Source organism: Lepisma saccharinum, chromosome 1, assembly GCF_977018435.1.
Source record: "Lepisma saccharinum chromosome 1, izLepSacc3.1, whole genome shotgun sequence".
In the NCBI taxonomy this organism is placed as follows: domain Eukaryota; kingdom Metazoa; phylum Arthropoda; class Insecta; order Zygentoma; family Lepismatidae; genus Lepisma; species Lepisma saccharinum.
Window position 1 is genome coordinate 106,846,856 of NC_139229.1, and position 58,962 is coordinate 106,905,817.

General features: G+C 38.6%; 1 protein-coding gene across 1 annotated transcript; it reads right to left on the reverse strand.

Annotated features, from left to right (window-relative positions):
* Positions 1-2,324: 2,324 nt before the first annotated feature.
* Positions 2,325-45,799, reverse strand: eIF3m (eukaryotic translation initiation factor 3 subunit m). Its single transcript, XM_083120214.1, has 7 exons — positions 45,682-45,799; positions 27,688-27,867; positions 21,550-21,644; positions 7,868-8,086; positions 4,585-4,850; positions 3,695-3,838; positions 2,325-2,698 (listed from the first exon to the last, which is right to left on the reverse strand). Exons 1-7 carry the CDS (start codon positions 45,721-45,723, stop codon positions 2,493-2,495), a joined length of 1,152 nt encoding a protein of 383 aa, XP_082976340.1. The 5' UTR covers positions 45,724-45,799; the 3' UTR covers positions 2,325-2,492.
* Between the last annotated feature and the right edge of the window lie 13,163 nt (positions 45,800-58,962).

Below are 58,962 nucleotides of genomic sequence, written 5' to 3' on the forward strand. Positions count from 1 at the left end.
TATTGCCCATGTGACATCCCACATCCAAGATGGTTGCCTCTGCCAGACATTAACAAACAAAAATGACCAAATCTACTTAACTGCTTTAGAGTAGTTTTGACCATTTGGAAGTTTGTTGGTTTTTTTTTACACGAAGGGAGGATGCTTTCATTTGGAGGCATGCAATCATGTATTACTACAGGTGTTTTGCTGAATAGTGTCAGACCATACATGACTTCCCAAATCCAAGATGGCCACCTTGGAGCTTCTGCACATGAAATACTGTCCACAACCTGATTTAGTTAGTTTATCAGATTTTTCCAGAGGCATTTTCTGTTAATAAGTAACAAGTGAAAAATATTAATTTTTATTATCATTATTATAAATATTACAGTAAAGGAATAATAACATCAACTGTGAACTTCGCATTGTCTTTTTTAATTTAAACAGCTAACATGTTATCAAGATTGAGAGTGGTTGTAATCATTTGTAATCATGCAATCCATACAGCCACTTTTCTTCATCTGCACTACAGAGAGACAGTTCAGTACGTCACAGGGACTGATCCCAGCATATGCATAAACATTTCCTCTTTCTGCAACCACATGTTAACTCTAATCTTCTCTGAAGTTCTAGGTAGTGTGAATATGACAAGAATGTTCTTGTTGTCATCCTCATTTTCTTTCTCCATTCAACAGCCTATTGGGCTGGGTAGGTTTGGATGTTTCTTTTCTGCTTTTGTTTCACTCCAGTACTTGGAAATAACTCCTCCTGGTGAAAGGTGGGAGGGTCACTTTGGCGGCAGCATTCACACTAGCTATTAATGGTATCCCAGTTTGTGTTTGTACTTTAAAAGAAGGCAAAAAAGTGGTTGTTAAATGCATTTGATGGCACAGAAGATGATGTGCTTGAATCTCTCGCAAATCTTGGTTCTCCTGGATTCGATGAACAAGATGACAGAATGAATTGATTTATTTTTCTTCTCGTTTCTGCTACTTTTGGCTAATTTCAAAGATGAAAATGAATTATAAGATGAAAGGACAATTCCAAACACACAGGGGCAGCACACAACTCAAGTCACATGGGTCCAGATGCTAGAGCATTGATTGATTGAGTTGGTGTTTTATTAAGTCCACTTTATGCACAGTACGGCTAATTGGGACTGGGCCTACAGTTTAAATTTGGATCTGAACCGCTATATGTGCCAAGTAACACCAAGCAACACCAAGTAACGAACTCTGGACCACTGGCGACGACGATACCATTGTGCCATCGAGGAGGCCCTAGACGTCAGAGCAATGTTAGTCTGCAAAATGCAGTCCAGGGTGTACTTTGTGGAAGTGAGGTTGATATTTGGGTGTCTTTTACACCCCAAATATGATGACTTGCCTGACACCAAAATCAAATATTTCGGCAAATTATAATGGTATCTGTTCGCGGAAAAGGATATTCATGGCTCGCGTCTTGCTCCAACCAAAGTTCCCCTCACACTTTTTATCAGAAGGAGTCTGCAGATTTTTGACCTCGAAGCAAAAATTGACTCCTTTATACAGGAATAAACTTCATACTCGGGTAACTAACTACACAATGTGCATTAGAAGCGATATGTTTATTTTGTGTAATAAGTGCAGTTTATAAATCAGATTTAGGGTTATCTTCACAATTTTAAAACCAAAATGTCATTTTATACAGGGTGATTCTAAAGGTAGGGTACAAACGAAAACCACACATACCTCCAACGAAATAGAGACGAAAGTGCCCCTTCCACTTTGCCGAGAGATGCCTCCGTGAGGAGCTCGACAACACCGAAAACGTGTGAAAATGAACTTCACACCGCTGTACAGCCAGTACCAGTGAAGACAGAAAGGCAGAACAAAAGAAGTCAAAAGGAACACCAATGTCGCCCATCCGAAAATCAGCAGGCGGCAGCTGCGCAGCGCACGGGGTTCCACAAAGGAAATAGGAGTGTCCCGCAACACAAGTGAAGAGAAAGGGTAGCGATCGACAACGGTAGGGACAAATGAAGCATGAAGTAACAATTGCACAGCGGGGAAACAAACACCATGGCTGAACCATGTACGCGACTGTTGCCTGTCGAGTGTCACGGACCACTTTGCTTGCATTCTCGGTGCGTTTCTTCATCCTACGTCGTCCTCCCGTGGTTCTGCAACCTTCTACTTTTTCGACTGCACTGCTTCAGTCATGGTGTTTGAACATAGAACTTTTAAGATTTCTTGCTGTGTTATGCCAAAAACAAATATTGTGCATTCTCATTCCAGAATTAAAATTGCCTTTATAATTTTAACTCGTCAACCTCTGTTATGATAAAAAAAAACAATCTCGGAAAAAAAGATACCTCTCACTTTATTTTACCATGGTAGCATACATAGTTCTATATGGTACATTTTTATCAGTTACTTCTCGAATACTTTTGAAAGTGTAGTTAATCCTTCACACTGGTCCTGTGGTGTTTTAGAGATCTTGTAATGAAGATTTGTTCCCGTGGACAACATCTACTGCTGTTGCATCAACTCCAGCTGGGCCGCAGCAACTGCATTCATGCTCTCCTGCGTTACCTGCATGTTGTTCTTCCATGTGACAAGAAGGTCTCTCAGCTGCTGCCACTGCGGTCTACCAAATGTCCTGTGCATTGTGCTAGACACAAAAACCTTCCTTCCAGCCTGGTCCATTTTAGCTCTAACAAGTTTAGTTTTCAGCACTGCCAGGTAAGAATATATGTACTTGTTAGTTATGTACAACTACATCCAAATTTGTTTTCGTAAATCCAGCAAAATTTTTAATTTCTGTACAAATTTTCACAAGGGGGTACAAGTTCTTTTGTTTTGTATGTCAACACTTCAAAACAATTTGCAGAATGGAGGGTCTAAAGGGGCAATAATAATGTGAGCAACTTTGCTAAATGACAATTGCATTCATGACTGATCATTATCATTTCACCACACTATCATATTGGGCAGTGGTACAGAAAGTGACCTCCCCCTAATTCTTTTTTTGGATGAGCTCCAGTACCCCTGAAGTCACCAATACACATTGTACCCCTTGAAAATTTGAATGACTAGTTAATATATATTTGTTGATGGACGTAGATTTCAGAAATATAAAACAATTTTTTGCCATTATTATATCCAAAACCATGCAATTTATTATTCACATTGACAAAGTTTATTCCAAAAATTCAGTTTCCTCTATCCCTGGCCGGTTCAAAACTGGGAACGTTTCTAACGGAAGATGCCCCAGTGCCCACCCAGCATCGAATAACATGGGGGTAAAGGCAGTCAGGGGCATGATGCTGATCACATCACCCCCCACTTGCGACCGGATCAAGAAAGTGTGGGGCGTTACCCCCACACCCCCTATAGGCCTTCATGGCATGGTGCTAAGCACAGGGGAGCAGTTTACCTTTTTTTTTTTTTATCTATTCTGAACACAGCCCTTTACCATGTTAACAGACAAATGTCAACAAACGAACCTCATATCCAGTGTCCATAGTGGCAGTGACACTAATGCCACAGTAATAATTAAAATAGCGAAAAGACAAACAAAATTCACTTACAAAAATACATATCCACCACTGATCTTGGATGCTGCAATTTTCATCACACTTTCTCACAATGTAACTAAAATATTAGTCCTACTAGAGAAACTTTTTTTTTAAAGGAAGAATGTAACTATCAGAAAAATTGTTTCTACTCACCGTCTATTATAAACCCTTCCACTTCATCTTCACCAAGTTGCAACTCCTGCTGAATTGTGTCAAATGACATTTCAGAACTGCTTTCAGCCAACTGCATAAATGTCAGCAAGCGCATCTTTTTCATATTTTGCTCATGGTTTAAGCCTGTTGGAATGCAGAAATATTTCAACTGAGGAAAATGTTAATGTTTCAATGTAACCTCACTTGCATAGTTCCCTGGATGACACAATTAGGTTAACCCATTGACAAGGTCTATGGATGGAATTACTACTTTTCAGAGTACTAGAAGTATTCTGAATCCTAAGTAAGAGAAGCTGAAGCATTACCCTGATTTCAGAAAGAAGGAACTATTCAAACTTCTAATAGTGCAAGGTAACCCTGAATAATTATGTAAATGTACAAACATCATATCAAATTTCAACCTTCCTCTGTCAGTCCATGTATATATTACATGAATAATTTGTTCTATTGTCTTGAGAAATCAATCTTTACTAAGTAGGTGAAATCCAGTTTTGGCATGTACTTTGGCTTACTTTCACTCAAGCTTTCATCACATCATGTGGCTTCCTCAGGAGTTAAGACAAGAATAGCCAAAGTTAAAACATGGGAAAGGTAAGTTTGGTTAAAAAGGTTAAAATTGATGGTAAAAGTGAGCAGAGTGCTCTGTCACACTGCCCTGCTTCATACTCTCAGGCTGGGAACTTAAGTACTTCATCTACTACTTAGTGAAATAAAGGCATGTGGTGTAAGCTATGCCTTATCTAAATCAATCTTTGCCAGACAATTGTGAAAAGTTGCAAAACTCAAATATGATTTTGCTTCCAGAGCTGTGCTCGCAATAACATTCAAACCAATACTTTTATATATTGATACATTCTCATGTTTCTCACCTAAAGAATGCACAAATTCCTTGTGATTTTTATAAAAATCCATATAACTCGGCAGCTTCTCGGATACAAAAACAGACAACAGATCATGAATGAGTTCTCCCTCAAGGAATCGAACAGGTTTTAGAGCCAACAAAGGATCCAAGAGGAAGGTGTTTGGATCTGCAAGTGCAGCCAGAATGCACCTCTGTGCATCTTCCCTTGCCTGGGATGCATTTTCTGTTGTGTAAGTGCTCAGAAGTTCCACCATTACTTTTGCTGCTGCCTCACTGAAAGGGAAAAAAAATATATGAAAATCACTGTGGAATGGACCAAAAAATAGAGCTCAAAGTTTTTCTTTCATCTGATGGTTCCTTCCTTTGCTTGCATACTACCCTCTGTGACCAAGTGGTAAGCACAATGCACCAATATCACAATATCAGATATTGTAGGTTCTATGTGAAGCAAGGGTGTGCAGGAGACTATGCCTACGAAATTACTACAATAATTTTCTATCACTATTTACAAGAACTTTAGCTTATGACTGTGTACTTTACTTGACTCAATAAACCTGATGGTGTAGCACAAGAGTCTATGGAAACTTTAATTCTTTAATATGTTAATTTTCTTCTTAATATTTTCTAAGTGAAGTTTCTTGGCACATCAGTTTGATGCATTTACTGCTGATAAGAGTTAACCATGGGTATCAGAAGGAAGGTCAAACCAGTCTGTACACTCCCTCCTGGAAATTGGCACCGAAGTTACAAAAGCAGAAAGCATGTTATTTTTATTGTTAATAATAGAAATACAATTCCGAATAACCAAAGTAAAAACTGTTAGGTTGATAAAATATGGGAATCTGGCAGTTTTCAAATTCTGCCATCATTTAATCCAAAGAATAAATGGTTTCATAGTTTTCAGAATTGCTAAAATTAGAATTGTATGTGAGAGGTCATAAAAAAACTTTATGAATAAAAATTTCCCCCTAACCTTTAAAACATTTTCTTGTACGAGTGTGTAAAAGAATAACAAAATAGAATAACTATGCATTTCAGTGCACAAACTGCATGAAATGAGGAAGAAAATGTAAAACAGTTGTGCTGCATATTTACTGATGTGGTGGAACGAGTCTTCTTGATGATACAATTCTAATAATAATTTTGGAATAAAATTGGTTTATTTTCATTTGTTTATGAAAATTATTTCCTTAAGGGAAATTCATATGCTCTCAACAGATTTATTCATTTCACTTGATGTGGATTACTTTGGTGAAGTTTTATAGTGCATATAAATGCATATTTTGGACGTGCATATATTGGGAATTTGGGAGCAATTTTCATGTAATTGTTAGTTTCAAGTTTGTCTGCTTCATTCTCCCAGTTCTTTGTGTCAGCATTAAAGAATAGCCGACTTCATCTGGTCTTGGGCACTAGTTGAGTCAAGAACATTCCAAAACTGGAGAGAAAATCCACCCTTTCATCAACCAATGAAAGATCTTTCACAGATGTGAGTCAGATTTCCAAATTCTAGGGACAACACTGGGGTCATGTTATTTGAGGATTATCTGTTAAAGTGACATCTTGATAAATCTGTGAGTGTGTGCGTGTGTGTGTGCTGCAGAAGTGACAATAAATGCCGAAGGAGAGAAGAAGTAACAGTGTATTGCTCCAACAGTGGGTAGAAGGCAACGATTCGTTTACCAGTGCCAGCGGAGTTATTTATTCTCAAGTATGCTCTAAACATGTAATACATTTCAGGTATTTAGAGTAGTTTTTGGCTGCTGAAATGGAAATTGCCGAAATGCAAATTTACCATGCTGAAACAAAGCATTTTTGGTAACAGAAAGCATTTGTTGCATGAGAAGGCCTGGACACTGTGATTTTTACACTTATGTTATTTTTTGTGGACAATGCTGCTGTATAATCTAGTTAAAGATCATTCTGTTATTTGTGTACAAAATTAGAAAACAGTAGAAACTAAAGGAATGATAGTCAGATGATGAAGATATGCACTATAAGCATATTTTATTCTTAAATTCACATAATAAAAATACAACAACTTTTTGTGATTATGTCTGTCAATGGATTGCAGCTAAATATTCTAACAACATACTAGTGAAGATTAAACATGATTCTTGGGTGATTTTCTTCACGAAAGTAGTAGTGATTTGAAATGCTAATTTTACTATTAAAGTAATTGGAAGGAGAAAGATGGCAGTCCTATAGAAACTGAGATAGCATCCGTGGGATTTGTGTACTTATTGATATATCTAATGCCGATATTGATATATCTACAGATATATAGATATCTATCTACATGAAAAGAATGATAAATAATGTCTAGTATATTGGAATGCTAATGTAAAATAATAAGATATTGATTAATGCAACAAAAATATGTTTTCAACAAGATACATATATCATTATAATTGCAATATTGCAGTTTTTAGAGCAAGCCTCCAGACAAATAAATGCATGTAATATATTCATTTTGTTACATGAGACTGGCTCAAAAAGTTACTTAACACCCCCGGTACAATGCCACTGTAGCGCACAACATGGAAATGGTGATGACCAATCGTTATCAGGCCAAGGGGGAACCACATTGATGCCACCCACGTGGTCGGCAGCCATCTTGATGTCCGCCATCTCACTGTAAATTGTTCGCAACAACCATTCATAATGCGCAGCTCTTCATGGATGTATCCGATTAAAATCGTGTACAATGGCATGCGAACTTCTCTCCCTAGACATCACTTTGATCTCGATGCAGTACCGATGCGCTAAACAAATTTTAAGGCATATTTCTAACACCTTGAAAAGGAGCAAATTGGTACAAGAATTCAGTCATAACTTTTTACTGGTTAAAGATATGTCGAAAAAACCTTCACCATTGCATTTCTCGTGAAATTCTAGCCTGATTTGATATATCATATCACCCCCTTCCCATTTAAAATTCTGAAGTTGAATTCAAGATGGCGGACATCAAGATGGCCGCCGACCTCGCGGGTGGCGTCAATGTGGTTCCCCCTTGGCCTGATAACGATTGGTCATCACCATTTCCATGTTGCGTGCTGCAGTGGCCTTGTACCAGAGGTGTTAAGTGACTTTTTGAGCCACCCTGTATAATAATAGTACTTATGATGATGATAATTATTATTCCTATCCTATCAATATCCTGACCCCTCTACAAAAATTTCTGGCAATGCCCATGGAGGTAAGTTCAGGTTTTTGTAACATCAGAGATTCACATGTTCCTTTATTGAAAGATTTAGTTAGTAATTAGCAATACAAACTATACAACTTACCTCTGCCTACAGTGGAGAAGCACCTCATGTAACAGCCGCAGCAGTTTCTGCATTTGTTCATTGGAAGGTGGGCACAGAGAAAACTGCTGTTTCAAACTCTCAATATCATGAAAAACTGCCTTCACCTGATCCACATGGCCAGCAGCTTGAATCAAGTGATAGTACACATGGTACCTCATTGGCGAACGCTCCTCAAGTGACTGGAATAGCAGCCATAATCTACAAAACAAAAAAACTTGCTGGATGTTTTCTTAAATAAGCAATCTACCTCTACAAAAACTATTCCTGGATAAAATTACACAAAAATGCCAATCAGTGTTTCTTTCAGGCACCGCACCCCCGGAGGGGTATAATTATACGCATCAGACCGCATCACTTTGTGTGGCGAATATTTTTGACTTTATATTTCCCTCCGTAAATAACAACGCCCACACTTGTCCAATCTTACAGAAGCAGAATAAAACTGGCAACCGCTCTAGCCTTATCTCCTCTCTCCCATCTTGAACGAAAGTTTCATTATTACTTGCAATGTGATGAACGAAATCCTCAGTGCACTTCCTATCCTCAGCAACGCTTCCCAAAAGAAGCATTCGATTCTGGCCAAAGTCATCCCTCTAATTACTTCAACCAAATTGCATTTGCAGGATATTGCAATCAGTGTGAAAACATCAACAGTGATCTGCAAAAATATTCGGACCGAACTGAAGAATTTCAGATCTGAAGCGCACCTGGATGCTGATGATGCTAGGAAAACTTTCTGTGGGATGAAGGAATACGCGGAAGGGTAATTGAAGAAATGGAAAACAGGTTCAACGATCAATCTGTTAATACCATGAGATTCGCAAGTCAACTTGAAATCTTGCAGTCGGTAGTAGACTTGCAAGACACCGAAGTCAAAAGGTTTTGTGCTAATTGTCCCATGCTTAAGGTGCAAGGCGTTCTTGCTGACCTCAAGTCCTACACATTTTTGTCAAGTCGATGCTTGATAATGGAATGTATACAGAAGCTGACAATCGATTGTTGAAAATCTTAGAAGCTGACGTGGGATACTGCATGTTGAAAAAAACTGTGAAGTCCTTCAAACCATTCCCGTAACGACAGCCGGCGTAGAAAGGTCTTTCAGTGCTATGAATCATACTAACTAGGACAAGAAGTAGAATGCTACTAGGAATTTTAATGCATTGCATGATAATAAGCATTGAGGGACCTAGGATTTCAACTGATGATTTTCTGGATAAAACAGTAGATTTACAACCTTAGTGACAATGAAGTTCGACCAATCACAAATATAGGAGTGCGTTGTGAAAGAAGGAGAACATATGCATATGCTGAACATATTTTATTCAGCAGGCTACATGGAACAAAGGAAAAATTTCCACTGCAACGCAGCAATGTATGGTGTCCACATAAAATAAAACATTTTCGTCCATCTACACGTGACATTGAAGTTCGACCACTGTTAGAGGGGATCCTGTTTACCATGGTGTGACGCCGCCCCGTCGGCGAATAACTGTGGCAATGCGTCGGGGCATGCTGCGGACGAGTCGTTCAAGGTATTCCACATCGATGCGGTGCCATTCCTCCTGCAGGCAGGCGGTAAGAGCAGCCACTGTCGTGGGTCCCCTCTGTTGCACACGTCGCTTAAGAACATGTCACACATTCTCAATGGGCGAGAGGTCGGGACTCGATGGTGGCCATGGCAGAGTTCGCACGTGATGGCGAGTCAACCATTCTCTTGGCAGCCGAGCTGTATGAGGCCTGGCATTGTCGTGTTGAAAGATGGGACGCCGCCTGTGGAACAGGTGCCTTCTCACTGTAGGAAGATGCCACTCCAGTATGCGTGTATAGGCGTGTGCATTCACGATGCCCTCACAGACGTGTAGTGGGCCAACCCCAGATGCCGTCAAGCATCCCCATACCATCACTGACGCAGGTTTATGTACCCGACGTGCATAACATTTTGCTTCATTCTGTTCCTCCTTCCGATAAATGACTGTTTTCCATATTTTCCCGTACACAACATTGAAAATTGATTCGTCCGTCCACAAAACCCTGTTCCACTGCCGAAATGTCCATCCCCGGTACATTCGTGCCCACCGTAGTCGATTGCCTTTGTTCAACATGGAAAGGAAGGGTTTACGTTTCGCCTTGTACACTCGGTAACCGCATCGCTGTAGGTAACGGCGAATGGTTCTGGTTGACACTTCAATGTGAAAGCGTTCTCGAGTCCACAGTCATAATTCGGCCACAGAAACATGATTTTTGGTCTGGATATAGCGCCTAAATATCCGTAGGTCACGCACGCTCAGCAGGCGTTTTCGACCGGGGGCCTTACCTGGCTCTGTAGTACCCGTATTTTGGTGGTGTTTGATGATGCAGTGGACGATTGACTTGGGTAAGTTCAGTTGGCGCCCTATTTCCCGTTCACTAAGTCCATCCCATTGCAACTCCACCACTCTTCTCCTCACGGTGTTGTCAATAGGTTTGCCCCTGGCCATGGTGACGATGCACTGCGGTTCCTCGGTGCACAGCACGCGCTTATATACGGCAGACTCCCTTATCGTGTCCGTGACTTCATGCTTCCGTCGAATGCGCCACTATCTGGAATTTTTCGTATGGGTCTGGTGCCTGGTCGAAGTTCAATGTCACATGTAGAGTTCCCCGTTTTCGTTCTTTACGTGACCTTGGGTGCAACATGCTGGGATCACGATTCTTGCCTGCTCATACGCCTCCTCTTACACACATGCGTCACTTCTGCGGGTCACCCATTCCACTGCCTATGCCTCTGTGCATTTAATCACGTATTCCTTTCTGGTCGAACTTCATTGTCAGGAAGGTTGTATATGCGACGAAGAAAGTTCGCAGAATAAGATTCCTGTAAATTCTTCATGCCATCTTAAGCTTTGCATGATGTGTTCTATTGAGTTTAATAATTGTAATATTTTTCCTGGTTACCATTGTGGAATTTGTTCTGGATAATTAAATGTAAAAGTAGGTGATAATTTACTATTTACTATTGTAACGCTAATTGACAATATAATATTTGCAACTGTTAGACAACAGACTATTAAAAAGAAACAGACAAATAAAAAAAAAAAATTGTCTTTCCACATTGAATTACTAAGTATCCTTAGGTCACCGCATCCTACTTTATTTTTGTTACTGTAAGTCATTTCCCACCTGTAACGCTAAGTGTCAAATTAATTGACGAACCACGAATGACCACTGATAACTGATAATTCTCAATGTTAAACGCACATATGTTGTATTTCGCAGATGAGATTCAAAATGCCCTCCCGGTTCTCTGGACCCCCCCCCCCCCGAACAAATTATCTGAAAGAAACACTGATGCCAATCCATATTTTAAAATTAAGGAATGTGAAGCTTCAAATTCATTGGAATTTTTACCTCTATTTCAAACTGACTAATTTTCTGGATGTGAAAGGTGTATTTAAAGGACTGGAATAACAAAATTCACAATTCAAATTAAACTAATACCTTTCCAACACCTCTTACAGCTCTAAATTTGTATTGCAATAATTCTACATTGATATGTTTATTACAACTTGAGAGAATTTGCAGTGCCCTTTCTTTGATGTGTGATATTTGTTGAGAGAAAATAATAGGCAACATAAAACATGCATGGACACAAGAAGGATCATGCTTTCATCTAGAATTTGCACAGTGCTGTAGTTTAACACATTCAACATACAAAAAAACCATTGTATTCAATGTTTCATTATTCTGATAAATCTGCATAATTGGTTAAACATGTGCAAACCTGTAAACATGAAACTGCTTTACCCTAGTTACACATTTCTGCATACAATTGTTTCTTAAGCAAGCTATCAAACCCAGGGTTTCTACACAGATATATGTTGAAATGTTATGTCACAAATTATGCATAAATTATAAAAATATGCCATCTACCTCTACAACCTAAAGCTATGTCAATACAATTGTACTTCAGAATTGATTGATTGAGTTGGTGTTTTAAGTCCACTTTATGCATAGTATGGCTAATCAGAACTGGACCTACAGTCTAAAGTGGGATCCGAACCACTATGTGCCTCCACCGGGTATCGAAACCAAGACCCCTTGATTACAAGGTGACTGACGCTACCCTTTTCTTCAGTAAATTAAAAATATAGTTATATATTACCCTACTAAGAGAATCTATTCCTGGATTAAATTACAAACAGCCATACAAATATAAATGACAACTCATAGTTTAAAATTAAAAATCATAAAGGTGAAAACTTATTTGTATTTTTATATTTTAATCCACATAGAGTCTCTATGTACAACTAATTGATTTTCTGTATAAAAAGTGTGCATTAAAAGGACTAGAATAATAAGAGTCACAATTTAAATTACAACTAATATGTTTCCAACCCCTCATTCAGCACTAAATGGGTACTGCAATAATTCTATGTTGGCATGTTTATTGCAACTCATGAGTACATATTTGTGGTGCCTGATTTCCCAGGAGTGACCTTTGTTGAGAAAAAAATAATAGACAACATGCACAAACACAATAATGATCATGCTTTCATCCAGCATTTGTAGTTTAACATGCATTTCACACACAAGAAAAAAGATTGTACTCCATGTTTCATTCTGATAACTCTGCATAAATTGTGAAACATATGCAGACCTATAAAGATGAAATTGTTTTACCCTAGATACACATCTCTGCATATAATTGATTTTTATGCAAGCTATCAAATCTAGGGCATCTACGCAGATACAGTATATGTTGAAATGGGCTGTCACAAATTATGTACACGCAATTTACCTATTCAACCTTGAGCCAAGTTAAAGCCACTTTTTCTTCAGTATATTATCAAATTTATGTAGTTACATATTACCATAGGAGTGCGCACGGGGGGGCCAGGGGGGGGGGCTAATCATGGACATCCGCTTATTTTTTCCACTGAGGGACATGCAAGGTATTTTTCCATGGGGCATATTACACCGATAATAGTGTTGTTCCTCAAAAAAACACCTCTTGAATTTGAAATTATTGCATTCCTGCATCCCCATTATAATAATTAATGTAAATTATTATGACTGAAATCAAATTATACGTGTGGAAATGTACTTTTAGGTTGACATTTGGTTTTTAAGGATTGATGTGGTCATCCCTGAACTCCATCCAGACGTCCATGCCCCTATATTTTCACCTAGAAATTTAGGATAGAGGAATCTGATCGCTAGAGCCCGGAAGTTCAGGCATTTATTTTCGTTAAAATAGGCAGGCAAAAAGGCATTTATAATGTGGAAAATAGGCACTAAAAATGAAAAAAAGGCAAAATAAACTGAAAAAATGGCACATTTGGAAGTCGCTTACTTTTATATATAATTTCTGGCAACATATTAAAATCTACATTGGGAAGAGCATTTCAATTTTCTCCATCTTGATTGCACATAACTACAAGGTGTTTTTTTAAGTTCTCAACATTCATTGAGAGAGAATGTTTTTCATAATAGAAAATGATTTTTCTACTTCGACAGAAGTTATTGGAGCACACATAGAACAAGCGAATGTAGCTGGACTCATTTTGGTAATAGCATTTTCATCTTTTAGAATAGCACAAATTGTTTTAAATTGTTTCAAGTCCTTATTTGCACTCACTACCCGTTTGCACTTTTCCGCAACAGCTGACCCCTTTTCTCCTGGCACTTCCATCATCTGCTGCATAGATTCCTCGAAGATTTTCATGGATGCTACAAGAGTCTCACCTCTTTTTTCTAGCTTTGTAATTGTCTCTGGCAATGCACCATAATGTGCAAAAATAAACGACAGTTCATTCTTCAGTTTTGAACAGCACAGGAGTTTTTCACTTCACGAATTGAAGCCACTTCATTTTCTGGATGAGCATCTATCACCTCACTGATTTTTTCAAGGTTGTTAGCATAATATGTAGCTGCTGATATCCAGGTTCCCCATCTTGTCAAGACTGGTTGCGGAGGAAAACTAAGCTCAGGCGTAACTTCCTGAAATTTTCGGGTTCGAGAGGGAGATTTCAGAAATATCTTCTTTGTGTTCGAAATCAACCTCTCCACTTCAGCAGTCAATCATGCACAAGGAAATGTTAACCGAAAGGCAATATCCTAACTCAGCATGAAATACTTTTTTCTCACACTTTTCTCCTTCAGCAATGTTGAAACATGCGTGAGTTCAATATTACTTAATTTAGGCGAAAATTATTCACGTAATAAACGGAAGAAAAATAAATGCCAACATTTTTTTTAAAAAAAATGGTCAAATTTCATTGAAAAAGGCAGAAAAAGGCATTATAATTAAAAATAGGCAGTGGGGTCCCAAATAGGCAAAATGAAAAGGCTTCTAAAACATTCGAAACAACATAAAAACGTATATCCGGAAAATTTTTATCAATATATGCAGTAAATAAAAAGAGGCATTTTGCCAAACTTCCGGGCTCTACTGATTGCAGTTATTGAACGATATACTCTTAAAGAAAATGAAATATTTTCAAGCCAATTAAAGTTCAAAGCAACTACGGGGGAAGAGGGCGCAGTGGTGCAACCACAGGGGGCATTGGCTCCATCCTTGGACAGAAATCAATTTGAAAGGGGGGGGGACAAATATAGAAGTAAATGAAAGCAAGACTAGCAGAAGAAAAGGATACTCAAAATGGAATTAGTTTTCACGTGTTTCTTGCATTAATTCTTCCAGATGGCCAAGAGCACCTGCAGGGGCACAGAGCTGCAATTGCCCCTCGATCTCAAATTTTATACAAATAAAAAAAGAAAGGTTTCATAAAATTTTCTTGCTCGCATTTTTTGCCTTTCTTGCAGTCTTGTCACGTTCAGAGCAGTAGCATAGGGTTCGGCGGGAGTTGGCCCTGCATGCCGAACGATCTAAATGAAAAAATTGTAAAAGAGAATGCCATGGCATTCCATGAAAATTTTGGCACCATATTAAATTTCATTTTGCAAAAGTTTGGACCTGAAAATTTTCTTCCTCGCAATTTGTTTTCTGTAATGCATTGTAAATTACCAGGGAGAGAAGTACTGCTGCTAAATGGATTTCTCTTAAATGCATGAACAATTGTTTGGAGGAAAAGGTGCACACACATTTGAGAGACAATTTATATGATTTTTGCTGTTGGTTTGTTATGGGGCAGATGAATTGATTATGTATGTATTAGGTGTATACATACATACATACATCAATGTAAAAAAAATTAAACAGTGAGATAAAATTAAGTTTTTCTGTCCCGACTGAACTTTCATCAAGAAGGCTTTTGCCCCCCCCCCCCTAATCAGAGGATCTGCTCATGCCTATGCATATTACCCTACTATGGGAAGCTTTTCCTGGTTTAAATTACATATATATACACAAATAAAAATGTCAATTCAATTCATATTCTAAAATTAAAGAACTGATTTGTATTCTATATATTGTACATTTTGAAAATTTGTGCGTTCTATATATTGATTTTCTGTATGTGAAAGGTGGATTAAAAGAATTAGAATAATAAAATTCACAATTCAAATTTAGACTAATATGTTTTAAACCCCTTTTACAGCACTAAATGGTATTGCAATAGTTCTATGTGGATATGTTTATTCCAACTTGGAGTGTTTGTGTTGCCCAATTTTCCATGTATGATATTTTCTGGAATAAAAATAATAGGCAATCCAAATACACAGACAATAATGACCACGCTATGATCTAGCATTTGCACAGTAGTGTTTAACTTTTTTAGGACAGCTGGTTCAAAAAAAAAAAAGCAAGAAAAAATGAAACCAGCACAGTGTGGCAGCAATTAAAACATAATTTTTCAAAACCTACAGATAATATATAAGTTAGTCTTTTTCATTCGTTTGTATACATACTTAAAGGACCAAACAAAATATTCATTGTTGCTATTTTTAAGAAATGAATTTTGAAAATGTTACCTTTTTCCAAAAAAATATGCAATGTTATTTAAAATATAACATAGGAATGGGATATTACTTTCAAACAATGTTTCTTGCTGATGCATTTTAATTTTACATGTGATAAAGATGAAAATGAACAAAAATGAACAAAAAATGTTCTCAACAAATTTTCTGTTTTTGCATATGCAATATCTTATGTAAATATTGTTATTTGAAAATGAATATTTACCTTGCAAGTTCTGTAAATGGGTCATTCCATATCAAATCAAAAAATAAAAAAATATTTTTGAACCTTTAAGATTCAGATTTCTAAGATTTGATTTTTGCTTTAGTTTACTTCGCTTTTGTGGCCCTTTGGGCTAATTTGCGATTATGGGGATGAGTGATGATATGATGAAATTGATGAATGGACACTCACAAACATCCATGTCCAGGCTGCGATTCGAACCCGGGACCCCTTGCTTCATAGCACGATGTGCTAACTACTCTGCCACTAGGGCTAGCGTCCCAATCCAATTCTTAAGAATTTTTATTTATTTATTGTACCTATTAAGAGATAAAAAACTTCCAAATGTCAGATTTTTTGGGCTCTTATTTTTTCTAGTTACTGACATCCAAGAAAGCAAAAATCCCAAAATTTAATGACATTTTGAAATCTTTACTGTAGAGCAAAAACTAGTTAACCTACAGAGCTCAAATTGGTGTCATTCTCTTCCGTTTTTAATGAGCTTTAATTTGCTATATGACTATTACACTATGTGGAAGAAAGTCATTGGACACCCCGGTTTCAACTCTGAAACGAACTCCTCATGGAAAAGAGAGTACAGATGGGTATATACCGTGCGTCCATTTCGATCTGCAGCCGAGAGATCGGGAGAAGCGTGGCGTGCGGCACTGACAGAGATGCCGACATTTGCGGCCTGAAATGCCCGCTTATTTTTATGGACATATGCAGACATTTATATAAATATTGCAAAACGAGCACTAACCTGTGTTATAAGAGTATGGTTTTAATTTTAGTAGCTTAGTGACTGTATGTGCCGATGATTTTGACATGCCCACCTCTTGTGAAACACGGCGTAGAGGTTTGTTTGGAGAACGTTCTAACGCTGCACCAATATGATCGAGTTTTGCTTCGGTTAGAATCCGTCGTTTTTGCTTAGGTGTTTTAAAATTTAACGATACAGTTTCTCGTAATTTAAGTACAAATTACCTACACACGTTTCGACACAAGTTTGTTTTCACGTAGGTACGTGTCATACATAAAAAAATCTTTGTTCTATCGTGAATCTTGCGGCTGGCATTCCAATCGTCTCACTGACACGTCACACATACACACTACAATAACACAAACAAGTAACTGCAAGTAACCAAGAATAACACTCTTGCGCACAGTACGAAATTAACACGCTCTTGGTTTACATTGCTCGCCACTATATTTACAACTCTGTCTTCATCTAGTCGCGAAGGAACAAAAAACTCGAGCTCGGAGATTTCGGATTGCAAGGAAGCTCACGAACACTATTGACTTTTAACGGTTTCTTCTACAGCGTAATCTTGATACAGTGTTGCACATTCAAAACCTCCAAACGATCCCCATCGGCACAAAACTCTTTCAAGGATATAAACTTAAGCAGGACGTTACTGGTCAAAACTATGATTAAAATGTTTTATTATCTGTGGCTCTTAACATCGTTTCTAAAGCGTATTTATTTGTGCATATAAGAGCAGAACTTGGATGAATTACAGAAGAACTTTTGCGTGTTATAACACAGGTTAGTGATCGTTTTGCAATATTTATATAAATGTCAGCATATGTCTATAAAAATAAGCGGGCATTACAGGTCGCAAATGTCGGCATCTCCGTCAGCGCCGCCCGCCACGCTTCTCCCGATCTCTCGGCTGCAGATCGAAATGAACGCACTGTATATGGCAGCAGGAGGCTTCTCAGATCATTCGCTGATAAAATGGCGGACAGGAAAGAGCTCAGCATGTTTGAAAGAGGGATCATAGTAGGCTGCTCCATAGAAGGCTTGAGTGTACGTAGCATAGCTGATTACCGACAGGTCCCTAAATCAACTGTAACCTTTGTCATCAAGTGGTGGAAGGAAAAGGGACACTGCAGCAATGCACCACGAAGTGGAAGACCCACGAAATTGGACGACCGGGACAGGAGAGTGGTGAAGAGGGAGATTCTGAAAAACAAGACTGCAGAAGAGTTTCAAAGTGCGACCAATTTGACTGTTTCGAGCAAGACACTTCGCAAGGAGGCCCAGCACTCAGTTATCATGGTCGAGCCGCTGCACACAAACCCCTGATAACAAAAAACAATAAACGGCAGAGACTACGCTGGTGTAAAGAGCAGAGAAACTGGACGGTGGAGCAATGGCGGAAGGTCCTATGGAGAGATGAACCAAGCTTCACACTGTTTCAATCAGATGGGAGAGTTTTGGTATGGCGATTACCCGGAGAACGTCTGTTACCCGAGTGTGTAGTGCCCACAGTGAAATATGGTGGTGGCGGCATCATGTTCTGGGGTTCTTTCAGCTGGCATGGCGTGGGTCCACTGGTACCGGTGTATGGCCACATGACGTCTGCGTCCTATGAAGATATTCTCGACAACTCCATGCTCCCCACGTTGTGGTGTTTCTATGGAAACGAAGAATGTGTGTTCCAGGACGATAATGCGACTTGTCATGTTTCCAGGGGTACCATGGAGTGGTATGCAGTAAATAATGTCACCTGACTTGATTGGCCTGATCAGAGCCCTGACCTCAACCCTATCGAACATCTATGCGACGAACTGGAGCGCCGATTTAGGTCGCGATCGCCTCGCCCTTCTACACTTCCAGGGTTGGTGACTGCACTACAGGAGGAATGGCGGAATATTCCATTATGTGTACTACAAGGCCTTGTGGCCAGTTTATCACAACGAGTGGCTACTGTTATCGCTGCCAAAGGTGGACCGACCTCCTATTGATTGCAAGAAAACTGATGGTATCCGCTGACATGTGGTGTCCAATGACTTTCTTCCACATAGTGTATTTGAATATTTGTAATTTTTCAAAAACTCTGAGACTGTTTTTTGAAAATCTCAAAAACACCCCTTTTAATTTTTTGAAAAAAAAGTTTTGATTCGTTGGTTGGTTAATTTGGTGTTTTAAGTCCACTTTATGCACAGTAAGTCTAATTGGAACTGGACCTACAGTTTAAAGTGGGATTCAAACCACTATATGCCTCCACTGATTACATGGCAACGACACTACCACTGTGCCATCGGAGAGACCTAATATATGTTTTGAAGATATCAATTGACTATTTGTGTGCAAAATCTCATGATGGGACAGCAATAGGTTCCTACAGAAATTCATTTTCTTGTGTTATAATGTACGTGAAATTTGCTAAATATGTTGACTTCCATGTTAAAACCATAACTATAAGTTGAGTGGTTTATGTTGAAGCCTTCACATTAATCTATTTTAAAATTTTTGGACCACAAATAATATGAAAATAACTAAAATTTATCAGTCTTAATATCAGGCAAGCAAATTGAAAAACGTATATATTTGTGTTTACATTTTATAATGCAAATACAAGGTCTTAATATTGAAAAATATATGAACGTAATATTCATTTTGATGAAACACAGACCATACATTAGTATAATAACAATTAAATTTAATTAATTCACTTTAAAAGCATCACTTTGAGAGAATAAAACACAGCTACTTCACTCAGCATTTCACAAAAGACAACTGACTGAAGATTGCAATAAAGAATTGTTGATGTTCACCGAGGTATACAGAGTGTAGCAGTGATAGATCAATTGCTCTCGCATCTCTAATTGGAGTACTTATTGTCTTGTCGAAGGGACATGTCATAAGTGACACTCTTTTTCAAGTGCCTCTCACCCTATGCTACGATAAGCTGGCAGACTGAAAGGAGCTACTCAGCAACTTTCAACGAACTGAAGGGTTTCAGGTAGGGGTTGCCACTAGGGCTGTGCGACATTTCGATATAGAGTCGATATTTTTAAAATATCGGAGCACGTTATCGTAAAAATATCGACGTTGATACTTTTTTTCGATATACCGATATCAATCAAATTTTAAATTTGTCAGTATTAAAATACATGTTGGTCTGTACATGCATTCTGTTGCACTTGACAGTACTTAGCAACAGCAAACAGTACAAAAAACAGCACAGGATTCGTATTCATCCCTGCTCCATTTCTCCATCACCTCACGGTCCTGTTGTTCCTCACTTCTCCCTACTCACATTCACCAGGGAGTAAAAGCAGGATGGAAATCATAGCCTTTTCCTTTGATAAGTTTTGATAAGAGAAAAGAATGTTCGAGGCATGGCAGTGTGAAACTCTAAGAAATCTCTGAGAAAGCCACTTATTGGTGGTGTATCACTATTGAAAGAGATTATTGTATGCTGGTTTCTTAGGACTTGGAAAAATTATTATCTTGCATTAACAGCATTAAAAATAAGAATAAAAAAGTTTAAACTTGCACGATCTTGGAAGTTGATGCCACTCGCAAACCCACATCCACTTTCACATCTGATTGGGACAGCAATAAACTGTTCTCATATCTTGTGCAAGGGTCAATGACCTTGAGGGGGAGAAAAGAACACATGCTACTTTGGAAATGGATGGCCCGCTTTATAAATATTATTTTTCTACATAATCTCCATCTACGTCTACAACCTTACGCTGTGAGAAATAAAGGCATGAACTCCTTTCGTGTACCAGCTCATGTATCCACCACTAAGAATTCAATTAGAGCTCATTGTTTGTAATGTGTGTCACTCACAGATGGCAAGTTCACGGACCACTACTGTGGAGTTATCTGTTAGACAACCATGTACTCACACACATGTGGCCATTAAATTTCAATGTTGCTATCCTTCCATTTGCACACTGCTCTCTTCATTCCGGAATGAGAAAAAATGTGGGGCATTACTTTCTGAGCAACCCTCCAAAATCTGGATAACTCACTTTGGTGAAACAACAGAATTTAATTTTGGCCAACATATGTGTTTCATCCTTCCAATAATCTACATGTTTGGTATGTGCATGCAGACCAGTAAAGTTGTAATGTTACTGTACCCTAGGTAAACTTCTACACATATCGTGCTAATATGTGAGGTGTCAAATTCTAAGTACAAGCAATCACAGGGTAGGTCCTGCCAGAACGGATCCCATCGCCACTGTTTTTCTGGCTTTCATGACCAGAACCTGCTACTTCTTGAAGTAGCTTCCAAATTGTCCTCACGACACTGGGTCAAAGGATGAAATTCTGGGGGCACATACCGGGAATCGAACCCGGGACCGCATGCATCAAAGGCAAGAGCGCTAACCACTTGGCTATGTGGGAGTCTTGTACTTGTATATAGTAGACACTAAATTCTTTGTAACTGAAATAATAGTCATCTTGTGATAATGAAATACAAATCAAATTACATTCCTTCTATGGTATAATTTTTACTTTTTCTCTTCTCCACTTTTGTTCTCTAGCTACAACATATACAAATGATGGAAAAGTGCACTCTACCTATATGTTATGAATTGTAATTAACAAATACAACTCAACAAACAAAAGTATATTTAAAAAAAGACCTCTGTTCCAAAGAATCCTATACATTCCAGGAAGATGCTGTAGCAATGAAGATACTTGCAAACAACATTGAATCATACACCAAGTAAACATATATTAAATTTGAAGAAAGAAAAAAAAGCTAAAATAAGAAAAGTTACTTACACTCGAAGGGTCACCATGCCCAATTTGTAGTTACGAGCTTTGGTCAGTTTTTCACAAAAAGCAAGAATTAAGTTCTCCGACCTATCTACAGGAATCTGGAATAAAATAAAAATATTATTAAAAATGTAGATATACTCTTAGAGTAAAAAAAAAAAATGCAGTAACATGTTATGTGAATGTTTAAAATTATGCATCATCATAAGTATAGTTCAAATCACAAACCCTGACACCTTCTGTAAACAAAACCACCTGCATGCAGAAAGCATTGCAAACTCATAGAAGTAAAATAATCCACACGAAAATCCAGCGTTGTTACAGGATTCATTACGTAAAGTAAAACAATGGCAAATTTGTAGTATGGGATACGCTGCCGCAAATGACGTCTCACTTTAAACCCAATGCTCTTTCTTTTTTTTCCTTATTGCTTCACCTTTATGGTTAACTCTTTGCACCAGTAATCATTTCCCATAAATTTGGCTTCTTTCTTTGAATATATTTTACTTGCATTTTTTAGACAAAATGATATAACATGGTAATGTATATTTCTAAGGTTTGATATAGATAGGAGTGTATTTGAAATTTGTTTGTACATTTTATGTAAATTGTATCTTATGTAAATAAAATATATAATGGGCATAAACAGCCATATGCATTGCTGTAAGTCCAATAAATATATTGATGATGATCAAAACAAGACAAAAAGTTCGTCAATTTATTGCGGTTGGAAACTTTGACAAGCATCCTAATAACGATTCATGTTCCGCCAAATATAGTGCACTTCGTAAAATAACTTGGTGACATGGCAAGGCAAGATAAGTGTGAACATTTTGTAGTAATATAACTTTCAATGAGCTTAGAGATTTGTGTACATAATGATATTTTATAACATTGGTTATTTTCTAAAAATAATCATGTGAACAGAAAGGAAGTAGTGCAACTTAGTAATATTGCCTGACTTAGCCTTAGAAAAATAACATGCCGAGTTCTATGCGTGAGGGAAAGTCTCCGTGTTCTCCGAGTTTGTTTTCAAAACACCAGCAAGGACAGCCTTTGAAAAGGGGTGAGAAACAGATTCTACTCAATATTTATGTAACGTTCTGTCAGTAGTATCCTGAGAAACTAGTAAATGAAGTGGTTAAGTTGGTATCCCAGTGCAGTGGTGTGTCAGTGTCTGCAGTTTTAAGGGTTATGAAAGAGAGAATGACCGGGAGAGTAACAATGTATGCGGCTGCATATTCGTCTGATGTTTTGAGAACGGGTTCTCACATTCAGAGGCTCTTATATAAAATGAATAGGTGCGGTGAACTATGAGTGTAACAGCAGATGATTGCGGTCATGGATCAGCTGACGCGGAGTGATACATCGAATCGGTGAGACCGTTTGTTTACAGAAGGTCTCAGGGATGGTGATTTAGACCTTAGTTATATGTTAGTTCTCTCCTCTGATTTAAACAATAGGCATATAACCTTTTTCAGTTATTTTATGCCACTTGTGGCTAGATGCAATGATTAGGCTGAATGAGCATTAGATGGAATTGATGAAGGGTCACTCGCAAAGAACATATATGTTGATGTTGAACTCAAACCCAGGAACCTAAGTGGTGAGACTGAAAGGGAGTCTCCAGGATCACTCAGCAACCCAACATTGTTGAGTAGCAAGAACCCTGGCGCTTGATACCTGGTTGTTGAGATGGAGCGACCGCGGATTCACTCAATATAAAATTCCCTCGCTACCTGCAGTCAACTGTTGTCTGCAAGTCTGTGGTCATCTGCTAGTTGCAACATGATACAGCGGAACTAAGATGCGTGGAGTAAAAAGTATATACTTGCAAGTTTGATTATGTAGCCCAAGCACACCTTTAGGTCATGCATCCGATAGACTTCAATAGTAATAACTTTTTCGCCACTATATTCTCGGAGAATGAGTTATCGGTCAACGGATAATTATGCACTGGCTTCAACTGAGGTATATTTAAAAATTCCAACCAAATAACGCAGTTAAAGAAAGTAATGAACCCAGGTACTGTTCACAACATTAAGTTTTTTTGGCAAAACGGGTGAGCATGCTCATGCAAACAAGTGTCCAGCTTCAGGTCGAGAGTACCTTTTATCTCGCTACCTAAGTTCCGAGTTCGAGTTCAGGTACTATAGGCATGGATGTTATTTGACTGATTTAATTTATTTTACTTTGCATTTTTGCCATTTTTGACTAATCGCGAAGATGAGGATGAGTGATGACATGATGAAGGAACACTCACAAGGAACAGCATGCCCGGGCCAGGATTCGAACCAGGGACCCCGGCATCATAGCATGATGTGTTAACCACTCCGGGATGTTATTTGTGAATGTTCGTTCTTCAAGTACGTGTCCAGCTTCATTTTGCAAGAAAGATTGGCATCAAGTATCGAGGCTATTTCCTGTGTGAAATACATATTGTTCAAGTGAGCGTGATATCAAGAAATGCACCGTTTAAGAGAAGTGTGAAATTTGATAATCCATTGGAATGTGGGTGTTATTACAATAACTTAAACGATGATCATGCAAAATTAATCATAAAGACAACTAACAATACTGTGACATATTCATGTACAAACGCCAGTTCGTATGTGTTTATTTATATTGCTTTAATTTACAGGTCAATATTTGCTACTATGTTGAGCAATCCTGGAGGTGTCCAAAGTCAACCAGTTATAGCCCGACACATATATCTCTGCCGTGCGATGCGCGATACAACTCAAGAAGCAGTGTTGCTAATGGAGCAGATAGAAAAATCGCTGCAGTGTGCCGATGCACAGCTGTTAAGTACAAGAAAATTAGAGGATTCAGCTCTACCTAACGTTGAGTTTTAAACGTCATGCATTATACCAGGACTAGGATAAATATGTACAAACAAGTGGCTTTGTATGTACATACATATGGACTAACCCATACGTAAAATTACCCAAAATGTTGCAAAGAAGACTTCTTGATAGTGATTCCTTATTTGAGTGATTTCAAGCAAAATAAAAATTCATTAATTTCCATTGCATTAATGCATTGGTGGCGTTCTAACTGTTCACTCCCAATAAACCAGTCTACAATGGTACGGAACTGCAACGACAGATAATATACGACCAACACTACCACTGCCTTGAGAACTAATAACATGCGAATGTGTTAAGCCTCGACAAATGGAGCACAACACTACTCCTCAAGCAGTATTTTTGATCGGCGACAGTCGGTTGCCTTTGTTGTACATTTACAAACGATGCCGGCTTCAACAACATTAACAAGTACATATACTGCCAACCAGATGATAAGCTGCGCAGATTTTTCTTTTGCTATGAACTTGTCACCCATCAAAGCATTGCAATTTTAACACAGAAAACAATATGCATCACATTAAGCAGCAAAAATGACAGCCTCCTCTACGCAATTCCTACAAGAACACGTTTAGGAACTCCAATCGCAGCCACTGCTCTCTTGCCACAATTCTTTATTGGGATGCTAACACCTTGACTGGCTACCTCCTTCATGAACTCGTGCACGTTGCTTAGAATCTCCCGAGTTTGGCTAGGCAAGGTTTTTGATTTCAACTTGACAGTACTGGAGGCATTATGGAATTTAACGTTCATTAACAAACACACACTTTCACATACACACACGCAAACAACGTCAAACTGGTCAAATACTTAAAATAATATTATGGCACTTTCAATCCAACAAAACTCACCACCACTTTGTCTTTCTCCTTCAGTGATAGAAATAGTGCTTCCTTAATACAGTTTGCAACACTAGTTACTAGTTAGCCAATGAAAATGCAATGTGTAAATGAAGCAACCATTACGTCATGCTATATTCCCACATTAACGTCCCTGTCGAATGGTGTGAACTGCGAGCTGGAGGGCTATTCAATTGTTTTAAATTATGTTTGCGAGAGTGTGTCCAAGAATGGAATGACATATTGGCAACAATGGCAAAGGTTGGCGAGCAGGGTAGAACACATGATGCTAAGAGGGAGGGAGACGAAACTAAAATTGAGATCTGCACCACAGCAAAGATAGCTGGGTCGGCAAGGTAAGATAAAGTTCACCGTGCACTTTGTACCATGCTATGAGTCATACATAGGGGGATGTGGGGGTAGGACCCCACACAGTTTTCGTTCTCGGCTATTTTGGAGGTAATGTGGTCAGCACCATGCTTCAATTGCACCCCCCTCCCCCGTACCAATTTCATTTGAGACTGGGTGAGCCCCAGAGCTACTTTATGGTGGGACATTACCGGAAAAATTCCAACCTTAGTTCACCCACCCCAGGAATCAAACCTGAGTCTCCAGAACAGCAGATGCCCAATTGGCTAGATCTACGTGGCTCAACTTCATACATAAAAATGGTAATTAAGTAAGTTGCTAAAAAAAAAAAAAAAAAAACAATTTTCAGAGAAATTTACATTTAACACAATCATCATTCTTTACACTCCTTTCTACATAGCTTCCACATTTATTTAAATCAAATACCAACTTATTCAATGAGGCTGTGGAGTCAGCCACTTCAGCATTTACACCTTGGTATCATGTTGTTGAAGATATACTGCCATGGAAGCAACTTCAATCATTCTCTGATTGTGTGCTGATTTCTAAAAGTGATGTAGAAGGGTAAGAATACATTCGGAATATAGGAAATGTGTGTGGATGTAAGCAAGTTTGAAATCTGGATAATTTTAAAGTTGCTGGCATTATTATTTTGTACGAAATGCTTTTTCTTTGGACACTGAAAAAGTGCGTGTGTGTATGTGAAAGTGTGTGTTTGTTAATGAAAGACCCAAATGTTAACCACTGTAATGGTTCTGAATGTTTAACAATTTTTCACAAGTTTTATAGGACTGTTAGGAAGTACTTTAGAATATTGTGAACCATTGTAGGAGAAATATTGAAGCTTGACGAAACTACAGAACAGTTAGAAGATTCTCTAAGTATATGTTACTGAAGAAATTATGATTTCAAATGTAATTTATGTGAGCAGGCACTCTTGGTTTCCTTTCAACTCAGACACAAGTTATTCTGGATTTTCATAAAGTGAAGTAAAAGTAAAGTGCTCCCCTGTGCTTAGCACCACGCCATGAAGACGTATACGGGGTGATGTGATCAGCATCATGCCCCTGACCACCTTTACCCCCCAGGGTTTCCCCCAGGTACCCATATTATTCAACACTGGGTGGGCACCGGAGCCGCTTCCAACGTTAGAAATATTCCCGGATTTGAACCAGCCGGGTATCGAACCCGGGACCTTTAGCATGGTAGTCAGATGCGTTACTGACTGAGCCACCGCGGCCACCTGGATTTTCATAAGAGGCTCAAATGGGGTTTCTCAATCAAGACTAGATATTAAAGCAGTTAGAGGTGTTATTTTAATGATGAGCGCCCAAAACCTAACAATCAAAACATTTAAAAATGAAATACCCCACATATGCAAAGTAGATGGCAGCAGCAGGGCATATCCAAGATGATAGTAAACAAATGGCTGCTCTCAAAACAAAGGACCATACAGGAGTATATGGAAGGGGAAATAGTTTTCCAAAAAAAACATGCAGCAAGTAATCACTAAGACTGCAAAGTATGGTTTTTTAATAGACATAATTAGAAATCTAACAATGAACAAAAAAAAAAATCCTGTGCAACAGGATAAATTCGGAATTAAACAATTGCAACTTGGGTCCCCCACCTTACCTTCTCACATAAGCATGTATGATCTGGACAGGAAAAAAAAACATTCTATGCAAAAGATGGTACGTACTCAGATAACTTTTTCAGTGTGTGTTCTTGAGCTGTTTAAAATTGTGTATGTAAAAGGATGATGGAATTGCACAACAAACTTTTTTAAACGAAAGAAAAGAGAACAGTCCTTAAAAATTGCAAGGACATCAATAAAATATTAACCACCTGTTTTACGAAAATTTTCACTCACCCCACAGAAAATTGTTAAGGAAAAAGAACAACTTCTCAGGTATGTTCACATGACATCACAAATTTGACAGCAAATGTCAAACAAACATACATAAATATGTCAATTAATTACACACATGCAGACAATCATAACCATAGCTGTGCAGTGGAAATATTCACAAAAATAATATATTCAGTTAAGTATAATAATGACTTACCATTACTAACATAGAAACAATCCCATTAAGAATGCTCTCTATTTCTGCCTCATTCCCTTCCTTAAAGCAAGCTTCACAAACCCCAATAATTTTGTGTAGATCATCCTCTATTCCTTTTGGAGACTTTTCTTCTGATATTTCAGCTCCCAAACTTTTAAAATGTACACGAAATTCCTGAGCCTGAAATGGAAAGAAAAACATTGTCAACATATTCCCAAGGGCCTCTCCAATTGCATAGTGGTACTGCTGTAACCTTTGTGGAGGCACATAGTGGTTTGGATCCCACTTAAAATCCAGGTCTAGTCCTGATTAGCCCATCTGTGCATAAATTGGACTTACAGAACAAACAAAAACCATACACCAAAATTTTCCAGATTCAAATAGACTTCACGATTCACTTGTGAAAGGAAGTGATACATCTAACTTAGTAAAAAGAGATAAAATAGTGAAAGCTGAAGATATTATCTTACCTCTTCTTCCTTTTCTTCACGTTATGAGTTTTTGTTTTAAGTCACCTGTATGCACAGATAGGCTAATCAGGACTGTACAAGCTAGGATAGTTATCCCAGACAAATGCCTATGAAGTTTTTCTGTTGTTAGAAAGATAGTTAGTTACCAGTACCAATAAGGTATTACGTGAAATACTTGTGCAGGAAATAGCAATGGAGGAGTCTGATGTAAAATTGTACAGGAAATAGCAATGGAGGAGTTTGATGTAAAATTTTACACACATGTGGAAAGAGTTATTTCAACAAATAATGCACCGACAACATAAGTGTCTATCAACATTTGTATATTTTCTCTATCCCACAAATTCCTATGTGTAACTGTACATATCTCCGTTATTTATGTTTTCCTAACACTGGAACCAGTTTTATATTATGTCAACAGAGTGAGTATATCAACCAGATGGTGAAGCTAGCTTTTGAGCTATTTGCACCAGATTTTAAACTGTGCATGTGCGTGATCTACAACCTGGCCTGCTACACGAAAGTGTGCATTCTTTAGTTGTTGATGTGCACCAAGCTTACGTTGGTTGCATTTATTTTCGAGTAGGAGACAAGTACATTTTTCTGCATGCCAGAGTTGAAAAAATACTGTGAGGTGTTCTGACGCAGACTGGTGCTGCTAATATGCCACATGTCATAAGTATGAACGGGTATTACAAGCCTAAATGCTTTCGTTGTTAGGTTAGGAAGGTCGTTTAGGGCTGTTAGCATTAAAATTGCTTCTGTAAATATATCCCAACACCTAATCATATCATTTCTGTTTTAAGCACCTTCTGTTATTCTAACTAACTGGTGACAGTACTAGTGGCACCCATTTTAATTTAAATTAACTTCTTAGTTCAGCAACACTGCTCATTAATATAACAAAATAAGATAACATACAATGTTATGGCATGATTCAGGTAATTACTCTTGCTGCTGTTCCCAGCACCTGGTGAAAATATGCTACCTTTCGGGTTTGGAGCCTTTCACACTTGCCAGCTTAGCACAGGGGTAGATACATGAGATACCTCGGGGCAATTAAACCTGAACAACAACATTAAAGGTTGAGAAAGGAAGCACCATATTTTCCCACTACAGAAGACTAAACAGTCATATATTCTGAAAAACACGTTCCATATACAATCCACACACTTAATCAATTCTTTACAATTTCAATCTAGAGTTTCGTGTTTCCAAATTTTCTTCTATGAAATTATTTTACAGGCTTCTTCTTTAGCAACCTTTTATATATGTATATATATGGATTTCTTCTTTGGCTACAGGCTTCTTCTTCTGTAGTAACCTTCTATATTTATATATGGATATCTTCTTTGGCTACAAGCTTCTCCTTTGACTACATGCTTCTTCTTCTTTGACTACAGACTCCTTCTGTAGCATCCTTCTATATACATATATGGATTTCTTCTTTTGGCTACAAGCTTCTTCCTTGACTACAGGTTTCTTCTTTGACTACAGGCTGCTTCTTCTGTAGCAACCTTCTATATTTATATATGGATTTCTTCTTTGGCTACAAGCTGCTTCTTCTTTGACTACAGGCTTCTTCTTCTGTAGCAACCTTCTATATTAATATATGGATTTCTTGCTATGATTTAACAATATGGGGAGTTCATTTGATTACTTTCATATTTGAGATACTCACTAATTTTGGCCTCCTAATGATGAATCTCAAGTTGAAACTTGGCGCTGGCGTATAGAAATTGCGAAATTATGTGCAATTATTAACGGTACGATTGTCGATACACTATCATGTAGCCATATTTGATGATGTGAACAATTGAAGATCGGTATTTGTTACGCTGTCTACAGCATTGCGACATTGTTCATTTGTCAATTGGAGATCATTGATCGTGGAAGAATGGAGGAGGGAAGGAGTGAAAAGATTGTTAATGTGGTGCAATTATTTACAGTGACGATGAGGGAGAAGAGGTTGTGGAATGTGGCTTCGAATAGAGGTAAGTTTGGCAATGGTGCGGTTCCTAGAGTGTTGTGCCAAAAGTTATACCAGTTGCATGGAGCGTTTATTTGTATGTGAGAAAATGGCATGTTGCATAGTGTCGATTGTATGTTTGTTGAACGAATCATTGACAGTAAGGATAGCTTACGTTAATTTTCAGTAACAGATATATATCCAATTTGTTTCAAATTCGGTATACTTACTAATAATGGTCTTGTAATCATGAATGTGCAGTTGCAATTTGGCGCTCATTTGGTGGCAGGCGACTCCGGCAAATTTCTACCATGCCCTTAAAAAGGGACTCTATAGTGAAGGCCGGGTAGCCGGAGCATAGCATACCGGAGGCAGGGCCGCGGTAACGGTAATGGGCAGTAGGTCAATTATTCCAGGAGCGGAGCTCGGAATCAGTGGAAAATTTGGACTCAAAAATTTAAAACTGCAATAGCCTATCTTAAATTTAAACGGCTATACATTCGTAAATACTTCTTTCCGCACATTAGATTATTGTTCAGGGGTGTATAGCTATATTTTTTTTAGGTATTCGAAACAGAAAATTTTCCGATAAATAACGAGCAATTGTGCCGATCGCAGACCACTTAATTTCAGTTATTTTGCAATTTGTACGCATGAGCGCCAAATTTTAACTGTGATTCGTGATTAGGAGGGCAAAATTAGTGAGTATGTCGAATTTGAAACAAATTGGAGAAACTCCCGGTATTGTAAAATCGCTCCAATTTCTTCTTTGGCTACAAGCTTCTATTTACATAAATTTCTTCTTATATATGCATATACATGGACAAACTTCTTCTTCTTCTTATATACAACTAATGAATCATCACATCTGCTGATGACTATTCACTTTATTTTCATGGACATGTCTCCCTTCTATTTGCTTGCTACCAGATCATGGGTCTCCTGAGTTACTCCCACCTACATCCTTGTATAAGTCTTTAGGGGCATTAGACAAATCCAGCCGTTGAAGCTTAAACTTATTCTCTTCCTTTTCCAGATCATATACAAGACCTAAGGGATCTTTAACCAAAACCGGTGGTTGAATTATTTCTCCACCTTCTCAAAATGAGCTCAGAACAAGCTCCAGAACTTTATATGTTTTGGAATTGTTATCTGGTCTTGAGACCTGTTTTGTAAAAAAAATAAATAATAATAATAATAAATAAATAATAATAAATAAATAAAGTTATTTACACATCTCGATATTCACATCTAAAATGGAATTTCCCATGCCCCACATTTTACCTAGGGGTATAATTGCACAATACAGAGAATGTCTACAGTTCCTGTCCTACTTCTTATACTCACTAAATATGCAGTCCTAGTAACCTATCTGGAGTTAAGATTTGGGGGTCACGTGTAAAAATTGTACACTTACATCTATATATGTTGCAAATTACGTTCTTCATTACCGCAATCATTTTCCATACATAAACATAACAACCATGTTTGATGGCATGAACAAGTGACGTTCGGCATTCATTGGGCTGTCTACAGCATTGCCACACTGTTTCTTCGTTTCTTGCAGAGTATTAGTTGTTGCTTCGTTACTTGAAGATCATTAATCGTTGAAGCATGGCATTGCGGACTTTGATTAGAGGTAGGTTTGGCAACAGTGTTCGAGCGTTCTTCTAGAAAAATTGTGTTTTGCGCAGTGAGGTAGCTAGTGCTACAAAACTTATATTTTGTGTCAATATGGGAGCGAATTTACAATACCGGAAGTATGTCCAATTTGTTTGAAATTCGGCATACTCACTAATTTTGGCCTCGTAATCACGAATCTGCAGTTAAAATTTGGTGGTCACATCTAGAAATTCCAAAATAAGCGGGTCCGTGAACGGAGTAAACACCCTCGGTTTATGAAGGAAACAAATATTTTTTGCAATGATTAATGTTTGAAAACTATGTTTTTGCAATGATTAATGTTTGAAAACTATGTTCATGATGATCCTGAATTTTAACTATGCTTGCCTAACCTAACCTTACCGTGAATGGTTCGTGGGCCAAACATTTTTTCCTTCTTTACACGACATGCCATTTTCTCACATGCAAATCAATGGGTCACACTTATTGCACATCACTTGAGGAACTTTCACATGTCATTTGTTCTTATCTACCATGTTAGTGTATGGACAATCAGAGCAGTAATTTCTGCCCGTTATTTTGCAATTTTAAACATGGCCACCAAATTTAAACTGCAGATTCGTGATTACATCTATTGAACACAATAATGAAATAATTACCGAAGCTGCGAGGGTGTTGAATGTCCTGAATTACCACTTTGCTAATGTCGGAAAGTCAATATCGAATATATTCACAACCGATTTAACGCTCAAGGAAAATGATAGTAGCAAACAAATTGAAAACTCCAGTCAATCTAGAGAAGCCAGCTTCAATTTTACACCCGTCACACATGATGACGTACTGAAAATCCTTCAAAAACTTAATGTCAGAAAGGGTCCAGATTTCGATGGAATAAGTAATCGCATATTATATCTGCTCGCCGCATGGATTACAGAACCTCTCACTGATATAATTAATTCATCCATAAAAAGTGGAATATTTCCCAATAGCTGGAAACATGCAACTGTCACACCTATATTTAAAGAGGGGGTCCCCAACGCAATTAAATAATTATCGGCCTATTAGTGTATGGACAATCAGAGCAGTAATTTCTGCCCGTTATTTTGCAATTTTAAACATGGCCACCAAATTTAAACTGCAGATTCGTGATTACATCTATTGAACACAATAATGAAATAATTACCGAAGCTGCGAGGGTGTTGAATGTCCTGAATTACCACTTTGCTAATGTCGGAAAGTCAATATCGAATATATTCACAACCGATTTAACGCTCAAGGAAAATGATAGTAGCAAACAAATTGAAAACTCCAGTCAATCTAGAGAAGCCAGCTTCAATTTTACACCCGTCACACATGATGACGTACTGAAAATCCTTCAAAAACTTAATGTCAGAAAGGGTCCAGATTTCGATGGAATAAGTAATCGCATATTATATCTGCTCGCCGCATGGATTACAGAACCTCTCACTGATATAATTAATTCATCCATAAAAAGTGGAATATTTCCCAATAGCTGGAAACATGCAACTGTCACACCTATATTTAAAGAGGGGGTCCCCAACGCAATTAAATAATTATCGGCCTATATCGATAACTTCATCAAAAAGTCTGATTCTTGAAAAGGTAATAGATAAACAATTAGAACAATACTTACATTGAAACAACCTACTTACTAACAGACAATTCGCTTTTAGGAAAAATCACTCAACAGAATTACTCCTGCATGAACTGTGTGACAATTACTTTTGTCACCAGTCTTTTTTGTAGTTTATGTGAGTGTATTTTAGAATTTCGTAAATACTCTTAACAACTTTCTGTAGCCAGTTGTGCTTTTTGGCTTTTCTTGGATTTTCGGTTCTAGACGGCGAGGGTAGGAAAACAATAGCGAGTTGTGGAATTTTTGACACTAAGGGTGACTTTTACATGCTCAACGAATGGAACAACGTCCAAGTTGCTGACCGAGGGGGAGTTCTTTCGCAACACGTGTGAGGACTGCTCTGTTTTTTTCTTCACCCCCAAACCTCCCAAGTGGACAACGAGCCTGGAAGAAAGACCACCGTCCAGCATTTTTTTTTCTAAGCTAACGAACTGCGAGGCGGTTGATTTTTGAAGTTTCAAGATTTCCTTAAATACCCCTGGACTCCAGAGGACCGACACAGTTTACCGCCATATTCAGACCGAACACTATCTCCGCGTCACTTTGCGCGAGTTACGGAACTTTGCTTTGTTTTAACCTTTCGACCGCGTCGTGTTAATTGTCGTGAGAGTGTGATCACAGTGACAGTGCCAGGAATTGAGGCCGTGTTAATTACGTGTTTCACGTGCTCCATGTGTGTTTTTCCCTTTTTTTGTAAGGAGGGACATTGAATAAATATGGGCGGCTGAGAAAGCTACGAGAGGGACGGGACCTTCGGGTTTCCGATTACTGCTGCCATGAAGCCAAGAGAAGAAGCCACGACGCCTGCTTAAGTATACGACGCCTTAAGTCAAGAGAACCGCACCACGACGCTTGCATAACGGCGTCTGAGATGAAAGCCACGCCGCAGCGACAACTCGCATTGCCAACCCAGATGAGAGACGAAAGTACCACAACGGTGAGACGGATGTTACGCCGAGAAAAGAAGAAGAGATAGAGAAAAGAGAGAGATGAAACGACGTCCGCCCTTAGACGACCCGACGCCCTGCGTATCCCCGAATGGCCATTGAAGCCACGATCGGATGCAACGCCCCGAGCAGACAGATGGAAGCGAGGTGCTTTTTCCGCCCATCTTCGTCGCCGCGATGGAAAATAGGAAGAAAAGTGAATGTTACGTCTAAGTCGAAGAGACAGTTTTTGCCCGCCAGGAGGACAGACTGTCATAGCCACGAGTATCGTCGGGAAGCCGCAACGAGGACAGTTGACATCAGCGAGGACCACGCCGCCATTGAGTCGGTATAGTATCCTCCAGTTTTCTCTTTATGTGTGAGAGTGAGCATTTGTCCACCTACGTCGCTACTGGTTCGTCATAACACAAAGCGAGATGAAATCGAACAATGTTGCCTGCAACTACTAATTATTTAGGCCAATCAAATCAAAAGTACTATAAATCTTCATAAATTAAGAACCTATTTCGCTCACCCTTCGAAATTCTATAAATGTAAAAGACCTACTATTTGTTATTGTTTTCCTATTCTCGCGCCGAGTATTTATATGAGTAATTATATGTTTGTGTTTTTATCTTTTCGACCGTGCTCTTTGATAGATATAGGTATCAGAAAAACTAGGTACTCAATAGTATAGCTGAGTTAATCATTTTGAATATATCCTAGTTTATATTACAGTCGTTTGTATTATCAGCACTCGTGTACTTGTAATCCAGTTAATTTCCTCTTGTCATTCATTTAGTGTATGCTTATTTGCATTGTAGTGCCTCAACAATGTGTAATGTCAATTATTATTTACTTTTGTAACTATGACGCCTAGCTAATCGCGTCTCATTCGTGACAGAGTGCTGGCCGCGCTTATTTACATTGAAAGCAAGCCTAAGGGGCTAATAGAAATCTCAAATTCGAAGGTACACGGAAAATAAACCAAAGAGGCGGTTAGATATTTTATCATGTAATGGTATATTGTGTTCACCCCTGCAGCGTGTGTGTGTGAGTGCATGATAGAATGAGAGTGAGGGGATATGTAATGGTTACATTATCATTGTTGTGTTTATATTTGCCGAATACACGTATATATTCGTTATCCTACAGGTGTTCTTGATTCATTTATATGTATGTATAGATGTATATCCTCGTATGGTCGATATTTTTGGTTTTAGTCCTGAGTTTGAAGCTGCATAGCTTGTCTCCATTGACCATAAGGGTTATAGTTTTCTATTATTACAATTATTATTATTATTATTGGTATAAATGAATAACAGCACCACTTAATGCACGACGTGGCTTACCGCCGGAGGTGTAAATAACCGACCCGGTGACATGAACCTGGAATTAAACCGTTAGCTGGTGGTAGGAATCGTGTTTCCTTAACCGGAGACGCGAACCAAGGACCGACGACCGTCCAATCGGGCGGCCGCGGAACCCTGAACCTACGGACTAGCGGTAGAGTAGTTTGGCACCTCGAACTGGGGACTTCGGTCTTCCGGACGAGTGGTCAAACCCGGTTACAATTTGGCATCCCGAACAGGCACCGGTCTTCTTTTTCGCCTTCGTCGGGAGTGTAATGGTAGTAGTTTTACAAGTGCATAATATTTTTTCAGTAAGCGTTGAAATGTTTTTATACGTATTTTGCTATGTTTATTGATATCCATATTTAGTATTCGGTGTTTATGTTATCTCGGCGCGAATTTGATTAACGTAAAGGGCAATTATGTAGGCAAACATCGGCAAGGGCGATATTTCAAGGAAGTATGTTATACAGATTTAGTGGCAATTTTTTGTGTGTGCGCGTCGTTTTTATTTTCATTAGGCTTCTACAAGGTAGCAGGAAAGGACCCGTCGTGCCCTCCTCTCTGCATTTTTGATAGGTTATTGTTTGTATTGTTTTTCTGTAGTGCGTTATATATTTTTGAAGTGCAGATTTATTTTCTGACGACCTCAGGTCATAGTGAGTGTTTTAAATATCTAATGAAATTGAGAAGTGAGAAAATTATTTATCGAAAGATGAGCGAAGCACGGAATTGTGTAGTTTGCGGGATTGAAATCCCATTAGGTGAAATGGACCCGTCGAACGAAGCGCAGCCGCGCTGTAGTACTTGTGTTATTTCGTCAGGAACTCCAGGACACGGGAGCTTAGTTGTAAATACTGAATCCACGCCACCTTCTGAAGATCCGAATCAGCTGACCGTTTCCCCCCCCGGAAGATGTCGCTCCGATGGAAAAAACAGATGATGCATTGAAGAATGGCGCCGGCACCAACGACAGGATGTTCGAGATGATAAGACAGCTGATCCGGGCGGAGCATGCAGACACACAAAAGCGAATCGAACAGCTTGAGACCCGATTCCAGGAAGTGGTGCGTGTTTCGGTGGAACAAATGACTGAACGTTTTTCCACGCGCTTGCAAGACAGTGAGCAGAAACTCACCGCGGAAATCGCTCGCTTGGATTCCCGTATTGATGACCAGGACCAGCAGTTGGCAACACTGTCGCGACGGACAGACCACACGGAAGAGGAACTGGCGCTAATGAGAAAATCTTCGGCCCAGCTTGAGGTGACCTGTCACCAAAACTCGGGAGGTTTGAGAGCGCGCGTGACGAGAACAATAGGCGAGATTGATGACCATTCCCAAAGGATACAGGCCTTGGAAAAAAGAATGGACAGTTTGGACCTTTCTCACCCTCAGCGACGAGAAGCGCCCACGGCTACGAGGACAAACCCAGGTACTTCGGCCACCAGCAATAATGAGGGCCCTTCCTCTGAACTCACGAGTGTCAATGAGCCAGCTGTAAATGAGAGTTTACCCGGTTTACCCACTCGACCAGCGACCACCAGCTGCGAAGGTCATTATTCGCCACCCACAATTGCGAGGCGATCTATTTTCCCTCTTGAATATAAAACCCATTTCAAAAGATTCAACGGGGCTGATCGGGTTTTACCGTCTGCATTTTTAGAACGGTTCGAAACTACCTCAGAGGAGCTGTCCTTGAGGAATAATGAAAAGATCCTGGTTTTGCGAGGTTTAATGGAAGATCGGGCCAAAAATTGGTTTGAAACGAATGAAGGGCATTTCACATCTTATGAAGCTTTCCGGGAGATGTTCCTAGGACACTTTCAGCGGCCGATCCAAGTAGAACGGATGCTAATGGAACTACGCAACGAAAGGTACAGCCGAAACGCGGGAGTTACGTACGCCCAATATTTCTGGAAAAAATATAATGAATTCAAGGCACTGCAGCCTCAAATGACGGCTCCAGAAATAATCGCGGCGCTGATATATCATTTTCCTCAAGATGTCCGGCGTCACCTTAATGGCAGTTGTGTCTTCGACCCCGACTCGATGTCGCTGACGCTGGAGAACCTGTACCATTGCTCAGAAGAAGAAGAACGCGACAGGTCAGAGCGCTGGAATAAGCGTCCCAGACGAGAAGATGATCGTCACGGCCGGAACCGACGCCAGCGAGTTCAGATGGTGCGGCGAGGACAGCACCACGCTCCACGCGCCGATGACCAAAACTTTCACCCCTCACCACCTTCGCCACAGAGAGAACGGCGGCAGTACCAGAGAGGCAGACGTGGAGGAGAAAATATGCGTCGACCGCCGCGCGGCACAGAACAGGGTAACCGGGACGGTACCTTTCAACGAGGTCACGTACGTGATGGTTACTACCGACCCCACAGTCGATCAAGGAGCCCGCAGTCGAACCGAGGAACTGAAGATGGAAATCGGGTGCAAACAAGAAGTGTTTCTCCAACACCTGGCGTTTCCGGACTTCAGCGTTCGGGAGACCGCTCTTAGAGATTTCAAGTTTATGTTAATGGACTAGTTATATTTTTATATTTTTCTCTTGTGTCATTATTAATTTTTATATGCGTATATTCCAATGTATTATCTTTTTACGTCCTTTAAGGATTGTTTTATTGTGTATTTACTCATAAAAGCATTTTTCAAGTATAGATTCGATTCATATACAGGGTGTTTCAAAAAAGTGTTCATATACAGGGTGTTTTAAAAAAATATGTAACCTTAAAAAATCTCCCCAGCCGAGAGCGATTTTTAAAGCCTACAATTTTTTTTGAAGTTAGGGGGGGCGAGATGTGACAATTACTTTTGTCACCAGTCTTTTTTGTAGTTTATGTGAGTGTATTTTAGAATTTCGTAAATACTCTTAACAACTTTCTGTAGCCAGTTGTGCTTTTTGGCTTTTCTTGGATTTTCGGTTCTAGACGGCGAGGGTAGGAAAACAATAGCGAGTTGTGGAATTTTTGACACTAAGGGTGACTTTTACATGCTCAACGAATGGAACAACGTCCAAGTTGCTGACCGAGGGGGAGTTCTTTCGCAACACGTGTGAGGACTGCTCTGTTTTTTTCTTCACCCCCAAACCTCCCAAGTGGACAACGAGCCTGGAAGAAAGACCACCGTCCAGCATTTTTTTTTCTAAGCTAACGAACTGCGAGGCGGTTGATTTTTGAAGTTTCAAGATTTCCTTAAATACCCCTGGACTCCAGAGGACCGACACAGTTTACCGCCATATTCAGACCGAACACTATCTCCGCGTCACTTTGCGCGAGTTACGGAACTTTGCTTTGTTTTAACCTTTCGACCGCGTCGTGTTAATTGTCGTGAGAGTGTGATCACAGTGACAGTGCCAGGAATTGAGGCCGTGTTAATTACGTGTTTCACGTGCTCCATGTGTGTTTTTCCCTTTTTTTGTAAGGAGGGACATTGAATAAATATGGGCGGCTGAGAAAGCTACGAGAGGGACGGGACCTTCGGGTTTCCGATTACTGCTGCCATGAAGCCAAGAGAAGAAGCCACGACGCCTGCTTAAGTATACGACGCCTTAAGTCAAGAGAACCGCACCACGACGCTTGCATAACGGCGTCTGAGATGAAAGCCACGCCGCAGCGACAACTCGCATTGCCAACCCAGATGAGAGACGAAAGTACCACAACGGTGAGACGGATGTTACGCCGAGAAAAGAAGAAGAGATAGAGAAAAGAGAGAGATGAAACGACGTCCGCCCTTAGACGACCCGACGCCCTGCGTATCCCCGAATGGCCATTGAAGCCACGATCGGATGCAACGCCCCGAGCAGACAGATGGAAGCGAGGTGCTTTTTCCGCCCATCTTCGTCGCCGCGATGGAAAATAGGAAGAAAAGTGAATGTTACGTCTAAGTCGAAGAGACAGTTTTTGCCCGCCAGGAGGACAGACTGTCATAGCCACGAGTATCGTCGGGAAGCCGCAACGAGGACAGTTGACATCAGCGAGGACCACGCCGCCATTGAGTCGGTATAGTATCCTCCAGTTTTCTCTTTATGTGTGAGAGTGAGCATTTGTCCACCTACGTCGCTACTGGTTCGTCATAACACAAAGCGAGATGAAATCGAACAATGTTGCCTGCAACTACTAATTATTTAGGCCAATCAAATCAAAAGTACTATAAATCTTCATAAATTAAGAACCTATTTCGCTCACCCTTCGAAATTCTATAAATGTAAAAGACCTACTATTTGTTATTGTTTTCCTATTCTCGCGCCGAGTATTTATATGAGTAATTATATGTTTGTGTTTTTATCTTTTCGACCGTGCTCTTTGATAGATATAGGTATCAGAAAAACTAGGTACTCAATAGTATAGCTGAGTTAATCATTTTGAATATATCCTAGTTTATATTACAGTCGTTTGTATTATCAGCACTCGTGTACTTGTAATCCAGTTAATTTCCTCTTGTCATTCATTTAGTGTATGCTTATTTGCATTGTAGTGCCTCAACAATGTGTAATGTCAATTATTATTTACTTTTGTAACTATGACGCCTAGCTAATCGCGTCTCATTCGTGACAGAGTGCTGGCCGCGCTTATTTACATTGAAAGCAAGCCTAAGGGGCTAATAGAAATCTCAAATTCGAAGGTACACGGAAAATAAACCAAAGAGGCGGTTAGATATTTTATCATGTAATGGTATATTGTGTTCACCCCTGCAGCGTGTGTGTGTGAGTGCATGATAGAATGAGAGTGAGGGGATATGTAATGGTTACATTATCATTGTTGTGTTTATATTTGCCGAATACACGTATATATTCGTTATCCTACAGGTGTTCTTGATTCATTTATATGTATGTATAGATGTATATCCTCGTATGGTCGATATTTTTGGTTTTAGTCCTGAGTTTGAAGCTGCATAGCTTGTCTCCATTGACCATAAGGGTTATAGTTTTCTATTATTACAATTATTATTATTATTATTGGTATAAATGAATAACAGCACCACTTAATGCACGACGTGGCTTACCGCCGGAGGTGTAAATAACCGACCCGGTGACATGAACCTGGAATTAAACCGTTAGCTGGTGGTAGGAATCGTGTTTCCTTAACCGGAGACGCGAACCAAGGACCGACGACCGTCCAATCGGGCGGCCGCGGAACCCTGAACCTACGGACTAGCGGTAGAGTAGTTTGGCACCTCGAACTGGGGACTTCGGTCTTCCGGACGAGTGGTCAAACCCGTTTACAACTGTTACATGACTGGCAGCATGTATTAGATCGTAAAGGAAAGCAATACATCGGCATAATTTCACTAGATATCAGTAAAGCATTCGACAGTGTTCAACCAAAGTTATTAATACAGAAATTATATCAGCAATTCAATTTTTCTGCTACTGCATGTAACTGGATTGAAACCTACTTGCACAATAGGAGTATCGATACAAGAGTTGGCAACTCAATTAAGAACAGTCTGAATGTATGTCTCGGTGTACCTCAGGGATCTATTCTGGGCCGAAAACTTTGGCTTGGCTTTGAATTGTATCTATACGCAGACGACTATCTCCTGTACTGCGCATCTAACAAATTAGAAAAACTAATTGCAAATATTGAAAAAAGCAAGCCCGAAGTTCTTGAGTGGTATCAATCTAACATGTTGAAAGTGAATGAGTCTAAGACTCAAGTATTAATATTATCCATGGAAAACAACAAAATCACGCAAGTTGACAATATTAAAATAGGTAATTCGAATATAAAACCAAGTGAGAGTCTAAAATATCTTGGTGTGTACCTAGATAAGAATTTATCCTTTTCACAACATGTGAAGATTATGTGTGCACGTGCAACACCTAGAATCAAACAGTTTCAATATGTCTGCAAATATGTACACCTTGCTCACAAATTAGCTTTCTACAAAGCATTTATTAGGCTGTTACTTGTATATTGTTCCTCTGTACTCTATGGGATTAACATAAATAACACCAACAAATTAGAAAAAATGCAAAATTGGGCTATTCGTAATATACAAAATACACCACACACACGACTTCACGAATGAGCAGAGAAGAACTGCAACTACCCACGCTTGAATCCAGGTGAAAATATGCGTTCCTACTGAAAATTCATCAGGCAATTCGCACACACAACCACTTACTAAGCGGCAAGGTAATTATATGTAGTAACATGCATTATCCCAATCTGCGATCTAACAACACCAATAGTATCTGAGTACAAAAATGTAACAAGGCAAGATACGGATGAAAATCCATATCATCGCTGGCAAGTAAGGTGTGGAACCAACTGCCTGTAGCCTGGAAAAAGGAGAGAAATTTGGCCAAATTTAAACAACAAATTAAGATGTTAATCTACGAATACTGACACCGTGCCTAATTTGCCTCCTTCATATATACAGGATGTCCACAAATTAACTTTACAACTTCAAATCTAAATAACTAAATAATGGAACGAGGTATCTCAGTTCTGTTGCCTTCATGTAATAGAGAAACTCTCAAAGTTTTGTTTACTGTTTTTTCAGGTACACTGAGTAAGTGGGGAAGATGTGAGGTCACATTTCAACAAAATGACTACTCCACAGGAGAAGGCACAGTGTGTTTCCTTTTCTCATAAATTATTGAATAGGCATAACTGTCGAATTTGGGGGTCTGAAAAGCCTCACGAGGTTCGAGAAATCGACCTTAGATGAACTTTTTCCTGGTCGATGGATTGGGAGGAATGGCCAGTTACTTGGCCACCAAGATCACTCGACATAACCCCTTTGGATTTCTTTTTATGGGGTTATATTAAGGATATTGTGTACCGAACGCCAGTTCCCAATATTCATGTCCTACGACAAAGGACTACTGCAGCCATCCCAACACTTACTGAGGAGCTACTAGAGTGGAAATGGCAGGAAATCTAGTATTGCCTTGATATCCTACGGGCAACAAGGGGGCACACATAGAGATGCACTGAGGTGGTAAAAGAGTTTCTCTTTTAAATAAAGGAAACAGAACTGAGATACCTCGTTCCATTATTTAGTTATTTAGATTTGCAGTTGTAAAGATAATTTGTGGACACCCTGTACTTACTTAATTTATATTTCTTGTGTGTTTCAATTATATAGGCACACTTATATTTATCCATATTTTATACATTTATAAACATTTAGCAGAATTGTATAGCTTAACAAATTAATCCACGTAGGGCAAAAAGCTGTCTGTATAGTAAGATAATATGTGTAAAAATACTGTAAGCTTAAGTGTAACCCTACTTCAAATAATAAATAATAATAATAAATTAGTGAGTATGCCGAATTTCAAAGAAATTAGAGATACTTCCAGTATTGTAAATTTATACCACAATATGAGCTCATTGGGAAAAGATTTAACTGATATCCCCACAAAACTATTTCCGGTAAGGTTAGGGTAAGAAACTATCTTCAACTTCGTTATTATTTGGTATATTAACTAATTTTGGCCTCCTAATCAGTACACGAACCATGCACGGGTAGCCACACAAACCATTGACGGATAGCCCCATGAACCATTTCAAGTAAGGTTAGTTTAGGTTAGGTTAGGCTAGCATAGTTAAAAATTTTGTACCCAAAAAAATGCGATGCAGCTCTAAAAAAAAAATAATTCGGTAACACTTCTGTATAGTGGAGACGGATTTCTTACTTTTTACATAACAAAGTACTTACGAAAATCATTTTCTGTAGCATTGTTGAGGTTCAGAAATGTAGTTTTTATCCTTTTCAATGCCAATTCATGTTTTTTTTTCTGGGAAAATATCTCTCCGACATGCAATTGCTGTTGCTGCCATTTGCTTTCTGCACATGAACACGATGTTCCCTGTTTTAGATGACATATTTTTTAACAATCTCCTTCTATATCTCTCTCTCTCTGCCTAACCTAACCTTACCGGAAATGGTTTGTGGGGTTAACGAGGTATTAGCATGATTTCCAATCCAGCCACGAAATTAGGTATTTTTTGGTGAATAAGGTTGAAATCGACAAAACACTGCCACATTGCACGATGAACCAGTACGCTATTGCCATATTGCATGTTAGAGAACCGAGAAAAGGAAGAACAGTAAGTACTCGTAAATGTAAAAAATAGACATTATTTCCGTTAGAAATTCATTATTACACCTAAAGAAATATTCCACAATGCAGAATTGTATGTTAGCAATGTAAAAAAGTGCGAAATAAATTATTTCAAGGTGTCTCCACTGTACGGAAGTAATACCAAAATTTCCACTTTCCACTTTTTCGCAATTTCCAGTTGTGACCACCTCATTTTAACAACAGATTAGTGATTAGAAGGGCAAATTTAGTTAGTAGGCTATACCAAATAATAACGAAATTGGAGACATTCTCTCTATTCTGCATTCACTCCTTACCTTACTCACACAATATATATATATAAAATTTTTGTACCCCCAAATGAAAAAACGTTCTTGTGCCACTGGTCAATATCATGTCTCCTTTAGTATTATAATTATGTACTGTGTTACGTTCTGTAAAGAGAGAGATGTTTTCTCTTATGAATGAGTAGAGAATAAATATACAGGGTGTTTCCAGGCTGATGATACAAACTTTCAGGGATGATGGACAAGGGCACATGTATAAATTTGAGATAAGGAACCCTGGTCCGGAAACGACTTAGTTGAAAGTTATAGGCGAAAATTTGTGTATGAAGATGTAATACTTTGGTACTAATCTGATATTCCCCGGACAGAATTCTTCATTTTTACAGAAGAAACTACTTACGGTAATAAGTTCCTAACATCTGGAAGGTGTTTTGTGCGATGTGGGTATGTTTCATAGCGGAAATTCATGTTCTTTGTTGAAAATTAATTCTCCGACCCACAAACAATTGACGTGTGGTTAGGTTAGGCAAACATAGTTAAAATTTCGTGTCGTGGTAGTATCAGGATCTAGAAATTGCAAAATAATTGCGAACCACAGGCGCTAGCCCCACAAACCATTGATGTGTGGTTCGGTTAGGCAAACATAGTTAAAATTATGTGAAAAATTGCAATTACTTTGATCAAAAAAACGTGAATACATATTAAAGAATGTTCCGTGAAACAGATAGGTAAGTACAAATGTCAAAAATGACAAAACAAAGAAGTTATAGGTGTCCGGGGAATATCAGATTTTTACCAATACTTTTATTACCTGCACAAGTTTCACAAGCTGCTACATCCACAAAAGTTGTTTAAAGTGGCATCACCCGGCTTCGCTGCAGGCATGACATCGTCGCACAAAGTCTTGGTGTACCCAGGCAGCGTGAATTCTTGTGAGGAGATCCTCTGCAGTCTCGCTTCCTGTGACATTGTTCGAACGACCCCAAGGTTGTTCCAACGGGTATGCCAGAAATTTATGCGATGATGTCATGCCTGCGGGGAAGCCGGGGGATGCCACTTTTACCAACTGTTGTGAATGTAGCAGCTTGTGAAACTTGTGCAGATAATAAAAGTATTACATCTTCATACACCGATTTTAGCTTACATCTTTCGACTAAGTCGTTTCCGGACCAGGGTTCCTGGTAACATTATCGTATGGGTAAAACGGATTCCTTCAAATGGTTCCTTATCTCAAATTGATACATGTGCCCTTCTCCATCATCCTTGAAAGTTTGTATCATCAACACGGGAACACCCTGTATGAGGGAACTGTCATGATCTTAAGTTGCTTGAAAAAGGTTTACAGAATGTCATGTTTGTTAGATCTTTGATACACCTTATTGCTTTCTTGTCATTTAAATACCATGGAAGCTCCAGCCGAGTTTCCCCACAGTTTTGTACCATACTGTATATGGGAAGGAAAGAAAGCATAGTATGTATCAATAATCTGGCTAATTTCTGAATATTGTTTACCAACATGCTCCATGTGAAACTATGGGTTGCCATATGCTGCATCCCCAGCAGGATGAAAGGAATCACAATGATATATTTTTAATTTGTTGCAATATTAATGTAAACGCTTAATATTAACATTTAATACTGACCTGATCTTCTAACGATAAGTCTATAAAGACTGGAGCACTCATATTTACAGTTTTCCAGACAAATCAACACTGCACACCTATTTTGACCTAAAACGTGAACACGAGAGTACAATAAGACATGCACAGAATAAAACAAGCAAAACCATCAACTCAAACGACCACAAATACGTACATCGTACATGGTTTTCGTCGCTTGATTGGTTTCAATAAATAAATTGTATAACTTGAACTTCACAATGATAATTAGGCTTCGACTTACATTCCGTATTCAGCTAAATTAGACATGAATTGCGTCCGACAGAATCTGTTTCGATCCTATAATGTGATTAATTCCTTTCCAATACCATCATGATTCTAATGGACAATTCGTCACAAGATGCAAAGCAGATAGGTAAGGCGAGTCTCCCTTATCGCACAACAGTAGAACATCCTTGTGTTCTGACGTCAGACAAAGAATGCTTATGTTGTTAAGTCAGTTACGTTAGGTTTGGTCCTATTAGCATAAATACACTGAAAGTGTATTATTTATGCTAACGAAACTAAACCTAGCTAGCTTAATCTAATAACTTAGGCATTTATTCTAACAATAAAAACTTTCTCCAGTGACGTCAGAACGTAAGGTTGCTCTAGTGTTGTGCGATAAGACAGTAATCTGTGATTCTGTGAGTTACACAACTTGCTTTGGTGAGGATACAACAGCACCGCTATAATAGTGCATGTTTTCCTCATGTTTTAATCACAGACTGTAAATAGGGCTTTTTATCACCTTGAAGGTAACCTTGTGTGTCATCACTGAGCTATCAAGCCAACCCAGTTTTTTTGATTGATGTTTCGCTTTCAATGTGGTACATGTGTTTGTCTCTGTCAGTGCTACAGCAATAGGATGGGTTTCCTTCAAAATGATGCTGGTGTTGATAGTGCCTAGGGTAAAATTTTCGTATCCCCAAAACGTATTTCTTCAATTTTACAGGAGAAAGTACTTACCGAAATGGGTTTATTTATATTTTAGGAAGATCTTGGGAAGTTTGTTTTCACCTCGTTGAAATTTTTTTGCCGGTAAATCATGTAATTTTCGACATTATTGTCACTCCGATGCACGAAAGCTGTTCCCTTGATGTCCGTCTACTACGTGAACCAAATATTTGCGAGCGTTTCATGACGTAACAACCGGTCAGTGTTTCCAAATATGCGGTTTTGTAACTGTGTAACAGTTCTAGAACGTAAATAAACGTGAGTTACTGTTCATCGTTTCTGATTACGAACTTGCGACAACATGACGTGCACATGATCAGTGGCGTGCTCAATGTGAGGTTGATGGGGGTTATAACCCCCCCCCCCCTTTCGCCCAGTATCTCTAAGGCTATTTATGAATGGTTCGTGGAGCTATCCGTGAATGGTTCGTGGGGCTATTTATGAATGGTTCGTGGGGCTATTTATGAATGGTTTGTGGGGCTATCCGTGAATGGTTCATGGGGCTATTTATGAATGGTTTGTGGGGCTATCCGTGAATGGTTCATGGGGCTATCTGTGAATGATTTGTGGGACTATTTTTGAATGGTTCGTGGGGCTATCCGTGCATGGTTCGTGGGGTTTTCGAACCTGAAAAAAGTTTCTAATTTTGAAAAACAAATTTAACTATGTTACACATTACACATTCTCTTTTCCTTCTTATGATTGACTTGTAGAATGGCATAATTTGCGATATGGTGTTGCAAGACGCGATGAAGAATATCATTGAACATATTGTTGAATGGTATCCTCAGCGTGTGTAAATATGTTATCTTCTGGACATCGTGCAAATTTTTTTTGGCAACTGCAGGTCGTACGACTTACTCAACTTTAACTTCGATCTGCAAGTGCCTGGCCTACGGATAAAGAGGTAAGTTACCTTATGAGATTTTTTGGAACCTTCATAATGTTTCAGTGCAGAAAAAGTGTTGGGCAGGTTGCTCCGGGCAGTTTCTAACATGACTTCCAAAGGAACTCTATAGAGACAGGCGTGGCCGCGATAGCATTTGCAGGCGGCAGGTTAATTACCCCAGGGGCGGAGCCCGGAATCGGCAGGAGATTTTGACAGCAATTTTCATGACAGTTGTTGGGGTACAGCCCTGAAAAACCGACTTTCACATACATCGATCTGTACGGGTGCTACGAAACTAACATGGCCACAAGTAGAGTACAGGTGGAACATAACTAACATGGCCGCAAGTACACTTCCACCTCGTAACTTCAAACGGCTATATCTCAACTATAAACGGCTGTTTAGTAATGCATACTTCTTTCCGCACTCCAGAATTTCTTTCTTCACACTTAGCAACACAATCCTCATAAAAAAAAAAATCCTTGCGAAATCGAGGGTGGTTAGATGACCACGGAACCCCCTGTTTTACCATGCACTGTGTATGTGGTCATGACCTTCGAGGCCGTACCTCGTGTTACACCACATAACGTCACTATTTTGTTCACAGATGCTCCAGCGAGAGGGGCACCAACAATTCGATCTCTTTCAAACTCCGTCAGGTCAGACATACTGGTCATTCACCACACCTGCACAACGTCCACTACCACACTGCTTCACTCTACTGTCAGTGCACAGTCCATACTACCTGTAACAAACAAGAGAAGGTTGTTTTTTTTTTTTCACCATGCTCAGTGTTACCAGGCACATTGAAAATATGTTCAGGCTTCCACAGGTGTTTCCATTATTTTGTCCAAAACCTGTAGATAAGTAGTGTTAGCATTAAACTGTATCCACAAAGGGCAAAAAGCAGGGTTGTTAAAGGTCCAAAAACCCATAAATTCTAAAGGGTTCTATTGGGTTCTGCTGCAGGACCAGAACCTTTTTTCTCGCACAATTTAAATTCGGTCCAAGTTGCATATTGTTTCATTGGAAAAGGTTCTTGGACCGTATTTAAATTGGTCCGGAGAAAAGGATCCTCACCATATTTAAATTGATCTGGAGGAAGAAAGGTTCCTGGACTCAATTCAAATACTTTAAACATAAAAAGGTTCTATATGGTCTAGAACCTATTTACACTTGCTGATTTTCTCTCCTGGTTGGGAATTGAATTAATTTACAATTCCTGGACCTGTAACAACCCATTAATTGTTAAAGATCCAGGAACACATACATTCTAATGGATTCTATTGGATTCCGTGACAAGACCAAAACCTTTTTTTCTCACACAATTTAAATTCGGTCCAAATTGCATATTGTTTCATTTCAATACGGAACTTGGACCCTATTTAAACTGATCCAGAAAACATGTTCGTGGACCATATTTAAATTCATCCAGAAAAATTGTTTCTGGACCATATTTAAATTGATCCGGAAAAACAGTTCCTGGATCGAATTGAAATACTTCTTCTCTTCTTCTCTTCCATTCCCTTATGCCGTTAAGCGTCGGGTACCTCGTTCTGTCCATCTCATCCACTCCGTCCGGTCTCGACTCATTCTTCTCATTTCGTTCTTAGTTTTTCCATATTTTAATCCTATCTTTTCTATTCTATCTTCCCATGTATTTCTTGGCCTGCCTCTTCCTACTCTACCCTCAACCCTCATCTCCATCACTTGCTTGGCTTTCCTATCCGGCCTCCTATGGGAGGGGCGAGCCTCAGCAACCGGGCGGGTCGCAGGTGGCGGATAGCGAACGGCCATCAGATATGGTGGTTAGCTGCGAATAAGGCAATGCCAAATAAGCAGTCCCGGACCGAGGCGGCAGTGCTAACAGGGTCTGGGGGTTTGGTTTGTGGCAGGACCATCCTCATTAAAACCCAGAAAAGCCCATTGACAGCACTGTGACATGGCGAGGAAGTGCCGCCATTAAATAAGCACTGCCCCTGCTGCCTTGCAGGGAGGGGAGGGATCCCCAAAGGCTAAGGGAAGGATACCCTGACAGAAAACCAAGGGTGGGGCAGACTCAAAAGGCATGGTAAAGCCAACTGCCCTAGGGGAGTAAACCCTAAATAAATCCACCCTGCGTTGGGCCAATCCCCCACGCAAGGGTATTAACGGATTCAGAGAAAAAACAGGAGCCTCGGAATGGACAGATCAACACAGCAACGACCGGACTGGAAAAGGAAAACGAGAATGGGAACATGGAACATTAAAACTATATTAGGAATTGAAATACTTTACAGATTAAAATGTTCTTTATGGTCCAGAACCCATTTACGCTTGCTAGTTTTCTCTCCTGGACCAGAATCGAATTTATTGAAAATTCTTGGACCTATAACAATCCTGGCAAAAAGTTTCTACATATATATGAATAGATTCTCTCGGGCTATCGACCAGGTGAGTTGTGGAAAATATTCCAAGCTTTCGAGAGCTAACGTCACTTTCATCTTCAGGGTTGAAGTGAAGCTTCAAGTCTTACTTTCTACATATAATTTTAAATGTTGCAAAAACAATTATGTAAGCATAAGATGACCAGACGTTCTGATTTTGCTGATATAGTCCCACTTTTCAGTGCTAGTGTTGATAGAGGAAAGGCTATTAGTTGTAGTGAAAAATCAGTTCAGTCTATACTCTGTCCCCGGGAATCTGTGCACATAATGGCAGAGAAGGGGAGAAAGCGAGTGTTGGTGGAGCAAGCCCATGCACATTGCTTCAAGTAGCTGGTAGCTTCAGTCACATTTTCACCTCCATTTTCACTAGTCCATTGGTCGAGCCCTCTCGAGTCACTATTTGCTCAGAGACTTCTTCTTGTCCACTTGCTCCAGTTAGTCGTGTTCAGAATTTTTGATTATGTAATGTCAAGGGGAGACCTATTGCAATTAATTTAAATATCTGATAAATATATAACAAATCAATGGGTCAGAGTGCTTTTAGTATACAATTAGGACATGGACTGTAGAATACTTTCATTTTTTTTTTTAACAATGTGCAAGAATGCAGCTGTATGCAATAAATACATCTAGGCTGACACATGTATTTTACTCAGAATATATTTGTTAAAGAATGTTTATAATATTTGCAAAGTGTTTATTATGAGGTCTGCTGATATATGTGCACTTATTGTGGTTTTGCATCTGCTGCCTTCCAAAAACATTGAATGATATGTACCAAAGCAAAGTATAAACTGAAGTACTCACTGCAAATATCCTTTTGACTATATTTTCAAGAACATGTGCACAACACACTAAAAAACATGACAATCTTCATACTCTTTTGCCCGGGATAGTAAAAAATATAACACAGCATACTTCTTCTTCTTCTTCTTCTTCTTCTGACCCTGTCAGACAAAACACTGTCGACTTTGGCCAATGTTTCTGTATTTGTACTATGGGACAGCAGTAATCTGTGGTATGGGATTTTTGTTACACAACTTTTCCTTACAATACACAACAGATGACACTAATCAATTTTCAATTTTTACACTTTTACATTCTGTTTATAATTCGATTTGACATTTTCGAGCATATCCATATAAAATCCAAATAATTGGTATTGATAAATCAGATAAAAGAGAAAGTAAAGATATAGGGAATGGAATTTTTAATCTTATCAGATTTTTATATAATATATTTTGTTGTTGAGAGAATTGATCACATTCCAAAAATAAATGTTGGGCATCTGGATTATCTTTACCACATGTACAATTTTGTTGATGTATAATACCTATTTTCGCTAAATGTGCTGGTGTACGTACGTGACCAGTTCGCAATCTATTAATAAAAACTATAACCTGTCTTGGAAGAGGACATCTGTGGAACCATGGTTGGCTTGCATCAAATTCCGCTAGCCATCTATATGTATGTAATAGATCTGTATAAGGGAGTCTGATGAAAGATATTTGAGGTAAATCCCTTGCTCTCTTAGCGTACATATCTGCCATAATATTACTCTGGTTAATGTGATGTGCCTTGACATATGTAAACTGAACAGTAATATTTTTGGATTGTGCTTGTTGAGTTAATTGTATAATCAATATAATGAAAATAGATTGACGACATAGTTGAGGATATGATGATGTTAGTGCTTGTAAGCCACTTAACGCATCTGTTAGAATGAGTATTTTTTTATAGTTATTTTGTATGGAATAATTTAATGCACGGTAAATAGCATAACATTCTGCTGTAAAAATTGTAGTGTCTGCTGGTAACCTAAATATTTCGTGTTGATTCATTTCAGGAATATAAAACGCACAACCTACATCCTGAAATTTTTTGGAGCCATCAGTATATATGAAAATTAAATCTGGCCATATTTCTCTATACCGAGCGTGCTGACCATGATCTAAAAATTGGACGTTAGCCTGAGCATAAAGAGGCAAATCTAATTTATATACTGGAGGTGAATGATATGTGAAAGAATTTTGGTATGCGTCAGGATCCATACAATAACAATGAAGAAAATAAAATTTCGGGTTCATCGGATCTATAACATTCATAAATGCCTACTGTTTTTGTGTTTCAAATAGCAAATTAAATGGGTGATTATGATTCTCCCAGGTTTGAAAAAGAAATTTATTTGTTAATTGTTTGTGGCGATGGGATAGAGCCATCTCTCTATTTTCCATATAAACACTTACGTTTGGACTAGAATTCATCAATCCAGAGCAAATTCGTAATGCTTTGCGTTGTAGTACATCAATTTTTTGTAACTGAAAGCCGCATACTCAAATAAGGAGCGAAAGCAGTTTCTGTAAAATAGTAACATAATTGTGGGTTGACTACCCCACTTAGTAGTTGCCAATCCACGAAGAATGTTTAGGACAGATTTCCCTCTATTTATTAAATAATCTATATGCAGTTTCCAATTATTTTGAATTCCTAAATATTTACATGTAAATACCACTGGGATGTCAGAAATATGATTAATATTATTAGGAAATACATTTTGGTTACGAGAATTAAAAATCATAATTTGAGATTTATTAAGGTTGAAATATAAACCTACTTCATAAAACCATGCTTGAAGTTTATGTATTAAACGTGTCATGTCTATTAATCCCTGTGTTGTTTGTGGAGTAATTCTGTAAAAACAGAAATCATCTGCATACTGAATAAGTTCAAAATCCTCCAATTGTTCATTGTGTAGAGACTGTGTATATATATTAAATAGTATAGGACTGAGTGGAGCTCCTTGTGGAATTCCTGTAGTTGTGAATCTAGGCCCCTGGATAGAATTTTGAAACCAGACAAAAAATTTTCGATCAGCATATAAATTCCAAATTAATCTGGGAATCATAGGAGATATATCTATTCTTTCTAGTAATTGACAAAGTTGCATCAGTGGTACAGCATCATAGGCTTTTTCCACATCGATAAATAAACTATAACAAAAGGAATTCATAACAATGTTATTTTGAATTACAGCGTTGAGAATTGCAATGGCATCTTGACTACTATGTTGTAATCTGAAACCAATTTGCGTAGGGGGAAAGAATCATTGTTTTTCTAAAGTCCACATAAGACGTTTTTGTAGCGTGCGTTCGAATAATTTTTCCAATACTGAAATTAGAACTATTGGTCTGTAGGAACAGGCATTTGATGGTGGTTTATTCGACTTTAATATAGGAATTACTACATGTGTTTTCCATTCTGAAGGTATACTACCCCCGGTATATGTTTTATTGTATATAGTGACTAAAATATCAAATCCCCTTTTAGGTAAGCTCTTTATAGCTTGGTATGGAATTCCATCCACTCCTGGTGCTGAATTTTTAACTCTATGTAGTATATTATGTAATTCTATGACAGTTACAGCTGGAAACTCTCTTGTAAAAATTTGTTGTGGAACCAGAGGAGGTTGATATTCTATATTTACTGAAGGAGGCGCAATCATGGAGAGAAATTCATTTTGCCAGGTTACATCAATTGTCTGTTTCCTGCTTAGTTTCGGGTGTCTTAAAGAATTAAATTTTTTCCAGACGAGTTTTATAGGTTCAGCATTTCCTAGAGAGTTACAATAATTTATCCAGGCTATTTTTTTGGCTTTTTTGAAAGCTTTTTTAGCAAGAGCCTGACTTCTCTTCCAGGCAATCTTGTGGGTAATTGTGGGTCTGCTAGCAAATGTTTTCTCATCACGTTTACGATTCTGTTTAGCAGTCTCGCATTCTGGTGTCCACCAATATAATTGTGGGAATCTATGTGTATCTTGCCCTTTTGAACGTATACCTACGATATCCAGAGTTTTTGTAATTAGTTGTATAAATTGAGAATACGAGATATCAGTATTAGATCGTAAATTTTCTGATAATATCAAGGAGTCAATTGTTGTGGAATACAGTGACCAATCAATAAGGTTAGTTTTCCAGCATCTAAGGAGAGGTGCATTTCGCGGGATCTGTACATTATACATAAATCTTCCTTTAACATGTATGGGTAAGTGATCACTTCCACGCATATCCTCATCCACTAACCAGGTAAGTTGGGGGAAAATTTCATCAGACACTATGGTTAGATCTATCACAGAAGGATTATTTCCGGATCGAGGAATATGTGTTATCGAACCATCATTAAGTATGATAAAATTATTATGTTCTATCCAGTCCACTAAAATCTGGCCTAAATGATCTGATCGTGAACCGCCCCACATTGGATGATGCCCGTTAAAATCTCCTACACAAATATAAGGGCCTGGAATATTGTCCAGAATACCTTGAAAATCTTGTAGTTGTATTTTTTGAGATAACGAATTCGAAGGTATGTAAACATTAATAATACTGAAATAAAATTTTTGTATTTTTATGCGCACTGCTATGATTTCTACATGATAACTGTTTACTATATTAATTTTTGGGTATAAAAAAGAGTTTGGTGGGCCACACTCTCATGAATGTGTATGCTCACACCTCTTTCATTGTGTTGAAATGGCGGACCTATAGTATTATAATATTTTAGATTGTAATTCTCGTATTGCTTTCCTTTAGTCTCCTGTAAACAGAGAATTAAAGGATGGGATTCCTCAATTAATTTATTTAATTCGATTTTACGTGCGGAAAAATTATTTATATTCCACTGAATTAAAAATTCCATTCCGTACAATATACTATTATTTTTTTCCCCTTTGATTCCTGGATTTATGAAATTAAGTTTTGTAAAACAGTCAAGAGATTCCCTGTTAGCTCATGAATATGTTTAAGTAGTGGTTGTTGTCTTCTAAGTTCTGATATATTAATTAGTGCCGACCACAGCTCTGGCCAAGTTTGCATTAACGATTTATACAGTGCCTGAAGATTTTCCGCCGGAGGATTTGAAATGATCTGTCTATTTGATGATCTATGCTCATGTGGATGTTGCTCAATGTGATTGGATGCAGACTGGGGTTGCGCATTTCGTCCAATTGGGGGTGATGGCGTATTCTCCTCGTCTTCGGATAAACTGTCAAGTGATGAAGATTCATAAAATAGTTCTTTAGGTGGTTTTGGAGTTTCTCGTGTCCGCGTATTACTTCTACGTGAGTGCAGCCCATCTTTGCTCACACTCATGTGATTTTTCTGTTTTCGCATTGAGGGTTGCGAGTATGTAACTATTTTTGGAGTTATTGACTCTCTAGTTGTCACAGATATTAATGGACGTGCCATTGTACTTTGGATGACCTCAGCGTGAGAGGGGAGCGGTGGAAATTGTTTAGCAGTTAATGGAGGTGCCAAAATGTCTCTTCTGGTTAGAGGTGGTTTATATGTCCCCAATATTTTTGCCTTAGCTTCAAAATAAGATAAGTTTTCCTCCGCCATCCGCGTCTGTATTTGCTGTTCTATTTGTCGTTGAGGGCAATCTGGGGATGTAGCTCTATGATTACCTCGACATATGACACAAATAGGAACTTCTGTGCAGGAATCTCCATGTTTTTCTTTTCCACAGTTGATGCAGATTGCTTTTGAACGGCAGTTCTTACTTTGGTGCGCATAACGGAAACAGTTTTGACATTGTAAGACAGACCTCGTTCTAGGCCGGACCTCGAAAATTTCGCTGTTTACTAGTATTCTTTCTGGTAAGACATTACCCTGAAAGGTTAGGCATATTAATTTTGTGTCTCTCAGATCGAAAGAACCCGTATTATTCCATACTTTCTTCTGCATACGCCTCGCGCTGATGACTGGGATCGCCGATTGCACTCCATCCATAATGTCTTGTACACTGATATCTATGCCAACTCCGAAAATAAGACCGTCTCGCTGTACAAGAGCTTGAGGAATTCTAGCTCGAACCTGTAAATCCTTATGATACATTTTGTTTTGTGTGAAAGCATTTGCAGCTTTTGCATTTGGAAAAGTCACACGGACTCTATTTTTACCACACTGTTCGATCAATTCTATGTCTAGTCCTGCCTTTCAAAATTTATTTCCTAAACTGCCACCGGACAGTTTTCCTATATTTTTTCCTGTTCCCTCTAACAGTACTATATATGGACCTGATTGTGCATTGTCATATGTGTACTGTCGTGATGGAGAATTTTCATTCTCGTTCGATCGGATGATTTTATCTGGTTGGGCAGATGATTCTGAATCCGCCGATCTCTTTTGTGCACGATGTTTTTCTTCCACCCCTTTCATGATAGCATCCTCGTCATTCACTCTTGATATGTTAGTCTGTAGAAAGACGGGAGTTTCACCACCACTTAATGCTAATAGGGTATCTGCAGCACATAGGGTTGCTTCTTCCCCCATTACATTGATTAATAGCGTTCAGGTGAGTCAGTTTATCGTTACCACTACTATACTCTTATTTACACAAATACACACACTAAGTTAATAAATCCAAATTAATTTTCACTTCGAATACCTCACAAGAGGTATTTTATAGTCAAACACGTAATAAGTACGAAATAAAAACCGGATAACACAATCACGATCCGAAAAACCTCGTAGCCGAACACAAGCTCAACGCCATTTTTCGATTCATAACACAGCATAGAACAAACAAAAGTACTGCACAGGCTATTGCCCAGAATACATAGTAAACAATATTGCCAGGTGCCAACTCACATAATATCTAACATGCACCATGCATCTCTGACAGCAATATCATCAGCATCAGAAATCTACAGGGATTAATTAATAGCACGACTGCATATGTGGTCTGGCATGATATATTTTCTGAAATGACCACTGACAGGTTGGTATGTAGCCAGAGCTCCCCTCAACAAATCGTCAGTTGGAGCAGACCGATGACCGCTCTATGAAAAGAGAGACAGACCCCCCGTCATATACGGTTGAGACTGCTTTAAACGTAACTCAGTTCTGCGTAATTCTGTTTTATACCTAAATTACTGTAGGTCTTGGCAAAATATATTTTAAAACTGTGTTAAGTAAACCTTATTTGTACGTAATGCATTTATACATAAATCGGTGTTATACGTACTGATTTTCTTAAAATACAGTTGATTTGTATGTAACCAAGCTACAACAATGTCACTTCAAAAAGATGAAAAGTTGTACGCTTCATCAGAAAGTAAAATTTATACAGGAAATGTATGCTAATCCACATAAAACTGAAATAGCTGCATATTTAGGCATTGCCTATACCACACTTTGTACAGTCATGAGTAAAAGAGATGCTGTTTTAGGCTCTTTTTTAAAATTGGGTACTAAAACTAGTGTCTACTGCAGTATTTCAGTATCAAAAGTGCACTAATAAAGTGCCAAAGAACTAAACTTTTAGATTGATTAATGTACCACTTTATGATGGAAATAACCTGTATTATGTATATCTTGTTCCTCAAAATAGATACAAGTACAGTATTTTAATAATGATATGACATGGTATCTAATTCTGATTTGTAATTCTCAGTTATGTGTACAGTATTATGTTCTCTTCACTTTCACATACGTAAACTCAGGTTCAACTGTATTTCATCTGTGTCAAGGAAGAAGTTGTGGTATTAAAATAGCCCCACCCATTTTGGACAAAGCTAGTGATTCTTTTGAAGATCGCATGGAAAAGAAAAAAAGGCTGGAATTGAGATTTTGCTTTCTTGGAACCTTCCTTTCACCAAATGGAGAGAAAAGAGCAAGTTGAAAGGGTATGAGTACTGCCTTCCAGAGATCTTGCTGCAATTATTGGATGCATGATGCACCCAGTAATGTATTTTATTTCCATCACGGTTGAATGTATGTCAAATATGCAACAAACACAAACAATGAAACCTTTGTTCCAGGCAGGAACCATCTTAGTCCTCAGACTTTGTCCACAACCTCTTGCACCTCAACCAAGATCAGCGAGAACTCCAATTTTATCTGTGCATGTGCAAAATTCATGCCAGTGTCAGTGTTGTTGCCAATAATAATAATAAAAAAAAAATTAAAAAAAACTGTACATGTGCAATTTACTTTGTTTTCTTGTATGTACGCATTGCTTGCATTATAGAATTATTTTCCTGTAGTTTATGGTTATTACAAGCATAAGAAATTTTGGGATTCATAATTTTAAAAAAATCTGAAATAAAAATAGAACAGACTGCTTTTTTCACTGTTAAGTTGCTATATTACAACAATGTAACATTGACAACATCCATTATATAAGGGATTCTTTTTGTTTAAAAAATTACTAACCATTGTTATAACTGTATATTTAGTCAAAATGAAAATAAATGTCTGATGAAAGGAGCGTGTGTTCTCCTGAAACGTCACAAAGAAAAACTGTTTTCTTATGCTTGTAATAACCGTAAACTACAGGAAAATCATTTACTTTGTTTTACGTAAAGCATGGTTCAAGACTTTGACAAACAGACATGCCAATGAAGTTGATATCTCTGCATTATTATCAGGTACTATTAAATTCCTTAAAAACGTGTACAGTATAAAAGTAAAATGAATGAAAAAAGCAATGCCTATTTACAGGAGTAGACAAAACTAAAAATAAATCAGGTGCCAGCTCCCTTTTTTACAGTAGTCAGCAATTATTAAAATTATTAGAAATACGTGCTAAGATAGTCATGCATCCAACTAAGATAAAGCTACACATTTTGAAATGGGACCTTAAAACATTTAATTCATTAATTAATACAATATTGGATTAAAAATAATTCTTGAGCGGGAGTGGCTTTCCTACAAAAGCCTCTACCGATTGCTTGATTTGTTGTTTAAGTCCACTTTGTACACAGAAAGGCTAATCGGGACTGGACCTACAGTATAAAGTGGGATCCGAACCACTATGTGCCTGCACTGGATAAAGATCCCAGGACCCTTGAAATCTTCCCTTGTTCGATACCAGGTGGAGCCACATACAACACCATAAATAACTGTACAGTACATTCTAATATAGGGCTGACAGACCCATAGCCAGAATTTTATTTCAGTCCAAGGGGGGCAGGGCTCATTCCGTATCCGTAGC

Excerpts from the sequence above, each read along its gene's own strand:
- eIF3m (XM_083120214.1), bottom strand. The coding sequence starts at position 45,723 with ATGAGTGCTCCAGTCTTTATAGACTTATCGTTAGAAGATCAG. Across the intron at positions 27,868-45,681 it reads ACTTATCGTTAGAAGATCAG|GCTCAGGAATTTCGTGTACA; the intron begins GTCAGTATTAAA and ends TTTCCATTTCAG. Across the intron at positions 4,851-7,867 it reads CTTCTCCACTGTAGGCAGAG|TGAGGCAGCAGCAAAAGTAA; the intron begins GTAAGTTGTATA and ends TTTCCCTTTCAG.